Source organism: Schistocerca piceifrons, chromosome 1 (genome assembly GCF_021461385.2).
Source record: "Schistocerca piceifrons isolate TAMUIC-IGC-003096 chromosome 1, iqSchPice1.1, whole genome shotgun sequence".
In the NCBI taxonomy this organism is placed as follows: Eukaryota; Metazoa; Arthropoda; class Insecta; order Orthoptera; family Acrididae; genus Schistocerca; species Schistocerca piceifrons.
This window is the reverse complement of record NC_060138.1, coordinates 1,033,729,748-1,033,801,836: the sequence shown is the minus strand read 5'-3', so window position 1 is coordinate 1,033,801,836 and position 72,089 is coordinate 1,033,729,748. Positions and strand designations below refer to the sequence as shown.

The 72,089-nt window shown below is 42.1% G+C and overlaps 1 protein-coding gene across 1 annotated transcript; it reads left to right on the top strand.

The window, feature by feature from the left end:
* Positions 1-35,864: 35,864 nt before the first annotated feature.
* Positions 35,865-62,551, top strand: LOC124777379 (transcriptional regulatory protein AlgP-like). Its single transcript, XM_047252772.1, has 3 exons — positions 35,865-35,891; positions 41,697-41,990; positions 62,312-62,551. The coding sequence occupies exons 1-3, from the start codon at positions 35,865-35,867 to the stop codon at positions 62,549-62,551; spliced, it is 561 nt and encodes a 186-aa protein (XP_047108728.1).
* Positions 62,552-72,089: the final 9,538 nt, after the last annotated feature.

The following is a 72,089-nucleotide window of genomic DNA, read 5'->3' as shown; positions in this document are numbered from 1 at the left end:
TTCTAAGTTCTAGGGGACTAATGACCTCATCAGTTGAGTCCCATAGTGCTCAGAGCCATTTGAACCATTTTTTGCAACCAACAAAGCCGAAAGCAGCGGGGCCGAAATCACCTGGATTCTGGATTTCGCATTTTCGTAGCAGTAACAAGTCCACCAACGTCCGCGCTGGGCTCAGGTTTATTGGTTGCACATGCTAGGATACATGCTTAGTAAGTTGAAGACTCCGTTGGTCTTTGTCATTGGGGTTCGTATGTTGATGGCAGATTAAGATTGGGTCTTGAGGATGAAGTTTTCTTGGCTTCGAAAGTGGTAACATGTTTCGAATAATCGACGTTGGATCACAATACAGCTGTTGGATTTAATAGTCATTACTCAAGTACGTAGACAAGTCAGTCGACAAGGCTTCCGGCACAGCTGAAGATGTCCATCTCAGCTCTGGACGAAACATCAGGAACGAAAAAGTTTGATAGGGAACGTCTCAATAAATCCGTTGTGAGAGCGAACGCCAGAGCGGCGTCGGACTTGTGGGGAGAGCGGCGAAAGTCCACCTCTTCAGCCCAGTTCCGCGGTGCATCGGCCGCGCGATCGATGCCGGCGCGGCATAGCGGCAGGACGGCTCTGGCAAGGCAGGCAGGGCAGGCGCGCGAGCGACGACCTCTAGGCGCCGGCTGCTGGCCTGGTGCGCGCCGGGGGCGTGTGTGGGCGGTGGGCGGCGCGGGGCGGGCCGCCGCGGAGCGGGGGCGGCGGCGGGGGCGTGTCCTGGGCAGGCGGCGGAGGGCAGCGGCCCGTCCCACCAGCAGGCGTGCTGCCGCCGAGACCGCAGCCGAAGGCGCCCGGCTGGCGTAGCCTGCGGTCTCGGGGGCGAGCGGCGCAAATGGTGGGCAGAGTGTGCAGTCCCAGGAGAACGTTACAGCAGCCGCACTGGAGTACGGAGCTACTCGGAATGAACCGAACTAGTCCGTGACCTAAATAGCTGACTGGCTACCGGCTGGGTGGCAATGCAGTTCCGCATACGGTGCTAATCTGAAGTGCCAGAGACTGCAGTAAACGACTGTACAAATGGTGGACGTGATCATACTATCACTGCGAGTTCTGGCGGCTCGGATAGATCCCATTTTCGATAGGAGCTGCTCTCTTTGGTTTCTGGCTGTACGAGTTGGCTAGGTGGCTCGCTGCGGCGGCAGGAGTGTTGTGGCGAGTACCGGCGACAAGTGAACAGGTTTACGCAAAGTGAGTAGGGACACGGAGTGCTTTTCCGTACGGCCGGCCCTTGGATCTGGTATTTGCATGGCCGTGGTGTTACATACTCGGGCTCGTGGTGGTCCTGACGTAGTAACTTCTTGATCGTTGCCATATTGTGGAACGTGGTTTTGTCCCGTCTTTGCCTTAGTCAATGATTTACTCCTTGTCTACCTGGAAAGACAAGTGTTTCGTTTTGTGAAGTTGGCAGATTGCATGTGGGTAATCTTTCACTAGGGCCACCCATTGCTTCTGCTTTTATTTGTGGCACTGTTCTTTGTGTGATGTAGAAAGCGTCTTTTAAGCCGCTATACTTGTTTCGAATTTAAATGTAGTGTATGTTATCTCTTAAAAATAATAATAATTAGCTCAATTTCTTGTGAGTGTTATTTAACCTGCCTCTTGAGTGGTGTACACTTGATCTTGATAAGACAAGAGCTCTTTCTATGATACTGAGACTAAACTATGTGCTATATTACAATTTTAGCGTGTTATAGTTGTTTTCCTTTGATCTCCTGGCCGAGCGGTTCTGGGCGCTTCAGTCTAGAACCGCGCGCCTTCAACGGTCGCAGGTTCGAATCCTGCCTCGGGCATGGATGTGTGTGATGTCCTTAGGTTAGTTAGGTTTAATTAGTTCTAAGTTCTAGGCGTCTGATGACCACAGAAGTTTAGTCGCATAGTGCTCAGAGCCATTCCTTTGATCTCCGATAAGAGTGGTCGCGTGCCGGGGCATGGATCGCTTTGCGTATGTCTTTATTTGTACCTACCATTGTACTGGGTAAAGGAAAGCAGGTTGAATATCGTAAGACACTTTGGTCTTAAAAGTACAACGCTTCTACGTAGCTTTAGTTACTTAAATGTCGTTTGTTTGAATTTAGATGTTTGAGCGCGTCTGTAGGCTAATGCTATTTCGTTTCGCTAATATTATTAAAAGTGTTGTTTTCAGTGCGTAGCTTTTGATTACCAAACCCTTATAGGGTACATAATTATCTATTATATGAAATCGCTCTCATTGGTTTATTGTGTCGCTGGGGTAACACATTTTAAAGTGCACTACTGCTATGTATATTATCTGCTGATAAGTGTCATTAATAGCTGATCCAAAGTGAAACTTGTACTTAGACCAACCCTAATTGATACATTTTCTCTTAATGCGGCCATGAAGGTTTTAATGAACTATTGTCACAGTAATAATCAAAGCAAGGGAGTGAATTTCAAAGCTGCTGTAAGTCCATTACCTGTAAGACCAGCACCTTGACCTTTGATCACAGGCAGTAACTGTGTTAGAAAGGTCAAACTCATTTCAAGCAGCATGGACTGCGTGTATTCTGCAAATTAGTATTTTCAGGCTGCCGTGTTGTCGCCGCCAAAGGAATTAACTGTTATTCTAATTTTAAAACTATTGATATTTTACGACTGTTTCTGTGGTTAAAATGTGCTTCTCTACCTGGGTGAGTATTTTGAGCGTTTAATACTGTTACTTTATTTTACATGGCTTTACACTGGGCGCAGTTACTGTTTATGTAATTTCCAGTTGTTATAAATTAGAGACGCTCTATTGTTCAGTACGACAGTTAAGACGATACTCGCGTAATTTCAAGCTGCTAAAAATTGATTCCACTCCCTGCTCTCTTGGACAGTAAAGCAAACGGAAATTTTTTAACTTTGTTGAAATTCGAAATGGTTACTGTCAATCTTCTTGAATTCTGAACGTGAAATAAAGGTGTTGTTCCTTTTAACGGTGAATGATGTTTTGAATTACCCGAGATCCAGTCCTTCCACTCAGCAGCATTTGATTACGCCGTCTTCGACGCAAGTACCTGGCTCATTCTGACTTCGAAAATGTATTTATAGGGAACTATGTCAGACAAAGGTATGCGGTTTGTTGCAAATGGTAGCTTACCTCAAAATTTTCTTATGGACACAATTCAACATGTGCTCTGTTTGTTTCCCATAGACGACATAAGCCATCCTCAGTTTCTTTCCATTTCTGTGTCAACATTTCTTCCGTCACCACCTTAACAGTATCTCGTAATTGTGCTGCAAGAGTTTGTATATCAGGAACTTTATCTTTAAAGTGACCCCCCAAAAAGTCAAAAGGGGTTATATCTGGTGAACGTGATGGTGATTGTTTTGGATCCCTCCCCCCCGCCCCTCCCTCCATCCCTCTACCAATCCATCTGTCCCGAAACGATTCCTCCAAGTATTGGCGAGCGAATAACCCCCAGTTTGGTTGCGCATCATCTTGTTGAATCGTTACCCAAACTTCAGATTCCTGTAACTGACGCTCTCCGAGCAAATGAAGAAGTGTAACCACAAAAACTCGGAGAGTTAAGCTGCAATTTGCAAAAAACCGCATAGCTGTATCAACATAGTTCTTTAGTAACAAGTATTTGTCATCAGTTTTGTTGTACTCAGAGCATCAAAGTACGGATTCAAGTTCAGTAGACGATATGGTACCGTATTGTTATTACTGACCAATTAAATCACGAAGAATATATCTTTTAATACGTTTAGCAAGCGGAACTTCCGTCTGTTAGTAGCGGCGAAAGAGTTGCACACCGACAGTTTCAAGATTCAAAGCTCTTTATAGACTAATGATAAAGTGCTCTAGCACAATTGATATTTACCACCATAGTACAACACAATGCGGTCATCACCGACTGCGTAACTTCAGGGGAACGGACGTTAATTACTCTGCGGTACGGAGATGTTAATTTAATTTATACACGCACAGTAAATAATACGGCTTTTTCGTTCGAACACAAGACTTTTCGTAAGTGCAACCGCTTTTCTTTGCTTTCTGGTGAGCTTTGGCCTCCACCCTTAGAACTAAAAAAGATAAAAAACTTAGATAATACGATATAAAAGAATAGCATATGCTAATGCAAAATTTTTCTTTTACAGTTGCTTGGCTATGAGCTGCGCACTTGTTTCGTTTTACTGGCACATTTCACGAGAAGAAAACACTACTGGATGCATTGTAATGATAAATCACAAAAATATTATGGGTAAACAGCCTTAAACCAACATATGAATTGCTGAAAACAGAAGAAGAGAACTTGGACTTATAAATAAAAATAAGATAAAATCTGTAGTAGTGACCAAGTCTGGCTCCAGAAGGACTCCACATGACAAAGGCCTCTCAGAAATGTTTTAAAAATTATGCTTATCCTTTACGCACATTTTAGAACCCATAACTTAACTGAATGTAAATACATAAAACTGCAACCAGGTACTTTTTTGAATAGTTATTTATTGTTCCATGAACCGGTTTTCGAGCCTTTTCTGGAAGTTACATTATTGTTTCTAGCATAATGCTGGGTGCTGGCTGTGTGACAAAGATGGAACGTGCTTCAGTGTATCGCCATGAGTATTGTTTGCCTGTCGATACGGATGCTAAATTTTAGTTTTGTACTTACTGTGAAAGTATGTGCGGCTTTTTTTCTGTTAGTGTCCTTCTGTCTACTTCTATTTTGATGGCCCGTTGGTACATCACTTCACGCACTGTTACACAATCTGTATACATTTACACTGTTATAGCGAAACTTTTCCAGCATCCAGTGTGTGTTATACAAGTGTTGTTTCTTACAAAGATCTGGAATCAGGTAACATTCGCGAAGGTAAACAAACGCTAGGCTGGAGGCGCAGAATCCCTGAGGGACCGTTGGTTATGAACAGGCAAATCGAAATGGTAAATACGAAAGAGAACAGTGTGACACATGCCACTGTTACACAGAAAGAACAGGCGATAATCGATTAGGAGAAATTTCTGTTTCTCTGTAGGTTCACAAAATTTAAAGACGACGGATCTTAAATTCAGCCGGTGGTTTGGGTATCTCAATTTTATCATTACCGACCACCAAAATGGAAGGGTCGACAATATATCGACTGTGCAGAGATACATCTCGACCTAGAGGCACTGAACAAACTGACACCAGTCACCAAGAACGTTTATCATTTGTGAAGTTTCTAGAGAACGAAACAGGATGCGACAAAAGATTAAATGATAAGATTATCAGCACTAAAGGAGTCGAGATACGAAAATCCATGTCGAATACTTCACGAACTTCAGAAAAAAAAATATACAAGTGGACGAACCCTTCTCCGATACCGAAATCCTTTGGCTATGCGAAAATAAGCTCTCAAAGGAATGTCAATTGGCACTGACAGGAAAAAGTAAGGAGAATATTAACACGTTCTGGATGTGGTGAAACGAATATCTACATCTACATCTACATACATACTCCGCAATCCACCATACGGTGCGTGGTGGAGGGTGCCTCATACCACAACTAGCATCATCCCTCCCTGTTCCACTCCCAAACAGAACGCGGGAAAAATGACTGCCTATATGCCTCTGTACGAGCCCTAATCCCTCTTATCTTTGTGGTATTTCCGCGAAATATATGTTGGCGGCAGTAAAATTGTACTGCAGTCAGCCTCAAATGCTCGATTTCTAAATTTCCTCAGTAGTGATTCACGAAAAGAACACCTCCTTTCCTCTGGAGACTCCCACCCGAGTTCCTGAAGCATTTCCGTAACACTCGCGTGATGATCAAACCCAGCAGCCCGCCTCAAAATTGCTTCTATGTCCTCCCTCAATCCGACCTGATAGGGATCCCAAACGCTGGAGCAGTACTCAAGAATAGGTCGTATTAGTGTTTTATAAGTGGTCTCCTTTACAGGTGAATCACATCTTCCCAAAATTCTACCAATGAACCGAAGACGACTATCCGCCTTCTCCACAACTGCCTGTTCGGACGTCTCTGCTGAAATGCTAGCACCTCTGCAACAGTCGTTCCATACCAGACAGACAGCACGTATTGCCGCAGCCGGTGGTCGCTATAAAGTTTAATTGTAGTTTTCTAAAATGCAGATCAGGCTCATTTTTATTTGAATGTATGTAAATTGTTTATTATGCTTATTGGGCTTGTTATATTGTGAATTCGACCTCTCATATATATTTTGTCACTGAATTGTATCAAGCATGCCAAATTACACAAGTTAGATCATAAGAATACCACTAAAGCACACTCTTGATTACATCTACATCTACATGATTACTCTGCAATTCACATTTAAGTGCTTGGCAGAGGGTTCATTGAACCACAATCATACTATCTCCATACCATTCCACTCCCGAACAGCGCGCGGGAAAAACGAACACCTAAACCTTTCTGTTCGAGCTCTGATTTCTCTTATTTTATTTTGATGATCATTCCTACCTATGTAGGTTGGGCTCAACGAAATATTTTCGCATTCGGGAGAGAAAGTTGGTGACTGAAATTTCGTAAATAGATCTCGCCGCGACGAAAAACGTCTTTGCTTTAATGACTTCCATCTCAACTCGCGTATCATATCTGCCACATTCTCTCCCCTACTACGCGATAATACAAAATGAGCTGCCCTTTTTTGCACCCTTTCGATGTCCTCGGTCAATCCCACCTGGTAAGGGCCCAACCCCGCAGCAATATTCTAACAGAGGACGAACGAGTGTAGTGTGTCTCTTTAGTGGACTTGTTTCATCTTCTAAGTGTCCTGCCAATGAAACGCAACCTTTGGCTCGCCTTCCCCACAATATTATCTATGTGGTCTTTCCAACTGAAGTTGTTCGTAATTTTTGCATCCAGGTACTTAGTTGAATTGACAGCCTTGAGAATTGCACTATTTATCGAGTAATCGAATTCCAACGGATTTCTTTTGGAACTCATGTGGATCACCTCACACTTTTCGTTATTTAGCGTCAACTGCTACCTGCCACACCATACAGCACTCTTTTCTAAATCGCTTTGCAACCGATACTGGTCTTCGGATGACCTTACTAGACGGTAAATTACAGCATCATCTGAGAACATCATGAGAGAACTGCTCAGATTGTCACCCAGGTCATTTATAGAGATCAGGAACAGCAGAGGTCCCAGGGCGCTTCCCTGGGGAACACCCGATATCACTTCAGTTTTACTCGATGATTTGCCGTCTATTACTACGAACTGCGACCTTCCTGACAGGAAATCACGAATCCAGTAGCACAACTGAGACGATACCCCATAGGCCCGCAGCTTGATTAGAAGTTGCTTGTGAGGAACGGTGTCAAAAGCTTTCCGGAAATCTAGAAATACGGAATCAACTTGAGATCCCCTGTCGATAGCGACCATTACTTCGTGCGAATAAAGAGCTAGCTGCGTTGCACAAGAACGATGTTTCCTGAAATCATGCTGATTACGTATCAATAGATCGTTCCCCTCGAGGTGATTCATAATGTTTGAATACAGTATATGCTCCAAAACCCTACTGTAAACCGATGTCAATGATATAGGTCTGTAGTTCGATGGATTACTCCTACTACCCTTCTTAAACACTGGTGCGACCTGCGCAATTTTGCAATCAGTAGGCACAGATCTATCGGTGAGTGAGCGGTTGTATATGATTGCTAAGTAGGGAGCTATTGTATCAGCGTAATCTGAAAGAAACCTAATCGGTATACAATCTGGACCTGAAGACTTGCCCGTATCAAGCAATTGTTGCTTCGCAACCCCTAAGGTATCTACTTCTAAGAAAGTCATGCTAGCAGCTGTTCGTGTTTCAAATTCTGGAATATTCCATTCGTCTTCCCTGGTGAAGGAATTTCGGAAAACTGCGTTCAATAACTCGGCTTTAGCGGAACAATCGTCGGTAACAGTACCATCGGCACTGCACAGCGAAGGTATTGACTGCGTCTTGCCGCTTGTGTACTTTACATACGACCAGAATTTCTTCGGATTTTCTACCAAATTTCGAGACAATGTTTCGTTGTGGAACCTATTAAAGGCATCTCGCATTGAAGTCCGTGCAAATTTCGCGCGTCTGTAAATTTTAGCCAATCTTCGGGATTTCGCGTTCTTCTGAACTTCGCATGCTTTTTCCGTTGCCTCTGCAAAAGCGTTCGGACCTTTTTTGTGTACCATGGGGGATCAGTTCCATCTCTTACCAGTTTATGAGGTATGAATCTCTCAATTTCTGTTGCTACTATATCTTTGAATTTGAGCCACATCTCGTCTACATTTGCATAGTCAGTTCGGAAGGAATGGAGATTCTCTCTTAGGAAAGCTTCTAGTGACACTTTATCCGCTTTTTTAAATAAAATTATTTTGCGTTTGTTTCTGGTGGATTTGGAAGAAACGGTATTGAGCCTAGCTACAACGACCTTGTGATCACTAATCCCTGTATCAGTCATGATGCTCTCTATTAACTCTGGATTGTTTGTGGCTAAGAGGTCAAGTGTGTTTTCGCAACCATTTACAATTCGCGTGGGTTCGTGGACTAACTGCTCGAAATAATTTTCGGAGAAAGCATTTAGGACAATCTCGGAAGATGTTTTCTGCCTACCACCGGTTTTGAACAAGTATTTTTGTCAACATATCGAGGGAGGGTTGAAGTCCCCACCAGCTATAACCGTATGAGTGGGGTATTTATTTATTACGAGACTCAAATTTTCTCTGAACTGTTCAGCAACTATATAATGAGTCTGGGGGGCGGCAGAAGGAGCCAATTATTAACTTAGTTCGGCTGTTAAGTATAACCTCCACCCATACCAATTCGCACGGAGTATCTACTTCGACTTCACTACAAGATAAACCATTACTGACAGACACAAACACTCCACCACCAATTCTGCCTAATCTATCTTTCTTGAACACCGTCTGAGACTTCGTAAAAATTTCTGCAGAACTTATTTCAGGCTTGAGCAAGCTTTCTGTACCTATAACGATTTCAGCTTCTGTGCTTTCTATTAGGCCTGAAGCTCAGGGACTTTCCCAACACAAATACAACAATTTACAACTACAATTCCGAATGTTCCTTGATCCAAGCACGTCCTGTATTTGCCATGCACCCTTTGAGATTGCAGCCCACCCCGTACTTTCCCGAGGCCTTCTAACCTAAAAAACCTCCCAGTCCACGCCACACAGCCTCCGCTACCCGTGTAGCAGCCAGCTGAGTGTAGTGAACTCCTGACCTATTCAGCGGAACCCGAAACCCCACCACCCTATGGCGCAAGTCAAGGAATCTGCAGCCAACACGGTCGCAAAACCGTCTGAGCCTCTGATTCAGACCCTCCACACGGCTCTGCACCAAAGGTCCGCAGTCGGTTCTGTCAACGATGCTGCAGATGGTGAGCTCTGTCTTCATATCGTAAGCAAGACCGGCAGCCTTCACCAAATCAGACAGCCGCTGGAATCGAGAGAGAATTTCCTCAGATCCAAAGCGACACACGGAAGGATCCCTTCCACATCAGGAATGACTCCACCCGGAATGCACACGGAGTGCGCACTGGATTTCTTCCCCTCCTTAGCCACCATATCCCTAAGAGGCCCCATTACGCGCCTAACATTGGAGCTGCCAACTACCAATAAGCCCACCCTCTGCGATTGCACGGACCTTGAAGGCTGAGAATCATCCTCTGAAACAGGGCATGCAGCTGCATCTGGCTCAGCCAGAGACAGTACCTGAAACCTGTTTGTCAGACGCGCCGGGGAGGCTTTCTGATCAGCCTCCGGGGACGTCTTTCGCTGCCTACCACGCCTTGGAACGACCTCCCAATCAACCACAGACGAGGGCTCAGCCCCACTGCGGACAGCAACCGGGGCAACCACAGCGGTAGACCGATTTGGGGACAGACGGGACGAGGTTGACATCCCCGTGATACCCAAGTCCGGCTCCCCACAGTGGTGCCCATTGGCAACATCCTCAAGCTGCGCGACCGAGGTCAGCGCCACCTGAAACTGTGAGCGAATGGATGCCAACTCAGCCCTCATCCGAACACAGCAATCACAGTTCCTGTCCATTCTAATCGATGTTGAACAACAGTTACTGAAACACGAGTCCGTGCCTAGATAACGCAAGGGACACACGCAAAGAATGTATGAACTGACCTGTACAAATGCCTAACGACTGTGCTACAATCTGCCTGAATTTACGATTACAGTAACTAAAACTCGAAATTACACCTCCTATACGAAACTATGTAACAAATAAGTGAGCTAGGAGTATACGACTTGCTGCTGGTAGCTGCTATCGAACGGCGGCAGGGAGCACACTGGCTGTGACCAACCGACACTGGCCGTTCAAAACAAAAACAGAAGACAAACGACTACGCGAATTATACTATTCAGGTACTAAAACGCGATGCTACAACTCTCAAATACTATAATACACCCGAAATTTATAAAGTAAACAATGCAAGTACCCAAAAACACGCAAAGAAATTAAGAATTAAACTATGTAACAAATAAGTGAGCTAGGAGTATACGACTTGCTACTGTGTTGTTGCTGCATCTGCCACAAACACTCACCATTTTTCTACAGACCATGTACTTATTAAGTACGCATACCAGACAGGATGCACTGCATACAATATTAACAGAATTATTGAAGTAATTCGGAAATTTGGGTAGTCATCAGAAATTTATCTCATGATTTACTAATATTATGTTTACTATTAACAAGGCTAAAGCCATGTTGTTCAGCTTTGGATTTCTTTGTTTTATTTTTCGTCGGTGTCACGATAAATTCAATCATAGCTAAGGTACGAATGTACAGATTTTCATTATAGATGTTCTCAGTGTCAATTTAGAAATTACACTTTACGCACTACACATTTCTTAGACACAAATACGAATGACATTCAGTCAGATGAACTTGTAATATGAAAGGTCAAGGGGTCAATGTAAATGTCAGGCAGAGTAAGTTTCTTGATATGCTGTTTAACCTAATATTAACTCTGAAATCTGAATCGAGATTTGCTTTAATTTCTTTGCTGGATCATCAGTCCTTCTTTGTTAAATGGCATTATGTTAGAGGACGTGCTTTTGCACACAGTCCAATAGCAAATGTAAGATTATGGTGATCCCCTTGAATTTGAATGTGATTGAATGTGGTGTAGGGATCAGATGAAATATTAAGGATTGCGGTATCTATTGAAGCTTCATAATACGGGCTGTCCTACAGGAAGACCAGAGGTTGAATAAATAAGTCGATCTATTGGCAACAAAATTTTGCTTGTGGCTGCCCCACCATCTAGCTAGTGGGAGTTTCCACCTGTGCAAAATTTATATAGACCAGGAGATAAGGCGGGTTGTTATGACACATGTCAGGCAATTTTGCATGCCTCTGTCATCACAATTAAAGTGTGAGTCTGTGATTCATAAACTGACAATACGGCAAATTGGAATGAGAACGTGTGTCGTTGATATGGAATCACAATGACTGGCAATAAGGTGTTCTAGGTAATTTACATGTCTTTCCTTTATTAACATGTTGATGGGTTAACTGGTTTGCTTGTGTTTCTGGTGTGCGTGAGAATACACAGTGTTGGATTTCAAATGGTTCAAATGGCTCTGAGCACTATGGGACTTAACATTTGAGGTCATCAGTCCCCTAGAACTTAGTACTACTTAAACCAAAGTAACCTAGGGACATCACACACATCCATGCCCGAGGCAGGATTCGAACCTGCGACCGTAGCGGCCGCGCGGTTCCAGACTGAAGCGTTGGATTTCAGATGGGCGAGCGGAGGAGGAGGAGATTTATGTTTAACGTCCCGTCGACAACGAGGTCCTTCAAGACGAAGCACAAGCTCTATTAGGGAAGGATGAAGAAGGAAGTCAGCCGTGCTGTTTCAAAGGAACCATCTCGGCGCTTTCCTTGAGCGATTTAGGAAAATTGCGGAAATCAAAATCAGGTTAGCGAGATGCGGGTCTGAGCCGTCATCCTCCCGAATCCGAGTCCAGTGTGTTAACCACTGAGCTACCTCGCTCGGTATCAGCGAGTACAGAAAGATAAGACTAAATGGGACTTATCTGTAGCAAAGGCGGGCAACCCATGTGGTGGATTCTTAAAACTGAGGTTACCCGGCTGCCCCAAGGGATGGCAAGCTTCCGTCCACCTTATAGGTGCACAGCCTAACGTCCGGCTGGATGTAAGTCTGGCGACAACTGCAGGAATCAGGGGCGCCTTTCCATGTTTTCCAGACCACTTCTGCAGGAAGCGTGGGCTACAGGAAACAACATCTGGCCTCGTAGCAGTTGTTTATTTATTTCTCTAGCAATCAATTGAAAGGCTAACGACATAAGCGAGAAAACGTGCGGCTGGCGTAATGGTGCGTGACGTCAAGGGCACAGCTCTGAAGTAGAAGAACTTTTATGTTGTGAATGATGTCTAAAGGAGAAGCGATATTTTGTGAGGATTCTCTAGTTGAAGGGAAACCTTGTAATAGGGCCGCAGTGCTTCTTAGTTTTGTAATTGAGAACTGGCACTAGAATGAAATTTTCACTCTGCAGCGGAGTGTGCGCTGATATGAAACTTCCTGGCAGATTAAAACTGTGTGCCGGACCGAGACTCGAATTCGGGACCTTTGCCTTTCGCGGGCAAATGCTCTACTGCCTGAGTACTGGCACTGTTTGTCGGGGAGGAATTGGCAGGGCTTAAGAAAGCGCCACAAGAGAGGCTCTTGGGTTTAGGACGTAGAGGTACGCATATCGACTTCAGCTTAGGGCAGTAGGTGTCACATCGAATCCTGGTATGGTAGCATTGGAGGACCGTTCGAGTAGGCGTGGTATTCTTCGAGTTACAACAAAATGACGACATCATCTTCACGAAGGGGCCAGCACATCGGCAGCGTAACGGCTCGGCACATCGCATTCGGATTTATGGTTAGCATAATTCGCATCACCGGCAGAGTATCTCAATTCGGATTCACACTTAAGGAATCTAGAACGATGGCGTGAGAGGCTTCATTACACTTCTACTGAGTGTATGAACTTATGGCTGAAAAATTCTTTCATTATTGTTGGCAGTAATTCATGGTTCAATATCACATGCAGTTGAGAACATCTACATTTATATTGTGAAAACATTTAAAATTTTCCTTTACAATGAAATGAAGTGATAAGCCAGCTAACAACACAGAGCGCCAGATGGGCTTAAAAATTTGCTTTGAAATTTATCCCTTTAAAAAAATTGCAACAAGATCAACATCAATTATCACAAAGCGCCAGAAAGCTGAGAATGGGCGTTGAAATTTGTAAGTACTGCAACAGGACAAGATCAATACAGAGCCACTGAAGGCTTAGAAATAGCCCCTTTAAAAAAAAACTGAAATAAAATACTGTAACAGAAATAGTTCAAGATATTTTACAATTCCTCTAAAACAACTTAAGAGGGTAAATGACCCACTTTAAAACAACTAGGCCACGGTAATAGCTACAAGAAATATAACAAATAGAAAACAGTGATAGCAAACAGGTCTTCTTCTTCTTTTGCTAGTGCCTTTTCCCACATTTTGCGCAGGGTCGATACCTTTTCCCACACGTTGCGCATGGTTGGCGTGGTTAAGGTCAGATTTGGCATGGTTAATGTTAAGGGGGGCCGGATGCCCCTCCTGTCGCCACCCTTCACCCTTCACCCCCCTCTCCCTCCCCCCCCCCCCCCTACGGAACAGGTGCACCCCAAATGTTTGGGTCTAGTGTAAGCCATGGAATAGTGCGAACATGTTCAAATGTCTGCTAGTCGTGTAACTGAGGCAAGACATGGGGAACAGCCGGGTAGTCACCTAGTGGGATGTGGAAAACCGTCTAAAAACCGTATCCAGGCTGGCTGGCACCGGCCCTCGTCGGTAATCCACCGGGTTGATTCGATCAGGGCCGGCGCTCCTATCTGAGACCAGGAAGCAGTCCATTAGTGCTTTCGACTAACCTGGCAGGTGACAGCAAGCACGTCTGTAGGGCTTAAGCATATGGCAAATTGGCAACAATTCCGTATATATATATATATATATATATATATATATATATATATATATATATATATATATATATGGTGAGATAAACTTGCAATGGAGGTTAGATTGGTGAAATTTAGTAACTGTCTGATGGCTCGAAAGCTTCCTGTATGCACAAATTTGAGGCTTGATTCCGGGGGGACAAAGCAGGCAAGGGCAAATTTAACAGAGAACGGAAAATTAAGAAGACTCCAGGACAGAGAATCGCAATAAACATAAACTGCTACCAGCCACCGCCTAGAACCCCGCCCGCTCCCTCTTCCATCAAGTCAGCCGGCTGGTGAGGTACATCAGAACAATTTGTTGGACAGTCGGACAACCGGAAGCAGGGCCAGTATATAATACAACTAACTAGCCCAGCCTGCAACACTGACAACTTGATATCAGTTTAGATCATCTTAAACAGTAACCACGTAACAAACAAGAATAATTCACCACTTGAACATTTTGCACATTTGTTCCCCTTTTTTTAAAAAAGTGATAAAGACTAAATAAGATTATAACATTTAAACCGAAGAAATAATCAAAAATAACTGCAATAAAACTATATTTGTCCCCAGAACTCTGAATATACACTTAAGCGCCAAAGAGACTGATATAGACATGCGTATTCAAATACAGAGATATGTAAACAGACAGAGTATGGTGGTGCTGTCGAAAACTCCCATATAAGACAACAGGTGTCTGGCGCAGTTGATAGATCGCTTACTGCTGTTACAATGGCAGGTTATCAAGATTTAAGTGAGTTTGAACGAGGTGTTATAGTCGACGAAAAAGCGATGGGACACAGCAGCTCCGAGGTAGCGATGAAGTGCGGATTTTCACGTACGACCATTTCACGAGTGTACTGTGAATATCAGGAATCCAGTAAAACATCAAATCTCCGATATCACTGCAACCGGGACAGGATCTGCAAGAACGGGATCAACGACGACTGAAGAGAATCGTTCAACATGACAGAAGTGCAACGCTTCTGCAATTTGCTGCAGATTTCAATGCTGGGCCATCAACAAGTGCCAACGTGCGAATCATTCAACGGAACATCAGCAATATGCGCTTTTGGAGTCGATGGTCCACTCGTGTACCCTTGATGACTGCACGACACAAAGCTTACTGCTTGCCTGTGCCCGTCAGCACTGACACTGGACTGTGGATGACTGGAAACGTGTTGCCCGGTAGGACGAGTCTCGTTTCAGACTGTATCAAGCGGACAGACGTGTACAACTATGGAGACAACCTCGTGAATTCATGGACCCTGCATGTCAGCAGGGGATTGCTCAAGCTGGTGGAGGCTCTGTAATGGTGTGGGGAGTGTGCAGGTGCAGTGATAGGGGACCCATGATTATGTCTAGATAAGATTCTGACAAGTGATGCACACATAAGCATCCTGCCTGATCACCTGCATCCATTCATATCCATTGTGCATTCCGACTATTTTCGTGGTTACACCAGGACAATGCGACACCATACACCTCCAGAATTGCTACACAGTGGCTCCAGAAACACTCTTCAGAGTTTAAACACGTCCGCTGGCCACTAAACTCCCCGGACATGAACATTACTCAGCATATCTAGGATGTGTTGCAACGTGCTGTTCAGGAGACATCTTAACCCCCTCGTATTCTTATCGATTTATGGACAGCCCTGCAGGATTCATGGTATCCGTTCCCTCCAGCACTTCTTCAGACATTAGTCGAGGCCATGCCATGTCGTTTTGCGGCACTTCTGCGTGCTTGCGGGGCACTATACAATATTACGCAAGTGTACCTAATTTCTTTGGCTCTTGAGTGTGTATGACAAACGTTTAAACTAGAGGGTAATATTTATACACAAAATTAATTCAAGGTACTTACAACAAGTCGCCTTCGTAAGTCCAGTACTCGGACACGGGTATCACTAACTGCTCATTCAAAAACTTCACTAGATACAAATACTAAACCTTACCAACATAGAACAATCATCAACAATACACAGTGTCCGCTACATGACAGCTGTCTCCCTGTGCAGGTAAGGCTAACGGACACAGCCCATTGGATGCCCAATTTATCTCTACACCCATTAAAAAAAAGGAGTTTAACTACTTCCCGCAATAAATTCCCTGTATATCACAGTAGAGCACCTATCAGTTCGGCCCCTCCACAGATCCATCAAAAAACAATACCACAAGCAATTGAAACAACAATAAAACCAGTCTTTGTGCAGCAACAAGGACGAGTTGCAAGTAATCAGGGGCACACGCAACCCAGAAGCGGCCAAAAGACCTAATCAAACGACCAACCAACGGTCGTTCCCGATGAAATCACAGGCGAAGGTTGCAAGCAAATCACCAACTGACATCTTGTTACCAAGAGCCATTTAGACTGTCGCCAATACAATTGGTGACAGCGGCACTGCACTTTCGATGGAGAACCAATTGCCACGAGCCTCTCGCAGAATGGAGCCTTTGGTCACTTCTTGCACAATCAGCCAACCGTCGACCCGATTGTTTCAGCACGGAGCCCCTACTTCCCTCCAGCGGTGTCCAAAGGTGACTCGCCACCGGACGACCAGAAGATAAATGAAGCAGAGGACATCACCCGGAAGAGAAATTGATTCGAGTCACACAGCTCGCTCGCTATAGTTGAAAATAAATTAATGTTAATGAAGTAAAAGGTCCACACAGTGGACACCAAGTGAAAAGCTACTTATGTTTCAGATCTAGACTGCATTAATAAAATGGGAAGGAACTGTTAATTAGAACTCAGGGAGAAGTTGTAGTCTAATTGGCATTCTATTTATTCATCTTAAACATGAGAAGACAACAAAATTATTAAACAAACATCACAGAAAAATTTTCATTTAACAAACGCCATACTAACAGGGGATCTATGGTGGCCAAAGTGATCTGCTGGGGATTGACACACGACGCTAACCAGAACACTGTTCGCTCTATCTGACTTCATACAAGTGAATCCAGGTTATGGCACCAAACTATGCCATCACCAAGCATCTATAGTCTACCACACAAAACAAGAAAAATATGGTTCAAAAGAACAGGATGCTGAGAAATATATTTTATAGCCCTGCATCGCAGCCCTACATACTTTACCCTCCTGCTGGTCAAAGCAGCACACCACGATCCCTTTGGCGACTGAAGTCATGGACGGCGGCAATTTGTTATTAAATGCATGTTCCCGAAAAATGCAAGTATGCAGTCTTCCGTTCGGTTAATTTAGAACGCAGATACTTCCCAATGAGCCTCTGATAGCCCGATGGATTCCAGTGTATAAGTGGATGTGTCTGCCAAACCAATTTGACTCCGTGCCACGACTGTGCATGTCAGAATATGTCAAATGTTTAGACGGCCGACTCAAGACAAATAAGTACACCCACGCATCACTCTTTGTGACCGTGATGATATAAGCAGTACCTCTGACTGTTCAGAACGTGACTGGCACAGGCTATAAGTGACACACTAGCAAAGGACACAAGTCTCACCGTTTAGGTAGAGACCTGCAGTTCTTTAGTAGCGAAGCGCCAGTACAAAAGACTTGTACAAGAGCGATCCTTCTTACTTTCTCTCCGCTTCCTCCTCAGCTCGGTTTCAAAAGCACATTTCTCTTTTTTGACTTCCCCCACTTTCGCACAAACCAATCACGAGGTGGAGCATGGCATTCAAAGCTCGGAGAATGGTCTTTGCACTGCAAACCGATTTGACCAATCGGAGACTTAAAGTTAATTTGGGAGAAAACGGAAAAAATATTCAGCTTCACAGCCTCTTTCCCACACGTTTGCCGTGTCTTTTGCTAAACAATACAGGGTGAAAGCACAGCCCTCCATAAACAGCTTGTTATCTCCCCTGTTGCATCCATTTCAAAGTTTCCAAAGAACGGCCATAAACTCGCCAAAAGCCTCGTGCTTTCACAACATGTTTTGAAACGGAGTCTGGACGTCTGTAAGCAGTTTCCTTCTCCCACGGAAATTCGCAGATCGTTTATATTTCTTTTGGTGGCTTGCGCCCTAACAAGAGCCCATCCTCTGCCTTATTCCTGGCCTACAATGCGCTGTCAGCGAGTTCTCAGCGCTAGGCTGTATGCCTGGACGTTTGCCTCCTGTCCGGTGCTAAGGTGTTTTGCACAATGCGACGGCGGCACGTGGCCATCTGGAAATGTCTCCTCACCGTTCCCCAGAAAAAAGCGCATTGTCAGCCCCCCAACGCCGTGCTTTTACTGCAGTCGTTTAAGTCGGCACCCTACTCCTTTGAACGCAGGTAAAGCTTACCGTATTTGCTTTCCTAGAGCACACAAACAAGACCATTAACTACTCCCCACCATTTAATCATAATGTATGAAGTCAAATCCCGGTAAAGATCATAGTCCCTATGAACATGAAGTGGCATAACACCGAATGAGAAGTGAGAGTGCCCTGCAATCTCTCATAGTTACCAAGTTGCAGTTACTGTTTCGGCCAGGAGCTTGCAGAATTGTATAGATTTCAATTATCAACGTACTTTGTTAGGGTGAAAATTGTCAACGTGGTGCTAAATCTGTTAATATGTAGCAATGGAAGAATGGTATTTGGTCGAATGAGTCCTGTTTACAACTTCTGGCCGACTTTACGTCTCAAGAGGGAAGTATTTCTGGGATTCGATGATGATCTGGGCAGCCCTATGATGGTATTCCATGGCCCGCATGGTTATTCTGCAAGGTCGCATTACTGCCAAGGGTTGTGTGCCCATTTTTTCTGATCAGGTCGATCCCATGATACATTGTTTGCTACCCCAGTGGCGACACTGTGTTTCAAGACATCAGGATTCCTGATTCCACAGTTCACACCATCCTGGACTGGTTCTCTAAGGACGAGGATGAAGGGTCTCATCTGCACTGTCGACCAAAGTCATCAAATCTCAGTATTATTAAGCCTTTGTGGACTGCTTTGGAGTGATGCATGTTAGCTATCCACCTCCTTCATTGTGATTTGAACCTGCCACTATTTTGCAGGAAGAATGGTATAAGACTGCGTTGGAAACCACGCAGGAGCTGTATTTATTCAGTCCGAGATGGCTGGAAGTTATTTTGAATGTCGACGGTTTTTGTGCACTGTATGAGGTATCGTAAAGTTTTGTGTTTTTGGTGTTTCCATATTACTGTATGTAGAGTGAATCACCTGAAACTTGCATCGCAAATATGGCGGAAATGGAAAGCGCTACTGATGTGCGGTTTTCATGGAATGGACTGGTAGTCATAGAGTCGTATTATTAGCCAGTACACAAACTGTAATAATACGTACAAAGTGTATTTTTGTGCAAACATAAAATTTTTAAATGGAACAATGCCTACTGATATTAACAAACTGAAAGTAGTGTAAATTAGAATCTCAGTGGTGATTGTAGCAATATTCTAGTGGGAGCTGTTTATGAGGTATCGTATGTTGAAAAGTTTCCACACTGATACTTGTTTGTGCCATTCAACCTGCGTAATTGTTGGGTAAGTAGTTGTTACAGTATGTTTGCTTACAGTGTGCTTATACGTTCCTACAGTGTAAGCAGTAGGTTGTGAGTGGACGATGGGATTTAGCAACGGCCGGCCGAGGTGGCCGAGCGGTTCTAGGCGCTACAGTCTGGAACCGCACGACCGCAGGTTCGAATCCTGCCTGGTCATGGATGTGTGTGATGTCCGTAGGTTAGTTAGGTTTAAGTAGTTCTAAGTTCTAGGGGATTGATGACCTAGAAGTTAAGTCCCATAGTGCTCAGAGCCGTTTGAACCATTTGATTTACCAACGCAGGAAAAGCCAACATGCTCATGGTGTACGGAGAGAGTGGGAAGGACACAATTTGCTCGTGTACGTCGTATGCGGAAGACATCTCAACAAATGGCGACCATCTAGGCAATTATTTATCAACCTCTTCAACTAGTTACGTGAAAGTAGTAGTGTAACACTTAGACAACGTAACAGAATGAACCAAGTGATGACAGAGGAGTGGGAAATTAATGTTCGTGCTGCTGTTACAATTGATCCGCAAGTTAGCTTCCGCGCAATCGAGCGAGTAAGTGGCATGAGTCAGGTAAGTGACGGCGTGGCTCTGAGCACTATGGACTTAACATCTATGGTCATCAGTCCCCTAGAACTTAGAACTACTTAAACCTAACTAGCCTAAGGACAGCACACAACACCCAGCCATCACGAGGCAGAGAAAATCCCTGACCCCGCCGGGAATCGAACCCGGGAACCCGGGTGCGGGAAGCGAGAACGCTACCGCACGACCACGAGATGAAGGTAAGTGACCTCCGCACTAATCATCAACATAGGTTCCATCCTTATCACACTCTCTGTCAAGACCTGCATGGAAACGGTTACCAGAATCGTGTCTGTTAATTTCTATACATGGGCATTAAGACGGGATACTCCAGGTGTATCATGTATCTTGTTTAGTGCTGAAGCCACATTTACCAATCACGTCCGTATAAACCGCTCAAACACGCACTATTGGTCTGTTGACAATATCCAGGTTGGGGATATTGGACCATCAGCTCATAGGCCCGTTTTACATAGACGCCCTAAAGCCTGCTTACAGCTAGGCTTACACAGATGCTAGACGACGTTCCTTTGCAGACTAAGAGGAACCTGTGGTACCAACATGATGACTGTCCAGGCCATAGTGCACGAAGTACTACAGCAAGCATTCACGAAATGTTTCCAAAGCGTTGTACTGGACGCAGAGGACCTGTACCTTGGCTGGCCCGTTTCCCTATTTGACGCCTGGAGACTTTTTCTACAGGGAAAACTGAAAAACGTTATCTACAAGAACATAGCAACTACACCCGATGATATACACCGATGTATTATTGCAGCCTGTTCGAACGTCTCCGCTGAAATGCTAGCAACTGCGCAACAGTCGTTCCATACCAGACAGACAGCATGTATTGCCGCAACCGGTGGTCGCTTTGAACTCAACCTGTGACGGTCAGTTGTCTCGTTGCTGGCCAGAAACCACATAACGAGTGTATGCACTTGTGTTGCTCCTTAATGTGTGCTACCACAGGTATTGAACAAGTACCGGTGTTTGAACTTTTCAAAATAGGATATCTCGTAAAAGACTCTCACTCGAATCCCGCAGCAAACACCACTAATATTCTATAGTAATTTGCCGTACTTTTAGTGTGTCACTGTCAGTAGGCATCGTTCCATGTAAAAAAGTATATGTTTGCAAAAAAAACTACACTTTCTAAATGTTGCTACAATCCGTTTATTGGCCAAAATTACGAACTCCCAAAAACCGCTCATCAATAGCCCATCCCGTTTGCCCAATACTTCGGTGTCAATATTAGGTAATTCACAATGTATAGTTGCATCTAATACTTATTAGTCGTCCATGATGGAACAGCACTGCCGTGGTACTAGTCAGCTCGCAGTGTATTAGTCCTGGGACACGTGCGACGTCTCGCAAGATGCAGCTGAGAATGACGTTCTGTCTCAGGCCGCCAACTGTTCAATTTAAAACTGACAAATAGGCGATCGCCAGATCACACATCTTCGTTGCAAAATAGTAATAGTTTGTCTTTTTTTTTCTCGAGCCGTACACCTTCCTTCATTGGGAATCCTTTTTAACTCACTGTTTTTATTTTTATATAGTAAAGCAGATCGGTCACTGTACTAATTATTGCTATAATAACTTGCTATTTCGCTCCGTGGCATAGCCCCACGGTTACATTGCCCTTTAAAAAATACTACTACTTACGAACGTTAGTGGGTGGGAGAACTACCTGCCTGTCTCGCAACGGCTGTTTCTAGAAAGCCTCCTCTGAAACGCGCCGTGGCGCCAGTCGGAAGCTGTAACTCCCTGACCGGCGCCACAGCTGGCTGGCCATGTATGACTCACGCATACCTTGCTAGCTCATTGCCTTACACTGTGTTGGTTATATTGACTACAACCAGTAGCTGGCGTTACAGGGCTGCTAAAACAGGCCATCCCAACCGTATATAGAACGCGTAAATTTAGCGAGGTACTATTTCAGCAAAGTTCCGAGTAATTGTAACGTGTATAGCTGCCGAATTAGGAAAATATTTTAGGAAATCCTTTTCTCTGTGGCGGAAGAGAGATCTTAGAAGAGAACTTTAAAACACTTTGTGTTAGCAAGTACGTACCCGACCGTATGTGTATAATAGAGAAGCCGCAAATCTGTCACGTCTCGCAAACGTTTTCTGGGGGACTCCTACCTGGTATCCTCTAAAGATATCTCTTTGGCAGGAGATAATAGCACCAGGTCGTGGCCACGTCGTTGAGACGTTGTAGCTCGTTAGGTTAGAATTGTAGGAAAGTGGGGAACTTGCCTGCAGTAAACAGCACACTGAAATTAAATTTATCAACAAAAAGTGTCTTATCTGTGTAATATACAATCCACCCAAATCTGTACAACTCAAAATTCAACTTTACACTATCATGCTAAAACTTTACACTGATTCTACTTGTGCCAACTCATCATACTATAGACACTTATACCTTCATTGATATTTTCTTAACTAAGTCTCCAAACAGAGTAATTTGCACTGATGTAATTTCTACATCTCGTTTATCGGCTCATGATGTAATAATCATGAATTATTCGTTGAAATTAGCAAAAAATAAATCAGAAGTCGTCTCTTTTTGAGATTGTAAGACTTGAATATGTCTCAACTTACAGCTGACGCCTGTGCTATCTCCTGTCAGTGGATGACGGGAAATAACTTTGATGTAAGTTATGAAGTATCTAATTTCACTGAGAGACTCAGCTATACATGCGATAAACACGTTCCGATACAAACTGCAAGAGTCAGGAGAACACGAGTTCCATGGCTTGCCGATCAACTCAGACACGTTATGAGTATCAGACACGTTACGAGTATCAGAGACGCAGCTCACAGGAAATGAAAACGGCATCCGATCTCCGAGAATCATCTCGCCTACAAGCGACTAAGCAACCGGGTTTGCCAGTCACTGAGAAATGCAAAATATAGGTACGCCCGCTCCTTAACTGAGCGCTTTCACAGGCCTCCGTCTTCTGAAAACGTCTACGAGGGCTAGGAATAGGACAACCTCAATCTGCAGCTGAACCTCTCGTTCGTATTGCGGTTCTAAATGAGTGTATCACATCGCCTACATCTCTACTTGACTAACGTACAAGGACGCAAACCATCGAATACCTTGAAGTATGTGCGGTCGGCAAAAACTAGAATTTTTTCTGCAGCCGGTAATCCTTAGAAACGTCAAAAGTCAATTGCGCGAATTCGTTGTGCACCTGCAGAACACGATCATATTACAATACAAATGCTCATTTTCCTCGTCGATCCAATTCTACCGATAAAAAGTTAAATTTCTAACCATCCTCTGACCTCCAACATCTTCCAAATGGCCTGGAGAAAGGCACTCATTAAACCTCTACCCAAAAGGGAATCTTCTGAGTATAGGCCCATTTGCATTCTACCAACTTTATCTAACGCTTCAGAATACATGGTTCACGACCAGCTTACCAGTTACTTAACCTCAAATAACCTTCTGGATGAACACTAATTTGGCTTCCGGAAAAACCGCATCACGACAACTGCTCTTATAAAAGTGACTGATGAACTGAAACAAGCTGTGGGCAAACATAAGAAGACTATTTTTTACTTCTTGGATTTAAGTAAAGCTTTCGACACTGCCGACTTTGCTATTATACTCGCTAAACTCAAAAGTAAAACCTTTTCTTAAAGTGCTGTACAGTGGTTCTAGTCATATCTTACATTGCGCCAACAGTATGTAATGATCGGAAGAGAGAGGTGACAATGGAATACTGTATTAACAGAGGTCTCACATAGGTCAGTATTGGGCCGACTACTTTTCTCATTATATGTTATGAAGGTGGTGATTTATCTCCAATTGCATATATCACTTATACGCCGATGACCCTCAGTTACACACAAATACAAGCCCAAAAAACCTGCGAACAGCCATCCAGAACGAAAATGATGACATACTTGCTTTAGCAGAATTGGCGCAGAACAAAGGTTTTAAACTTAACCCATTAAAATGCAAGCAATCTTGATCGCATACAAAAGACTTATTACTCCTTTGTTCAGAGGATCTCTTCCACCCTTAAACCTGAACAGCACAGAAATCATCTTTTCTTCTTCAGAAAGCAATTTTGGGATAATTATGGACCATCAGCTACACTCTACTGAACACACAATTGCAGTCTGTAAAAAAGTGTCTGCTTCACTTTCCTCTTTAAAGAAGTATATAAACAAAATATTTCCTCTCCAACTCACCTCGACTGGAACTAGCGATGAATGCTTGTGGGCTATACATACGTGATGTAGGCTATTTCGACCATATCTCTTATGAACAATTATCTTGACTACGTGTCGATAAGCGTAGAGCTTACCATATCCCGCGATTGCTTTGTAGTCTTCTCAATCATTGGACTCCATTCTATTTATTGTCAACCCTTACACTACTGTCTGAACAACACAGCAGAAATACTCGTTCCAAACAAAGTAAAATCCTCTCTTTCCATTACATAACACTGTCATCTTTTCTAAATAATTTTTTTTATCAGGAACCTGACTTTAGAATAGTCCTCTTCAAAATACAGCTAATGGCCCACCTATCACAATAGCTATCTCTTTTTGCAGCTCACTGTCATCAGCCCTCTCCTTCACATCACATTGTCCTCCCCATTGTCTATAGAAATCTCTAAAGAAATTCTCTTCTTTCCTAGCAACCATTGTTATTTTCATTTCAGTCCTCTCCTCTTTTATCGTCTCTTCCACTTCTTCTAATAGCAAATCGCCCTTCAAAAGTGCTGAACTATTCAATATACTTCATGTCTCCATTATTTTGCTATCATGATTATTGTTACTATTATATTATCGAAAATTAGTATGTTTGTAAATAAATCAAATTTTTATTACTGAGTTTTATGTAATAACTAATTAATATCAGTCTTAATTCCTCCATTATTTTTCCATCATTATCAGTGATACTATTATTATTATTCCCAATTTTATTACCAATGCAAATTAGTGTTATTGTGATTGTTATGAAATATTTTTTGTGTGTGTTGTTCTTAGTCAGATTTAAAAGGCGTCTTAAGGCCCAATATAGCCAGGCTAAATAATAAATGAATATTTTAAGGGAAGCCAAGTTGACGAGTTTTATTACGTATGTAAGTCTTGCCACAATACTGTGTCCAGACAAAGTTACTTCTGCACTCTTTGATTACAGTCATACATATCACTTGCTGGTACGTTAATCATGTACTGCCTAACCACAATTTAGTGTAACAACATTGTCCTTGGCGATTCTTTAGTTAAAACTTATTCTGCTCGACGGCGAGTTTGGTCCTTACTTTCGCATACGATTACGATACATCTAATAATTTGATATTTCATGATAACTAGTTGTTGCCATCACGAACGTGACCATCTACTTTGTCCGTCACCCTGATATTCTCTTTAATAAACAATTAATGCTATTTTATAACAACTGACGAAAACCACCACCGATAGTTCCGTCCGCTGTCGTACCCGACTGGCGCTATAAGCAAAGGAGATAGAGTTCCTGACACACAAGAGAGCCTTATGGGTCAAGCTTTTTAGCCAATCGCAGCAAAGAGAGTTATGTGATACCATATGTAGTGGAACCATGCTTAGCCAATAGCAAGGGAGAACATTTTTCACAATTGGTGACATCGTGTCAGGTTAGCAAAACGCCAAGCTGGAGCCTCCATGTCTCTTCCTGTCCAGACTATATTCGATAGCCATCTTAACAAGAGTTCGATTAGATCGTAAAAAGATAACAGTAACGCAAACCGCTATCCCGTCGTCAGCAGAAGAGGCCTCACAAACGTCGGGTCTCCTGTGCCAAATCCATGCCGTGGTCGCTAACGCTCGGTTCAATATTAGGTGATATGAATCCAGTTCCTACCATCTACATTTGGCCGTCAAGGAATAGTTAAGTGATTAATCATCAGACCTAGCGTCAGTCCTGGATCAGTTTCCACAATGCACGATGAAGTGAACTATGTAGCTAGCACTGAAGACGGCGATTCGTTAGTTTAAAATTTTCCCTGTTAAACAGTCGCTTTCAGTTTCTGTTTACGTTATCACTTTAATTCGAGAAGCAGTCATTCCAGAACGTATGCAAAGACGACTCTGTACTACCAGCATCGAGTGCAAACAGTCAATATAATCCTGCCCTCTGAGGTTTTTTGGATGCTGCTATGGACAATGAGCCTGGTAGGCGCCAATCGAAGACGCGATTTTGAAGCATTGTTCAAACTACTCTCCTTCCTAGTTCTGCGCGGCATGTATGTCTTCCTTGTTCTCGGCGGCGTATGAACGCAACGCGACGTCGTTGGGGGTGTAGCGGTTTTGTTGTCATCGTCGTTGTTGACTTTGGGGGTGGGGGGGGGGGGGTGGGGGGGATGGGATCAAACAGAGACGTCGTCGGTCTCATCGGATTATGGAATGATCGGGAAGGATGTCGGACGTTCCCTTTCAAAGGAATCAGCCCGGCATTTGCCTGAAGCGGTTTAGGGAAATTACGGAAAACCTAAGTCAGGATGACCGGATGTAGGTTTGGACCGATTCCCTCTTGAATGCGAGTCCAATGTGCTAACCACTGCGCCATCTCACTCGGTGTAGCGGTTTTGGTTAGGCGGATAAGATTAATGCGGTTATATATAGGTACTGACTTTTTTTTTTTTTTTGGGTGGGGGGGGCCTCAAAAGTTTTCTGACTGGTTTGATGCGGCTAACCACGAATTCCTCGCCCGTGCCAACCACTTCTCAATTATTTGCTGGATGTACTCCAATCTCTGTCTTCCTCTACAGTTTTTGCCCTCTACAGCTCCCTCTAGTACCATGGAAGTCATTCCCTCATGTCCTATCATCCTGTCCCATCTCCTTATCAGTGTTTTCCACATATTCCTTTCCTTTCCGATTTTGCGCAGAAGCTCCTCATTCTTACCTTATCAGTTCACCTAATTTTCAATATTCGTCTGTAGCATCACATCTCTAATGCTTCGATTATCTTCTGCTCCGGTTTTATCACAGTACATGTTTCACTACCATACATTGCTGTGCTCCAAAGGTACATTTTGAGAAATTTCTTTCACAAAAGCCGTCGGAGTGGCCGAGCGGTTCTAGGCGCTACAGTCTGGAACCGCACCACCGCTACGCTCGCAGGTTCGAATCCTGCCTCGGGCATGGATGTGTGTGATGTTCTTAGGTTAGTTAGGTTTATGTAGTTATAAGTCTAGGGGACTGATGACCTCAGATGTTAAGTCCCATAGTGCTTAGAGCCATTTGAACCATCTTTCACAAATTAAGGCCTATGTTTGATAGTAGTAGACTTATCCTGGGCAGGAATTCCACTTTTGGCAGTGCTAGTCTGCTTCTGATGTCTCCTTGCTCTGTCCGTCACTGATTATTTTGGTGGCCAGGTTGGAGAATTTCGTTGCTATCAATCCTGATGTTAAATTTCTCGCTATTCTCATTAATTTCGTCTTCATTCGATTTACTCTCAATCCATATTCTGTACTTATCAGGCTGTTCATTTCACTCGGCATTTCACATAACTATTCTTGACTTTCACTGAGGATAGCCGCGCGGGGTAGCCGCGCGTTCTATAAGCGCCTTGTCACGGTAGTGCCTAAGCTTAGGGACCGATGGCCTCGGCATTTTAGTCCCATAAGACCTTACCACAAATTTCCAATTTCCACTCAGGATAGCATTGTCATCAGCGAACCGTATCATTGATATTTTTTTATCTTAAATTTTGATTTCACTCCTCAATCTTTCTTTTATTTTCATCATTGTTTCTTCGATGTACAGACTGGACAGTGGGGGCGAAAGACTACATGCCTTTCTTACACCCTTTTTAATCCGAGCACTTCGTTCTTGGACGTCCACTCTTATTATTTTCTCTTGGCTGTTGTACATATTGTATACTACTTGTCTCTCCCTATAGCTTACCCCGATTTTTCTCAAAATTTTGAACAGCTTGCCAAATTTTACACTGTCGAACGCTTTTTCCAGGTCGACAAATCCTATGAATGTGTCTTGATTTATCTTTAGACTTCCTTCCATTATCAGCAGCAACGTCAGAATTGCCTCTCTCGTGTCTTTGCCTTTCCTAAAGCCAATCTGATCGTCATCTAACACATCCAATTTCGGAATATTTTGCCACTGGAGAGATCATCGTGACACTTTTTCAAATACAAGCCACATGTCCTGTGGATGCGCGTTATGTGTCTTTAGTGCAGTGGTTTCCATTGCCTTCTGGATCCTCATGTCGTTGATCATTGCTGATTCTTCCACCTTTAGGGGCAGTTTCACACCCCAAGGACAAGACAGTGCCCTGAACCTCTTTCTGTTCCTTTGAAAAGTTTAAGAAGGACTTTCACTGAAATCTTCGGCCGCCACTGCTGATTATTTATCAAAATTTAAACAGTGGTGAGTTTCGAGCCCAGGACCTGGGGCGTTTTGATTTCTAACCAAAAACGCTGCCCCTCGACCATGGGTGCGAAGTGATGTTATTAGGTATGCAAGATATTTAAAGTGTACGTCAGGTTTTCACGGATTTAAATAGTGAACGTGCTGCATTTCCGTGAGTGAAACATGTTCGGCATGCGGTTACTGTTTTATTGTCTTTCAAGATCTGTAGTTGTGACCGGGGGTACAGAATCCGAATTCTCCATTCAGTACTACAGTCATCTTCATCACTAACCTATTCCACTTAGTTTATTAAAGGTTTTTCGTTCCCTATGAACTGTGATGCGTTTGCTGTGTTTACGGAGCATATGTTTACGTGTCATTAGGAGTCTATGTACTATCCTTCTCACTTGCCATTTGTTTAACTATACGACGTAGAAATTACATACTTTCTTTCACTGAAACTTCTTTTTCCATTGATTTGGTATCTACTCTATACGCAGAACTTTGATTCTAACGCCATGTTGCAAGAAACAGGTGTATCTCCAATAACTGATGCATCTGCTAATTTTCGTGTAACACTTCGCATCATAGATAGTAACCCCTATGCTAGATATTACTTATTCCCGTTCTTTGCATGAATATTGCAGCCGAAGAGGTAAGATTTGACGCAACTTCTGCTCCTAGAGACGCTGTTCGTGTTTCTGCAAAAGTACAGCCGTTTACGCACAAATAATTCTTCGCACTTTTTTCTAGCACATCCTGATGGATCATGGACGTTAAACATTTATAAGATCTTATAAATTTTTTTCTGTTTTTAATTTATTGAAGCAATGACACTAGTCTACTCCTTGTACGTTGTGCGATTATTTGTATGTCTGTTTTGCCACTTAACTTTCAATGCTTCGATCCACTCAAATGGCTATTATTAGTGAACTAGCGGAGAAACCTGGTGTTGCCCAGATATTTATTTGTAGCTGTGCGTCCACACCCATACCATGCAGTGTGGCCTTCTACTTTATGTTAATGACGTCGGATCTCCTGAAATATTAGTCGTACAATGATATGATTTTTCAGTCATATTTAGTGGTGTATGTACATAATGTCTGTAAAATGTATCGCGAGTACAGTTTGTAATAAAGAGGTAATAAATTATAACGTCATGCCTCACGCGGTAATTTTTCTGCAGGGATATCGAGCAAGTGGTAGGTAATAAACATTTTTCCTTTCACCATTTTGTTTTTCTCGCTGACAAAAAACAACTTCGTAAGGGTTTGAATTTATGGCTAAGTTTGCCACAAGTCACCATTTGCTCACATTCTCAAATACTGGATGCATAAAATCTGGAAATTCACGCGTCGTGGGATACGCTTTTCCTTTTCACCTCCAACCCCAGCCCTTTGATGGATAGGTGGTTCTTACCCCCACAACGGTTATCACCTGAGAGTCAGGTATATGTGTGTCAAGTTTGCTCGAAACCGGTCCATTGGTTTAGGAGGAGATGTTGAACATCATACACACGCAAACACACACACATCCATTTTTATAATAGGTATGGATTACGTGGTTCTTTACTCGGACCGTCATAAGACATAGTACAGGGCGATTTCATAAATTCACTGTAGCTCCATTCATTGACATATGGTCACGACACACTACAGATACGTAGAAAAACTCATACAGTTTTGTTCAGCTGAAGCCGCAATTCAGGTTTCTGCCGCCAGAGCGCTCGAGAGCGCAGTGAGACAAAATGGCGACAGGAGCCGAGAAAACGTATGTCGTGCTTGAAATGCACTCACATCAGTCAGTCATAACAGTGCAACGACACTTCAGGACGAAGTTAAACAAAGATCCACCAACTGCTAACTCCATTCGGCGATGGTATGCGCAGTTTAGAGCTTCTGGATGGGAAATCAACGGGTCGGCCTGCAGTGATCGAAGAAACGGTTGAACGCGTGCGGGCAAGTTTCACGCGTAGTTCACGCGTAGCCCGCGGAAGTCGGCGAATAAAGCAAGCAGGGAGCTAAACGTACCACAGCCGACGGTTTGGAAAATCTTACGGAAAAGGCTAAAGCAGAAGCCTTACCGTTTACAATTGCTACAAGCTCTGATATCCGATGACAAAGTCAAACGCTTTGAATTTTCGTCGCGGTTGCAACAGCTCATGGAAGAGGATGCGTTCAGTGTGAAACTTGTTTTCAGTGATGAAGCAACATTTTTTCTTAATGGTGAAGTGAACAGACACAATGAGCGAATCTGGGCGGTAGAGAATCCTCACGCATTCATGCAGCAAATTCGCAATTCACCAAAAGTTAACGTGTTTTGTGCAATCTCACGGTTTAAAGTTTACGGCCCCTTTTTCTTTTGCGAAAAAAACATTACAGGACACGTGTATCTGGACATGCTGGAAAATTGGCTCATGCCACAACTGGAGACCGACAGCGCCGACTTCATCTTTCAACAGGATGGTGCTCCACCGCACTTCCATCATGATGTTCGGCATTTCTTAAACAGGAGACTGGAAAACCGATGGATCGGTCGTGGTGGAGATCATGATCAGCAATTCATGTCATGGCCTCCACGCTCTCCCGACTTAACCCCATGCGATTTCTTTCTGTGGGGTTATGTGAAAGATTCAGTGTTTAAACCTCCTCTACCAAGAAACGTGCCAGAACTGCGAGCTTGCATCAACGATGCTTTCAAACTCATTGATGGGGACATGCTGCGCCGAGTGTGGGAGGAACTTGATTATAGGCTTGATGTCTGCCGAATCACTAAAGGGGCACATATCGAACATTTGTGAATGCCTAAAAAAACTTTTTGAGTTTTTGTATGTGTGTGCAAAGCATTGTGAAAATATCTGAAATAATAAAGTTATTGTAGAGCTGTGAAATCGCTTCAATCATTTGTAATAACCCTGTATATTTATATCACGACAAATTAGGTTTACTTCACACAAGTAAAACCATTTCCGAAGAACAACAGTGGCTAAGTACTTTGAATGAATTCAATGAGTTCGACGATCCCATTGGTGCTATCCGAAAAGATTAAGCTATGTAACGGCAGCTGACTTCACCTTGTACCTTACTTCATCATCATGTAACACAAACGTGGCGCCACGTCGCACACACACCCATTGTAGTCACCTACACTCAACAGGCAGACTTAACAGACCATGTGGAAAAGCGCCACTTTGTACAGAGGAAGGAAACCCTTTCCGATTAGTTTTGCTTCGAGGTTACCCGGACAACAATGGGACAGGAATTTTTGTATTAATTCACGACGCCTATTACATTAAGCTTCTTGCATCATGACAATGTAACTATGGTTTATAGAATGATCACACACTTTGTTAGCAGTGAATCTTGTGAAACGATTTTAAGAAGGTTTTTTTATCTTCAGTCGGTGGAAACGGAAGGTTGCGTGGGAGACGGTGGATACGCCTATGAAGGAGACCAGCAATTCACCGAAACATTGTGTCTATCGTTATCGGCGATCGTTAAAGCTGGCGTATAACTATTCAAAGCTGCAGGCAGTTATTTCATCAGGTAGAAGAATGGGAGGATGTAGAAAGCGAATAATGCAAACACCGAGTTAGTACGTACACAATGTCTGTGCGGATGAGCAGCATGAGCAAATATAAAAGGTCTGGGACATTTCTTTTGTAATGTGCGAGGTTTATGGGTCTTATCAGAGATTCCAGACGGACGTTCATACAGGAGAGGGCATCGCGTTCTCACACAGAAGACTGCGGAACACAAAGAAAAGAGCTCCGTAAATCCGGATCTCAGGTACTGCGGGGGAGGGCACACTGAGGTTTTCAGCCGAGGCATTTCTTTCTTCTCAATGTTGCCAACCGTATCGATCCCTTCTGTTATTCACACATCCACCTCTGAAGTAACAAAGTGTTCTGTAATTAGCAATCTTCAACTTTTTATAATTCCCTCTCAATTTCTAATGCAGTGGATAAATTTGATAAATTTCGGACGATTTCATGACACTTGTTCATCACACAATTTTTATATTGACGGTCCTTGAACAGCAAACGACTAGTTTGAAAGGGAAATTATTTCTGCGATAGAGTGCATAGATTCCTAAAGCAGTCCATTACCTTAAATGATTCAACCATTATCTGTTGGAAACAAGGTATTTACAGTGCATTGTAGTATGTGGGTCATTCGGAAACTAGTCCTCCGTAAAGACATCGGCTTGAACAACCACTATTGACGCCAGAGTCAGACAGTTGTACGTCAGCTCTTTATGTGACAAAGATTTTGCACTTCAATGGTCACCTTGATTCAGAAACGTTGTTAGACTGGAAAGCGCTGTCACTTGTTGGGTGACATTATGCAAACGAAAGAGTATGTGTCATTCACAATCAGCATGTTTACGGAGAAAAAGTAGTTTCTGAAAAAGCTGTTTCAACAAGAAGAGAGAGTTAAAAATTATTGCTAACCTCTACACTAAGGCTGCTTTGAATACCGCAGTGCTTTATTAGGCACGATTCTATTGACGATTATGTACCCAAGTGCCGGCCGCTGTGACCGAGCGGTTCTAGGTGCTTCAGTCCGGAACCACGCTGCTGCTGCGGTCGCAGGTTCGAATCCTGCCTCGGACATGGATGTGTATGATGTCCTTAGGTTAGTTAGGTTTACGAAGTTCGAAGTCTGTGGGACTGATGATCTCATATGTTAAGTCCCATAGAGCTTAGAGCCATTTGAAACATTTTGTACCCTTGTCTCCCTCCGACCTCTTATATGACATAGTGAGCCTGTTAGACGAGAAGTGTAGTTTATTGTGGACGCTAAGGGTGTAGTTTGACATATTCCACATTATTCCTGGTGGAGAAATGGCGCTAAGTTAAAGAAAAATAAATCGTAGACTCAAATATGGGTCGGAACCCAAGGCTTTATTTTTTTGCTCTTATTTAGCCACGTTTTCAACGAAGACTTTTTCTCTGTGCTCCAACGCATCAAAAAATAAATTCTCCTCTATGTACATTTGTTCAATGTATTCTTCAACGTAAAATAAACACATAATTAGACACGAAGAACCTGCTATTCTCTAGCAGAAATTTTGCATAATGCAGGAGAAATCAGGAAGGTGTTGAACGTATTGTCCGAGCGCCAGCGATCTGAAAAACAATGCACTTATGGACGGATATAGCACAAAGAGAACGTGCTGAACTGGCAGATATCGTAACCTATTAGGAAGAAACATGGTTGGTACAGCCTATAGTTTTCCTTACTAATATAAACAGTTATAGCATTTTCTTCCTATTCCTAGTTCAGATCAGATAATATGAGACAAGGAACCTCGTTTTACAATGCGGTTATTAACGAAATTTTTAGAGATCATTTGAAGTGCCTGAAATTTTTGCGTTACTTAAGTTTCTAGCATGCTTAAACATTAAACTATATGAAACTACGTTAGTGTTATCCTTGGGATGTTACAGCAGCAGGCATATAAGGCGAAAAAATTTCCTGAATCACATGCTTCCCAAATGTGACTCCACACACGTATTGCTAAGATGTAAGTAGGAAAACAAATTTATGCATTTAGAAAATAGAAAGGGGACTGTGTACTGAATTTAGAGTAACTACTCAGCTATTGTTCTTCCTGCTGAAAACGGCATTGTCAATGAACAGTCAAGAAATATTGCTCACTCTGTCCAGCCAGAAATACGAGGAATGAACAAGCGAACAAGCGATCAGATCATGTATCTGCGTGCTATCTCCTGTGGCCAAATGCTCGCAGAACCTGGCACATTAACCAGATGCGAAACCTGGGACCCAAACTAAGCACGAAAAACTCCCAAGGTATTCCAGTATCCCATCAGAAATAAATCAATTTCGAATTTCCCCTAATTCTTCTTGACGGCATCACAGTACTGCGTCTGGAAACAGTGAAGAACTCACGTGTAGCTTTGTATGAACACCTCAACTGAGTACAAAATACTGTTTCCCCTTTAGAATTTTTGGAATGTATTTCCACAGTGTGAGTAAATTAAACTTGTGGAATCACTAATTCTGCTGCACTTCCTAGTGCGATGTAACCCAAAACTACACAATTAGTAAAAACTGTAAAAAGTCAGGCCTAATCATGATTCCCTATTTACGATACATCTCCAATATACGGCTATTCAATAAACGGATATTTGATCATTTCTGTGGTTCAGTGGTTCAGTCAGTTGCGACCAGTCAAGATGCGTGACTACCAGTCTATGACGGTTTCCCTGGCTCCTCAGTGGTCATGTTCGCCAGTTCCTCGCACGGGGGATTAAGTTCACTAACTGATTAAAAGTATTGAGACGTACATACGTAATGCAGAATTTACCGCTAGATGGTATGAGGGCCGGACTTGCCACTATAAAAGGACGTGAAGAATGTTGTGTTTCCAGCACAGTAGCAATAGCGGCAAAACAGGTTGGTGAGGAGAACTCATTGACTTTAAAAGTGCGCTAGTCATTGGATGTCACGTGCATAACAAATCCAGTAGCGACATTTCAACCCCGATAAAACTGCGCACGTCGACTTTGGTGATGTGACTGTGAGGTTGAAACGTGAAGGAATAACCGCAGTTAAAATAACACCAGGCAGACCTCATGCACCGACGAACAAGGACCGTCGAGATTTGCGAAGGATGGTTGTAAAAAATCGCATGATATCAGCGGAAGGAATCATTCGTGAGTTCAAAAACTGGTTCAAATGGCTCTGAGCTCTATGGGACTTAACTTCTGACGTCATCAGTGCCCTAGAACTCAGAACTACTTAAACCTAACTAACCAAAGGACATCACACACATCCATGCCTGAGGCAGGATTCGAACCTGCGACCGCAGCAGTCGCGCGATTCCAGACTGAGGCGCCTAGAAGTGCTCGGCCACAGCGGCTGGCAACAGGACTTGAGTATAAGTTCAATAAACATTAAAGAAAAGACATTAAAAGGCATACCTTTTCACTGGTCACTCTGCTCTCATATAGACAAAATATGACCAACCTGCGCAAAAGCTACTCACATGTAAGACCGAAGCAATAATAGTACTCCACTGCTTGGATGCAAACCTGTTCCACATAAATCACGTTAAGTACTTGAAGAAACTGCCGGGCCCCTAAAACACAATGGAAGTGATAGCGACATCAAACCGTTAATTTTTTAAAGAAATCAACGCACTCGGTGCTCAGTTTTCCAAAGATTTTCATCACCAGCCTACAACGGCCTTACAGTAACAGAAATACTGAGTCAAGTACTTCCTAACCCGGTGACACCGACACCGTGGCACGGTATCAAAACAATAACAACAAACTACCCAACTTGAAGCTGGAACGGGAGATCCGCAGAATCGTGTGTGACATGTCAACACGTAGGCCTGGCGCAATGACGGGAAAGCTGCCGAAACAGCAGGTAAATGCGTCCGTGCCCCGGACCAGCAGAACAGGAATGCGTCAACCGCTGCCGATGCAAGGCTGTCAAAATATACTAAACAACAAACAGCAAACATGTTTGATAAAAATTAACACACACGGTAATGGTTAAACGAGCAATTAAAGATTCAACTATTAAAATATCTTCTGGTAAACCTTCCGGGATGTAAGGTCGTGGTCCATGAAACTCTTCAGCTCCTCTTGCCGGCAAGACTCACCGGAGGAGAAACACCCCTCTGAAGATGTCCAGCGCAGCTCTGGACGAAACGTTAGGAGCTGAAGAGTTTCATGGACCACGACCTTACATCCCGGAAGGTTTACCAGAAGATATGTCATCCGGTCGTGAAAGCCTTCATACTATGATCAACTATTAAAACTTCAGTATGGATACGGCAAGCTTATAAAATTGTAAGTTAACTTTCCCAGCAATAACAAAGAAAATGGAAATGAGCGAATGGCATGGTAGGCCGGGAGGCCTCTATTCGGGGAAGATGGCGCTGAGCACTATGGGACTCAACTGCTGTGGTCATAAGTCCCCTAGAACTTAGAACTACTTAAATCTAACTAACCTAAGGACAGCACACAACACCCAGCCATCACGAGGCAGAGAAAATCCCTGACCCCGCCGGGAATCGAACCCGGGCGTGGGAAGCGAGAACGCTACCGCACGACCATGAGATGCGGGCTATTCGGGGAAGTTCGGCCGCTAAGTGCACGTCTTATTTCATTCGACGCCACATTGGGCGACTTGCACGCCGTTGATAAGGATGAAATGATGACGAGGACAACACAACACTCAGTCCCCGAGCGGAGAAAAATCTCCAACCCGGCCGGGAATCGAACCCGGTCCCACGTGGATGGGAGGCGAGCACGTTACCACCCAGCTAAGCAGGCGGACCAAGCAATAACAAGAAGCAGTGTACAAGGTCATTTAAGAGAATAATTACATAATAATTCAAACAAGATTTGAGAGATCAAGCTGTACCTTTACTGGGGTGTCTTAGGAGCTAATAAACACTGTAATTGGGATGCGCAACAAATGGCAGATGGCCGGTTAAATTGTACACCTATAACCCGAAGGTTGAGCACACACAACTTTAGTTACAGGCCAAATCCAAGAAGTCGCCCCTGGAAGGACCGCTCCGTGAGATCTACAATAAACAGAAATTACAGTCAGCAGTATCAAATATTCAGTAATAACAAACAATGATTTCAAGATTAACATTGTAAAATACTTGCCTGGCGCATGTAGGAACCTTCGGATTGAGTCGCACAGCCCCAAAGCGGTCACCGAAAGGCATAAAAAACTGGATTCTTGGCGAGCTCACACCGGGCAGAATTAACAGTCTTTAAACAGAGAACGTACTAAATAGTCTTCATAGATAATTTCAAACAAATGTCAAGGAGGCCAATAGCTTCAGTACTCCAGGTATACACATGATAATACCTGCGGCTCCTGGCTGCTAACAAATTGCTCAATATATCTCGGCGTATTTGGGACACCACAACTGACTGATGCATATCGCAACCAGGTTGCACGCGAAGAGAGCCGCTCCTTGCCCACTAAACTCGCCGGTAGCGACGGTCAACGCTACAAGAAAACGTGGTCCCCATAGCCTAACGGTCAACGGTGTTACTCGCTGCAATCACCAGAATGACCGCACAGCCGCGGAGGAAGCTCTTAAACCAGCAAAGATGATACGACAAGCGTCACAGTCGATGGAACGCATGCTTAAGTGGTGCCAATAGGATCACGCGTACCCCCTCACGAAAGAAGGCACGGCTCAGTGCAGAGCATTGGCGGAGTTCTCATTTGTACTCAGGTGATTCATGTGATAAAGGTTTCCGACATGATTATGGCCACACGACCGGAATTGACAGACAATGAGCCGAGAATGGTAGTTGGAGCTAGACGCATCGGACATTCTGTTTTGGAAATAGTTGGGAAATTCATTGTTCTGTGATTCACAGTGTCAGGAGTGTGCTGTGAATACAAAATTTCAGGCATTGCCTCACACAACCGGCAATGCAGTGGTCGACGTCCTTCACTTAACGATCGAGAGCAGTGGTGTTTGCATGGAGCTGTCAGTGCTACAGACATGCAACACTGCGTGAAATTACCGCAGAAATAAATGGGGGACGTACGACTAACTTATCCTTCAGTACAGTGCGGCGAAATTTGGCGTTAGTGAGCTGTGGCGGCTGAGGATCGACACGAGTGTCTTTGCTAACTCCTGGGCTCGAGACTATATCGATTGGAACCTAAACGACTGAAAATCCGTAGCCTGGTCAGATGAGTCGAAATTTCAGTGTGTGGCGCAGACCCCACGAAGACATGGTCTCAAGTTGTCAAATAGTTCAAATGGATCTGAGCACTATGGGACCTAACATCTGTGGTCATCAGTCCCCTATAACTTAGAACTACTTAAATCTGACTAACCTAAGGACATCATACACATCCATGCCCGAGGTAGGATTCGAACCTGCGACCGTAGTGGTCACGCGGTTCCAGACTGAAGCGCCTAGAACCGCACGGCCACACCGGCCGGTGCTCAAATTATCAACAAGGCACTGTGAAAACTGGTGGTGGCTTCATAATGGTGTGAGCTGTGTTTACATGGAGAGAACTGGATCGCCTGGCCCGACTGAACCGATCATCAACTGGAAATTGTTATGTGCGACTACTTGGAGACCATTTGCAAACAACTTCATATTCCCGGACAATGAGGAAATTTTTGTGGGCGGCAATAGGCCATGACACCGCCTAACAATTGTTCGCCATTGGTTTAAAGAATATCCAGGTCAGTTTAAGCGAATGATTTAGCCACTCAGACCACTCGACATAAATACCATCCAACATTTATGGCACGTAATCGAGAGGTTAGTACATGCGCAAAATCCTGCACTGGCAACACTTTCGCAATTATTTTGGACGGCCATAGAGGCAGCATCGCTCAATATTTCTGCCGGGGACTTCCGAAGACTTGTTGAGTCCATGCCACTTCGAGCTGCTGCATTATATGGCTTGAAAGCAGCTTCGACACAATATTATGATAAGGTATCCTATGATTTTTCCCACCTCAGTGCAGTGCACCTCTCACCCTTCTCCCCCCCCCCCCCCCCATCTCTTATTGCTCTCATTCGTAAATATCAGTCTTCATGCTGCATCGGCAAATGACACCTGACACCACTAACATCACTCAACTCCCCAGCGCAGGTCCTTCCTCTTTTAGAGCAAGTGAATCATCAGTTCTCTGAGTAAACTTTATAAAAGACCATCAACGTTGAATCATCAGTAACATATCTGCAAAGACTTTCTAAATCTTTTATACATTTCTGCACTTTTATCCCTTTGAGTAACAAAGACTTCTGCCTACGACCACCACTTCATTAAAATAAGTGGATAAAAAAATCCTAGGTGAAGATTTCCTTCATTTGATAACTATTTCTAGGTAACTGAAGATTCATCTTCAGATCTAAACTACAGAAAATTGCAGAACAGAAATAAACAGTAGCGTAATACATTTTATATTTAAACTTCCATTCTATCATACTTACGATTCTGACCTAGGATTTTTGATCTACATATTTTAACATAACAGATCGTATACCTCACGATTTGACAATGTCAAATAACACCGAGCATTTTATTAATATTTTTTAAAATTAACAGTGCCTTTAACATGAAACCACTGACGCTGTTGGAAGAGAGATATATCTAGTAGAACACTGAGGTACTTCTACGAATGTGGTGAATTCTAGCAATCACTGATAGCTTTCAAGGAGAGGGTGCTGCGTGAATGTAGGAGACGGCGACGTGCTGTATTTTTCTTTCTGTTCTTAGTGATCATGTGGAGGAGATCATTGTTAGTGAAAGCAAGTGATCTAAAGTTTATTTTAAGGTAAATTTGATTTTAGAATAGTTTAAAAGCGAAACAATTGGGTCTTTATGTAGCTTCGATACAAAATTTATTACATTGTGTGCTCTCTTATGCTTGTTACGTAGGACTATAATTTGTTTTAGGCATTATGAACTGATGGAAGTTTCCAGAGGCTAGATTGTGTCTAGAAAAAGTGCGAATTTTCTTTCAAAATGTCACATGAAATAATGAGTGGTTAAAATCTGTATGTCCTAGTGATTTGTAAGTCGAACCACTTCCATCAAACAACTGATTGTTTATTTTTTGACAACTTCTTGTTCTATTCATTGCTTTCTGCGATAATCAGGGTATTTTGGTAACAATTTTAATATCGTATTTGTTTTCATATTGGAGAGACTCAAAGGGTTAAAGTTCCTTTATTTATCTAAAAATGCTATTGTTCAACCAGTGAGTGACGGTATAATTCATTAATACAAGTATGATTGTTTTTATTAGTACAAATGCTCGTTGCTACAGAGTGGTGTTTTGTATACCATCCAAGTCAGCCCCACCTTCGAGCGTTGAGAAAACGAACACATCTAAGTAGATTTCCCATATAGCACGTATGTTAATGTCAGTAACAAGAAACTTGATAATCAATCCTTTCCATCCGAAACCGGACGCTAATACATTTTCATGTCAAGTGAGACTGAGTAAGACACTTTATTCTCTCCATTTGCAATTGCTTCATGCCATAATGGCAAATGTATCTTCAACATAGTGATTACTGTCCCAGGATTCGTTAGTTAGTTACATGCCTCAAACATAATTTGAACGGTTTGTCTTTCGAAATGATATGGAACGAGCCAGTTTATAGGAGATAGATACGTGGTTAGTGTCAACATTAATGAACAATTTAACATTTTATACCTACTGATGCAACAACAATGTTTTTGTTCTGGCCACCAGCTTTTAAGTAGAAACTCGTCAGTGGAGTAGAGTGAGGTGTCCAGGAGAAATGATTTTATATTAGACTTAAACCTTAATTCGCAGCCTATCAGACATTTTACGTTATTGAGCAAATGATCCAAAATTTGTATTGCTGCATACTGCAACATCTCTAAGTTACTGACAGCTTTAATAATGGATGATTTATCTCTCTGGTGTTGTAGGTATGTGCATCAGCGATCTTCTCAAACTGTGTGATGGATTATTTGTGACGAATTTCATTATCGAAAATATGTACTATGACGCTAAAGTTAAAACACTTAGCTGCTTGAAGAGATGCCTACATGACATCCGTTGATCGATACCATGTAGTATTCTTCCTGATCACTTTTTTGCAATCAATATTTTCTTTCTAAATTATGATCATGAGTTGTCTCAGACAATTATTCCTTTCGTCATTACTGAGTGGAAATTGCAAAATTTATCCGGAGGTTGATATGTTTGTTTCGAAGATCATCAGTTGTACTAAGAGCAAAAGAAGCTCAGTAATATGCTTCTTGCAGTTAGAGTTTTCATCAGTTGTACATCCAAAAAATTTGGAGCATTCTACTCTACTTACTGACTCCTGCTCATATGCTACATCAGTTGTTGGTATGGCTATTTGCTGTACAGAACTCAAAGTAATCTGTTTTTTCCAAAATTTAAGGAAGTTTATTTTCAGAGAACCACTTATTAATTCTTTGGAAAATATCCTTTACTAAGTCTTGTGTTGCTTTCTCTCTAATGGGATTTATATAACACTGCAATAAGTACCAATTTCACTTGTTGAATGGTAAGTGTAAGGTCATTGACGTATGTAAGGAAAGGTAATTTTGCCATAATTTGTGATAAAGTCTATCATCAGCACAGATCATCCCCCAATGTAGGAGCAGCTTAGTCAGTGTGACTGTTTGTCAGTCACCGTACAGCCGCGACAGGTAGAAGCGGCGTGCCCTGGCGTGTGCCGGGTTGCAGCGGAGCCGCCGGCAGGGGCAGGTGTTCCCGCGGGCGCGGCAGCCCTGCGACTGTCCCGTGCAGCGAGGGCGCAGGGCGCGCATGCACGGCCGGCAGGTGCGCCATTGGCGGAGCCCGCCGCCCCTCCTCGAGGGAGGGCCTCTTCCTGCACTTTCACTGCCCGCCCCGCCTACGCACTGCGCGCCTCGTTCCGCGGGACCGTGTTCGATCCCCGGGTTCGGGAACCTCGCTGCGAGGGGGCGGCAGCGGCCGGGAGCGTCAGTGCTGCTTCAATTAGCGCTGGGAGCGTGCCCCGCATTACTTCCTGCGTAACGAGAGGCGGCGTGCACCCGCATAAGTCGACCGATCGATCGATAGTCGGCGACACGTGCTGTTCGTTCCGCAGTTCTGGGCAGTGCCGGTACGGATGGGAAAAACCGACCGGTTAAAACCGATACCGGTATTTTCGTTCCGAATACCTGACACTTTTCGATACTTGTTTGCTCTCGATTACAGCAGGTGTTTTTATTTTTTACTAACAGTAGGTTAAAAAACGAAATATCAATTAGTCATAGCAACAGTGCTAAAATTTTTCGTTTTTAAACAAACTTTTTTAAAGAATGAGTAGTTCTTATTTCTAAAATTTCCATTCTTTGAAATATTGTGTCATGATAGCAAATGGGGAACGGTATCAGTGCTGTTTTAATAGCAATGTCGACGGTAACGAGCAACAAAAATGGAGCATAAGATTTGGTCCAGCATTGCTGAGACAGTAATGCACCCGTTGCCGTGTGTCGCGGCTTAGGGTATGTGTGTACGTGCAGTGTGCAAGAAGAAGACCAAATCTAATGCTCCCCATCTGATCTATAACATAGTTTCTCGTTGTCGTCGCCGGACACCCATGTGTCACAAAAGGGCTTCATCTCTTTAGACTGGAAATATTTTTACAAAGCGACGTAGCAGTGAAGTACAATGCTCCATTTGCTTTAAAAGATTAAAAACGGAAGAAATCACAACGAACTTGCTACATAATACTCGTATAAGGAGAAAACTTAAAACTTCACAGTTCATTCATAGTCTACAACAAAACAGAAATCTGCTGATCTACTGTCTGTGTGTAACCGAAATGCCTTCATCCGCTTTTAGCCCTTGTTGAAAACGAACAACTTAACACAAAAAATAGAGTTTTCAACCTCAGTTTTCACTCTTTAGCACTGAATATTGGTGATGTCCTAATAGTAGTATTACCCTCGATTACAACATCACTTTAAATAATTTAGAATCAATAGGAAAATACTGAATTTTTTTCCTTTTTTACTAGTCATCCACTTATCACTTCTCGAGAAAAGCAGCGAATCGTGGACAGATTAAGTTTTCCTTTATTTGTCTACTGTATTTAATATTTTCACTCTGTGTATCTTGAAACAGAGTCAAAATTTTTCAATTTTTGTTTGATTTCTATGTTTGTTATAGAAAGTAATAGGAGTAAAAAATCTAAAATTGGTTATTTCAGAAACCGGTTATTTTGAGTGTTTTAACAGTCCCGCTAAACTGACGTGAAAAAAGCGATATAACCGAAAACTGGTTGTTTCAGCGATAACCACCATAACTAGGCAGTGTGTAGTGGCATACTTATAGAGAAAGTATGTGCGCTGCAATGAAAGTTTTTTTCTCCTTTGCACCAGACCTTATAAATTTACTTGTAGTTCCCAGTTTAACTGCTGCAAAAGAATATTACACTAACAAAAATGGAATGTGTTATACAAAGAACACCTTGACCATACACCTCCAAACTGATGCTACATTATTTCAATACGTTTGGCATAAACTGAATAAAAATTCATCCTTATGTGAGCTTACTTGCAGTACATAAAACCGTTCCATCAGACGGAAACTGCTGTGGGTTCACAATAACATGGCACAGGCGCAGAAACTCATTCTCGCCTGAGCACTGGGCAACTTCACACGTTTGTTCCGTAGGAGCGGCCACCTCAATTGACTGCCGGCTGTCGTTCTATTATTTCTTTATTATACTGCTTGGTACTGCAGTCTTCGCCACCACAATGGCAACAAAAGTCCTTTAAAATCAGGCATGTATGATTATATACAGTACCATTACACTTTCGTTAGATGTATCAAACGAGGAACAAAAAAATTAATTAAAAACTGTGGTTCAGAGAATAGCAGAAAACTCTATTTTTCATTCACATAAAAGAGAGAATGAGGGAGCGAGAAAAAATAGCTACAAGCTCTTCCCGAGGTTTCACTGATTTAGGAAAGAACCAAACAAAGGGGCGAAAATTTTATAGTGAGATATTATCGACAAATAGGTTGTCAGGGGTCTGACACATAATTTCCATGCGAGAATGGAAGGTTGCGAGACTTTTAGGTATGGGCATCAATTGTAAGATATCATTTCATCAACAACAAGCTGCCAACTCTTTTCTCAAACTTTATTTTGGTGAAACGATTCTTATACTCAGTTATTATACGGATAACTTAGAAATTGATGCTAGCTGCGATTGCTAAGTGAAACATTTCTGGCGTGCAAAGGTAACGTAAATATTGAACTCAGGCAACTTAGATAAGGATGTGGCGGTTGCATGGTGCCATGGAAAGGTTGGTTTCGTAATTTTTACTCTTGCATTTAATAAGGTAACGTAATATAAATTACAGGTGGCACAGGCGAGATACATAACCATCCTAACAGTCTCTACTTGTAAGTGCCTTAATGCCCCAGTAATACAGACAAAATGTTACACATAAAATTGTCAATTCATCTACGAACCTCAGGTCATGTGATAAGTTACTAAAACAAAGGCACTGGCACAAAGGTGCTCTAAATTGGTAAAATTATAAAACTATATCAATACCACATGAACCAAGAACATTAGCCATAAATTGACTTGAACATTTACAGGTATGGTGGAGTAACGTTACTAAAAGTTTTCCATCCCCCATAGAAATCGCAATCATTTGTTTACACGAGTCAGTTTACAGAATATATATACATAAGTAGTGTTAACTTTAATGAACACATTATCATTTTCATCTTACTCGTGCAACTGAACTTTGAAAAAAGGTGATTTTTTTGCTCCCTTTTTTTTAACTTTGTGGAGAGACAGTGTTCAGAACATTAACACTTTCAGCACAAAGTATAATTTTATTGCTACACATTGATCAGATGTTATATATGGTTGACAATATAATGTAATGCCCATATCATGCACATGGTAGTAACACTTTGTAAGCGGAGGCATATCTTCAGTTTTATTTGAACCTCAAGCTCACATATATGAATGATGATTACAAGGTCTTGGAATAGGTCATAAGAGTGTGTGTGGTGAACTTAGTATCTATTCTTAATGTTGTGATTCTTGTTTTACATCAATACAAGTTTTGCAACTGTCAGAATACACTGTTGTCTCTAGCTAATATAAGGGAATTTGTAAATCAACCTTAGTAATATATATAATCTTAAATATTAATTAATATTTTGTAATATAAAGTGGGTACATTGTTTTTATAGGTTGTTGAGACTTAGTTAAAAGCAATTTAGACCTGTGCGACGGGTGGACTGTCTATAGTTTTGATTTTCACAAACATCTATGTTTCTCAGATCTTTTTTGTGTGCTTTGGAAACTTATGTGTCTCAGTGCATCAGCTGAATGAAGTTACAGAAACGTGTGCTCTACCATCAGAGAACCCTTAGTTCCGACAAGACTTATACCATTACAACGCTTAAGATTACTCTAAGGACTTAAAATAGCATCTTTATAGGCATGCCAGACACGTCTTAGAATGCGGTATGGGAATCGGCCATGGTGCACCATATCCATCACCAAACATATCCCACGTAAAACTTTGAACATAGCTGCTAAGGTTAAGTGACCGTGTCAGAATTATATTGTAACAATTTAGTCAAACACCTCATGCACTGAAATTAACCCAAAAAAACGTTTTTCTATTCCTTCCATAGGACCCATTTCCTATCAGATTCAGCGCATCCTTCGCAACAAATACAACTGAAATGTTGCCTTCTCCATTAATAATAATCGAAAGAGAAACTTCATTCATAATTTGAAATCCATTCGCTCCCCTACAGAAAGTTCTGGCGTTTATTAGATCATCTGCGATACCTGCTCCTCCTGTTATATAGGGCAAACCGGACGTGCTTTCACCATCAGATATAAAGAACATCTTTTGAGAGAGAACGGCACCAGTCCCCTAAATTCATCCTTTGGCGATCATCTCTTAATTACTGGACACGTGCCTAAAGCCATAGGCGATAACAATATTCTGCATACCGAAAAGAAGGGGCGTAGGTTAGATGTCTTAGAGGAATTGGAGATTTTCAAACATCTCACTCGTCATGATGGCCTCATTCTCAACGAACAGCTGCATTTGCGAAATAAAAACTTTTTTGACTGTATAAAGCCATTGCTTGATCTTTGATTCAGATTTTCTCATGCAGTTTACCGAAATGTTGTTTTCCTGTCACATCTTTGCTGTTTCCTTGTATGTCATAACTAACGTTTTTACGTTGCAAAATGTATCTCTATTTAAAGCAGATAAATATGTAACTTCATCCTGTTATTATTAATGCTTACGTTATGCCTGAATCAGCTGCATCACAATTTCATGTGTCTAATTTTGAACGTACAGTAGCCTAGTTGTTTGTGCGGCTACTAGATGGCGCTCGTAGCAACACCATGTTTACTTGCCCACACTTTCTAAAGTGTTCACAGTACGAGCAGCCCTTAGCGGCTCGCCATCTCACAAGTGTTCATGACGTCGCCTTTCCAGCTTAGATCTTTTGTAATATGTGACTTATAAGTACTGCATCTTTTCGAGTCAGTACAAACTTTAATTTTATTAATGTTCTATATACCGAATATTTTAGTACAGTTAGTGTAATTCTGAAAACGACGCTCATAGTAGCGTCGAAACAAGGTCAATTTTGACTTAATAGTTGTGACCGAGGGCTTATTTGTTACAATATAATTCTGACACGATCACTGAACCTTAGCAGCTATGTTCAAAGTTTTACGTTTCTTACCTGCCCAGTTATCTAAGGCTGCTTCTAAAAATAAAGAATTAAAAAAGAAAATTTTAAATACAAGTATGGCTATCTATTTTAACAAGCAGTGTGGAAAAAGGGGACTTGTCTCGACTTATACAAAAGCCTACATCAATTTTTCTGTATGTAAGAAAAATCCAATGTCCTTTAGACCTATCATTAAGAACATTATTTTTAATAGGATAAAAGAGCTGTACGCTAAAAAAGACCCTCTTAACGAAGAAGCATACCATTTGTACTTAAATATCACAAACACTTATCGTGTTAACTATAATTTTAATATTGACGATATGTGCACGCAAATTAATGAACGTCTAGAAATTTGTAAAACAGGTATAATGCAGAAACACGAGAAGAAGCTCAGCAATCTTTTTTGTCTGCTTTCTAACGAATAATGCCCTCAGAATACATTTCAAAAAAGCAGTCGTCTTTCATGAAAGAATTTTAAATAAAACCAACATCGTCTTTACTGAGAACGAAAAAGTCTTGTTGGGAAAAGGACTAAAATACAATGTCAGGCCTAATCTGTCAGACAGAAATGTGAGAGAAAATATGCTTGTTGATTTAAAAATCGGTCTCGATTATAATAAGATACATAATGCTTCTCAAGCCAGAATTGCGTATGAAGTAATCTGCATGCTAGAGAAAAATGCAGCTACTTTGTCTAATGCTACGCATAACGACAGAATTTTAGTAACTTCCATTAATAATAAACTTAAAACAGCAAATGCTTTAATAACTAAATCCGATAGAGGTTGTTGTCGAGTCATTGCTTATAGTTCTGAGTATATTTCTAAAACTGAAAATTTCTTCAGTGAAAACAACATGTCGGAACTGCATGATGATCCGACTCCTAAATTACAGAAAGAAGTAAGGTCAGTCATTAACAATGCAAAATTTCTTATAAACCCTTTCCCAAAGAAACTACTCATCAATATGAGCCCTCAGCCCCCTAAACGTTGGTCCCAGTTCAAAATTCATAAACCTAATCATCCAATACGTCCAATCTCCAATAGCATGAATAGCGCATATCACGATTTGGCCTGATTTCTACACGAAACTTTGAAAAAATCCTTCGTTTTCGAAAATAATGACTCCGTTCCTAACAGCCACGTTTTGGTCCAAAATATTAAAAACTTAGTATGCAGTTCAGACACCAAGCTTTTTTCCTTAGATATTAAAAATCTTTATACCAATGTCCCGGTACATGAGACGCTCATCATTGTGGAAGAAAACTTACGTCAATTTAAAAAAGATCTATCATATGAACAGATTACTGAGTTTATGAATCTTATTAATGTCGTTGTCAAGTACAACTACTTTGAATTCAACGGACAACTGTACCAGCAGTCTGATGGGCTCGCTATAGGCAACCCTTTAGTCGCCATCCTCGCCGACATCTTTATCAATTCCTTGGAAAAAAAGCTGTTTAACCGTGTCTCAGCCGATTCACTAGGTATCCTTTCTTACACAAGATACGTTGATGATATTCTAGTTATCTATAACGGACCCGCCGATAGAATTGATCATATATTTAAATTGTTTAACGACCTCCATGAAAAAAATTTCTTTCACTATTGAAATCGAAAACGATAACCGACAATTAAATTATTTAGACTTGACGCTTACAATAGAAGACAATAACATTACTTTCAATGTTTTTCGAAAAGAAACGTATACTGACCGAATCGTGCCTGCTTCCTCTTTTCATCCACAGTCTCAAAAAATGGCCTTTCTCACTCTGCCGTCCAACGAGCCACCTCCATACCACTTTCAATAGAAAAGGTTAATGAGGAGATTAATTTACTTAAAACCATAGCAGTCAATAATGAATATACGCCTAACATAGTGGACGATATCCTAAAAAAGAAAGCTGCAAGAACTACCACGCACAACACCTCATGCACTGAAATTAACCCAAAAAAACGTTTTTCTATTCCTTTCATAGGACCCATTTCCTATCAGATTCAGCGCATGCTTCGCAACAAATACAACTGCAATGTTGCCTTCTCCATTAATAATAACCTAAAGAGAAACTTCATTCATAATTTGAAATCCATTCGCTCCCCTACAGAAAGTTCTGGCGTTTATTAGATCATCTGCGATACCTGCTCCTCCTGTTATATAGGGCAAACCGGACGTGCTTTCACCATCAGATGTAAAGAACATCTTTTGAGAAAGAAGGCACCAGTCCCCTAAATTCATCCTTTGGCGATCATCTCTTAATTACTGGACACGTGCCTAAAGCCATAGGCGATAACAATATTCTGCATACCGAAAAGAAGGGGCGTAGGTTAGATGTCTTAGAGGAATTGGAGATTTTCAAACATCTCACTCGTCATGATGGCCTCATTCTCAACGAACAGCTGCATTTGCGAAATAAAAACTTTTTTGACTGTATAAAGCCATTGCTTGATCTTTGATTCAGATTTTCTCATGCAGTTTACCGAAATGTTGTTTTCCTGTCACATCTTTGCTGTTTTCTTGTATGTCATAACTAACGTTTTTACGTTGCAAAATGTATCTCTATTTAAAGCAGATAAATATGTAACTTCATCCAGTTATTATTAATGCTTACGTTATGCCTGAATCAGCTGCATAACAATTTCATGTATCTAATTTTGAATGTACAGTAGCCTAGTTGTTTGTGCGGCTACTAGATGGCGCTCGTAGCAACACCATGTCTACTTGCCCACACTTTCTAAGGTGGGCACCTCAGTCTTGTTGCAACCCTTGTTCACAGTACGAGCAGCCCTTAGCGGCTCGCCATCTCACAAGTGTTCATGACGTCGCCTTTCCGGCTTAGATCTTTTGTAATATGTGACTTGTAAGTACTGCATCTTTTCGAGTCAGTACAAACTTTAATTTTATTAATGTACTATATACCGAATATGTTAGTACAGTTAGTCTAATTCTGAAGACAACGCTCATAGTAGCGTCGAAACCAGGTCAATTTTGACTTAATATTTGTGACCGAGGGCTTATTTGTTACAATGTAATATTCCAGGTATTAAGTTTACTATGAAATACCTCAATTATACAATGACTGTCTACTTCACAGCAACTGGCAACTGATCGTACCCACTTTCAAAACCTGGTGAGTCTACACACCATCCATCATGCGAAACATCTCTCAGTTGTCACTCATTCGTCCTGAATAGTCTGGAATTGGTTGTAATGCACAAAATATTTCTTGATATGTTGAAAAAATGCATTAGTTCGTTCTATATTCTCATAAACGAATAACTCAGATAAACGACTTGTAACAGAACTTCACGATGTACAAACTGTACAGAAATACATGTTAGACCTTTTAAACAAAAAAAGTTCTTATTGATTATCACTTGTAAACTGCATACTTACTCTTAGAACATTCTTTACAGAATGGTATGTCAATATTTGATATAAATCAATTAGTCAAGAAACACTGAGTAACTGCTTCAGATTCCACAATAATATTACGATTCTGGATTACAATAATGCGTCATTTGCACCTGTTTCACCTTTGCCAAATCTGGCCGCCAGTTATCAAAATAACACAAAATGTATCTTGGAGAAAACAGAAAAAGTATGTGAACAGGATCATGAACAGATAAATCACAAATATTATAATACAACACAGAATTATTCATCTGCCACTCATTTCAAACATATCTATATATATCTGCACCGTATACTGAGAATTATCCAATCTGATTGCTTCAAACTGCAAGGTAAATTATGCGCTAACAGTTCGGCATTCATTGTACAAAGAAGTATTCTGATACACATCATTTCAATGTAACACTGCACATTGTAACACAACAAAAAAACCTCTGTAATCAAAATACTCGTACATAATCTTCATGTCCTCTCAGGATTCTCCCTCGTATCCTTTTGATTCCAAATCTGCGGATGATTCCACAAAACATTATTGATAGTCAAAAAAGAGTAAAAATACACTATTAGTTACGAAATCGTTATTTCTAACAATACAAAAAAAATACTGTGCAGATTACGCCCTTCATACAGTTCCTCAACATGCAAATGAGATAGAACAATAGTTACCTCATAAAAAGAAACAGAACTCTCCTTAAAACCAGTGCGCTAATGGTACTTTCCAGATTATGACCATGTCCCTTAATTTGGTCACCAACATGGAAGGAAAAAAGTCAACAATAGGATCACTCGTACTTAGAATATTTCACCACAACACTCAAGCAAGAGCGTCACATTCACTACGTAATGTATTCCTCGCGATTTACACTTGTGTATCATTTCCACTTCGATGTTGTTGGTGTGGGTAATCCGAGATTCCAAATATTGGCCATCAAAGACTCTGAAAAACTTTTTCATAGGGCAATATGACCTGTATGAATGCACAAGTACCTTTTGTCTGACATGAAAGGCAATTTCCTAACACGTTTGGATTTCTTCTTAGTTGTGCTCCTCATTTCAAATTTAGCCGTGCAATGTGGCTTGCCAATAGATTTCTTCTGAGTTCTGCTCCTCACTGACTGATGTAATTAGCTCTCCTTCAGCCAAGGAATGGTCTCTTTGGTGGTGTTCTGAAGCTCATTTTTCTGTAAAATTAAGACTGATGGTATAGGGCTGATTCGTTTTGCAATTCATGTAAAATATTCTGAAATGATTTGAGATGTGTTTACTGTACCAGCATACATACACCCAATTCCTTCAGAACCCTTGCCCCTGGATTAGAGGAGAGGTGATACAGTGAAATGAAGATCAGCTTGATGCTTTGTCTTAATTTCATTTGCAATCAGAGTGGCGATCTGTAGTGTGGACCATTGTCTGAAATTACTCTCTTTACTGGCCTGACCTCTCATAGGAAATGCAGCATAGCACCATAGCAACTGTCTTCCCTCTGGCCTTTTGCATTGTTGCAATAGAAACAAATGTTGATGTCAGTTCAGTGACTACAAATAGAGAACAGAAATCTGATTGTGTGTGTGTGATCAGCCCAAATAAATTGACTGAAACTAAATCATGCACCTTTGCAGGAATTGCTTGATAAACTGGAGAAGTGTAACAAACAGCAGGTGGCTTTGCCTCCTGACATGACATACACACTGCCTCAACCTCACATATCCTCATTAGCATGTTGCTAATGTAACATGCTTCATGTAAATGATTAAAGCACTTATGAGTCCCAAAGTGCAAGTAAATGAAATTGATGTACCTATATTTATTTGTGCAGTTACACATCTGTAATAACTAGCAACAATCGAGAGCCAGCAGAATCTCTGCACTTAAATAATTGCTTGTCTTTCACAAAATGGTTCTGGTGCAGTGCTGCATTACACCCGTTATTCCACTCATATTTAATCCCCTTCAGTGTGGGATTCTTGTCCTGCTAATATGGAATTTGTTCAAGTGGAGGGGGAAAATAATTCTCAAAAGTGATATTCCTTAGATAGAGTAAACCAAGACATTATCAGTTCCTTTCAACACAATGTAGCTACTCACTCGACATATGTGGCAATGCATTCTTCCACTATAGCCACTTATTTGGGATTACAAACTTTTACTTTTGTAGGTAGAGCACCCAATGAACCACTAGACCATATGTTAATTTTGTGACCATAAGAAACTGCAAAGAAAGATAGTCAAGAAACACCTTTATTGTTTGACCAAATAAGAAGTACCTGCATTTTGCAAACACCCAGATAATATCAAATGCCTCCAATTTGATGACTGAGTAATGATGCTCACGTCTAGAGAGGATTCAGCTAGCAGTGCATATCATTTTCTACAAGGAAGGTTGATTTTCTTTTGTTTCTTGAAATTAAACAACCCCAACACCTTTCCTTAAACTATCCATCATGACACAAAAATTCTTCCTTTGGTCTGGGGATGCCAAGATTGGTACTTTAACTAGGGCATTCTTATTATTATCAAATTCATCTTTTGCTTTTTGGTCCGAGTTCGATGTCTCATTTTCATCTTGTCAAGGCACACAATTGTGGGACTGACACAACCTTAAAGTTAATGGGTCTTTATATAAATTTACCCATTCTAAGAAGTGAGAGAACAACATTAGCACTCTATAAGTTGCTTCTCAGTGGTGGTGTTAATGTAGTGCTTAATTGCTTTCATTTTATTGGGACTGCGCTGAATTCCGTCTACTAAAATAATATAATCAAGGAAAGTGATTTTCTGTCTCCCAATCTATGACATTTACAAATATCCAAAAAGTCCAATAATCAAGGTAAGAAATCATTGTGATCTGCCCATGATTTCTGTGCTATTAAAATGTCATCGACGTAGAGTATCACTCACATTGTGAGTTCATCAGGAAGGAGCGTTTTAAGTCCCCATATAAAGTTAACAGAAGCTACATTTAGTGCTTAAGGAAGTCACTTAAACTGGCAACATATATCAAAACATGCAGTTGACATGTGGGGTGTAGCATTGTTTGCCAGTAGCTGCTACACAAGTCAAATAGGTTATAGCATATGCAGAGCATAAAAATTTTGTAACATCTCTCCCACGCTTTCGGGTCTACCTGTCTCTGGTACAATTATTGTACTGATTTAACTGTCGTTCTAAACTAATCCAATCTGCATTATATCTTTTCGGCAACACTACGAGGAGACTATTTTAAGAGCTCACAGCTCATTCGATTATAAGTGTCCTTTAATTTACTTCTCTGGTCACAAACATTTTGTTAACAGATTACCAGTTTCAGTCTATAATGACCATCATCAGATCTGTTTTATAAAAACTAAGTCCTAATGTACTGCACCCATAGTGGCATCGTCAGCACATTAGGAGTTTGTTTTTATGAAACAGATCTGATGATGGCCATTATAGACCGAAACCGGTGATTTGTTAACAAAACGTTTGTGACCATAGACGTAAATTAAAGAAAACTTATTGTATATACGGGTCACTGTTTTATTCGAGACAATGTCGCAGCTTGTCATTCGACTATATCTTGTTCCAGCGTCTCATGTGTCTTCTTCCCTACTTTGGCCTTACACTCTGAAGAAATGGGATAAATTTCATAAAGAATTTATTGTGCTCTCGATCACAAACATCATGTGCCTGCAATATGTCACACAATTATAATCAGTCAGCCTCCAATGAACCCCCAACACAATGAATACACTACCCCACAACACCATCAAAACCTTCACTCCGTCACTGTTCAGATAGTGAAAAACTGTTGTCGCTCATAGAATTTACGATTTCCTTAGGCTCAGTGATAGGTGGGTGTACTTATTTGTCTTGAGTCGACCGTCTAAACATATGACATATTCTGTCACGCATAGTCGTGGGACGGAATCAAATTGGTTTGGCTGTCCAGCAAACGGGCCCACCTGCACACTGGAATCCACCGGGGTTTCGAGGCTCATAGGAAAGTACCTGCGTTCCGAATCAACCGAACCCGAGACCGCGTACTAGCATTTTTCGGGGGCGCGCCATTAATAACAGATTGCAGCCGTCCATGACATCAGTCGCCGAACGCATCGTGGTGTGTCGCCTTGACCAGCAGGAGGGTAAAGTATTCGCTGCTATGGTGTAGGGCTCCAATATATGTTTCTCAGCACCCTGTTCTTTCGAACCATATTTCCCTTTTTTTAATACTATAGATGCTTGATGGTGGCGTAGTTTTTGTACCATAGCCCGATTTCACGGGTATGAAGTCAGATAGAGCGATTAGTGTTCTGGTTAGTGTCGTGTGCCAATCCCCAGCTGATCACTTTGTCCACATAGACCCCATGTTAGTGAAAGCGTTTGTCAGATGAAAATGTTTGCGTGACGGTTCATTAGTCATTTTTTGTCTTGCGATGTTAAAAATGTATAAATCTATTGTCATTTAGATCAAAATTTATCCCTGTGTTCTGATTAACAGTACCTTGCCATTTTTATTAGAGTCCAGATTCTAAAAGAGAGTAGCAAGGTTGCAACCTTTCATCAAAACTGTCCCATATTTCATCGATCTTACACATGAGCTTTCCAGCGATTCGTTCAGAAAAGCTTCATGTTGACGCGAATGCAGTTGTTCTTTCGCTCACATATTCGTTCTGCTTCTTAATCTCTCCCCTTAAATTGTCTTAATTTTCATTCTATTTCTTTACACCTCCACCCAAATTTTCATTCTCGTTGTCAGTCTCTCCCCTTAAATTTTCATTCTGGTTCTTTATCTCTCCTATACTGGGAACTAGGCTACTGAGACACCCCATTCTAGAATAATGGCTGTCAAACTCACTGACTGGCATGTCCTGCACCCCTATCTGCATATCTGTGGTGACTGCATTCGTGGTTGAGGGACTGTACACGCAATGCTAAAATCTATCAGATGTTTGCGGAACGACTTTTGGACATCCCAACTACAAATTAGTGCAAGCGCTGGGAAGCTCAGAATCTCAATAAACAGCTACAGATTCCTTTCAGAACAAGCATATGTACCCTGTTCCCCGATTCCATCACTGTCACACGTATATTTTCTAACTGTTCTGGTCCCGCATTACACTCATAGTCTCGCGTTCCTAACGCAGCATTTTCTTCCACATCAATACATTTTGCACTGGTTGAACTGTACTTTGCACAGTTACGAAAAGACATCTTTGCAAATTCATGGTCAGTACAGTCAGTCCGTATCACATCTCACAGGAAACGAAAACAGAAAACCAGCGAAGACTTAGCAATTATTTATAAGCGCCAATAGCAATACAAGGCAAATGTAATAAATCTTGTTTATATGTAGGTCCACACCCTCCATATATTTTATTAAAAAAGACATTGGCTGTTATAGCTTTATGTTTATATTCGTTGTAGTCGACATATTCGTCGCGAGACAATAGCTACAGTATTGATATTTAAAACAGTTTTAACGTGTCTTTATATTTCAGTCCCAGTACCACAATTTTTAACACAAGGCATATTTAGATCTTCCTGGCTAATATTCAAATCTATGAAGTTTCGTCAGCAACACGTCGTGCCTGTGCCAGAAACACACACACTAGAGTCAAGTTTCGTCAGCTACACGTCGTGCCTGTGTCAGAAACACACACACACTAGAGTCACACTGATACTAACGTGGACGTTCTTCAAATGGCATTGGCGCACGATAGGGGACGTAGCTGGAGACGGAATAATAGACGAGGGAACACACGTGCACGTCTGATTTTAATGGACATGAATCAAGAATTGTGCTTGCTATAAGCCATCAGCAGAGACTTGACTCTAGTGCTCGTAAAGAAGCTCTTCGTGAAGCTTCAGTCTCCATAAGAAGCACAAATTCGTATCTTTACTCACACAGAAACGAATGATGCCATTCCTAGAGGCGAAATCAACCCTTTCGAATATAATGATGAGACTGTTCACTGACGACTTGCCAACAAGGTCTCGAAACGCTGTCCGACGAAGTGTGGAGTACCGACAGCCGCCAGAGCGTCCCCCGCAGCGAAAATCCCGCTTTCGAGTAAAACTCGCTTCGTTAGCTTGAACTCTCCTTACAGTCACCGCCCTCTTTACAAACGGCATACCTCTCACTCCATGCATCATGAAGCTAATATCCATGGCCTTCAGCTCATACTGAGTTTGGTAGGAAGTCTAGAAGAAATTGTGAAAAGTGTGCAATACAGTCAATCAGATACATTTCTGTGTCTTTTGGCGGCAAAACCTCTTGTGTCTGGCATGAGAACATCTGCGACCGTTAGGCTGCACCTGCGGCAGCATTCCGCGTGCAGCCCTTGTGATAAAAAAGGCTGGTCGCGTTGCTCGTAAGATGCTGTCCCTGCGGTCTTATGCTTCGAGCATCGTCTCGCCTCCGCAATCTTAGCGACCACAAGTTCGTCGCAAGACGCCCTTTTCCACCGGTCTCACGTCGGGGCGGCGGCTTTAGGCAGCAAACGCACAGCGTTCTCTTTTCAGAGCCATAAACTGCCCTCCCTGCAGCTCTTATTCCAAGTCGACCATGAGGACTGCCAATTCCGACCTTCTCCCTGCGGTCAGAGCCAGGGTGAAATTACGCTCAAAACATGTGCCTCTACATGAGTAATACGAGCCTACCCAGTATCAACCAAAAAATGCCTAATAATTCGATACACCAATCTAAAAATGCGATCCCGTACTAACTAAATGAAATATGAATCGTCAGGCCAGATTTCTCCAGCTTGCACCAGAGGAGGAGGAAATTAGTGTTTAACGTCCCGTCGACAATGAGGTCATTAGAGACGGAGCGCAAGCTCGGGTGAGGGAAGGACAGGGAAGGAAATCGGCCGTGCCCTTTCAAAGGAGCCATCCCGGCATTTGCCTGAAGCGATTTAGGGAAATCACGGAAAACCTAAATCAGGATGGCCGGAGACGGGATTGAACCGTCGCTTGCACCAGACCTGTATCTAGTGTTGAACCAGCTTATCTTGTCAGATTTTGTAATTTTTACATACAGGAGACAAGACAAAAAAGCCTATTAGATTAAAACACTTAAGTTCTGTACGCACATTTCATTTCGTTACTCTGCCTGTTCTTTAGGGACGTCGTCATGCTGTTTCGTCCTGTGAATACCTCTATTACTTTTAGGATATCCAGTGATCTACTTTCTAGTGCCTTGGAATGGTGATGTTTATAATGATGTACTCTTTTAAATTAGCACTGAATACTGTGGGATTGGATTCGTTGACGTTAATACATTCTCTAATCCTCGTTTTGAATTTCCTATCAATTTGCGCAATATAAAACTTACGTCACTACATAGGTTATATACTCATGACATGTCATAAGCCTGACTCTCATTTACACTGTGTATAATGTGTGAGCCTAGTGTTATACATGCATCCAATTTGCAGCCTCATTTTACAAAACGTAAATCTTATCTTACCGGAAATGTGACGCAACGAGATAAAACTAGACCCATATTTCTTTCTTTCGTACACTACTTTTTATGCAACTTTATCTTAAGTCTCAGTTTGTGCCTTCTTTACTCTTGCGTATAATCTCATAAATAGTGTTGGGTCAAAGCCATTGTTAGATGCTATCTTTTGCAGTGCATGTAAATCAGTACTGATATGATTCCCACTTAAAGAATATATCTGTGTTAGCTAAGCCAAAATATGCTTCTTTATGGGACTGTGGATGGTAAGAACTATTGTGAATAATGCAAGCAGATGTAGAAGGTTTTCGGAATACATTGAATGAGTATGACTTTCTTATTTGACCTTCAGGTCCAAAAAATTGTTATATCCTTTATCCTCATACTCTATGCTGAAAATAATATTCTTATATAATATATACTGATGGTAACAATAACTAGATTCTCATGAGTGCCATCGAAGAGGACAAGTGTGTCACCTACAGAACAGCAACAGGATATTCTTTTTAGTCAGGTCATCGCGAAGTCCAAAAACTTTGTTTCCAGCGTGATCTAGTGATTCTAAACTCTGTTTTGGAAGTTTCCCGATTGTTAGTTCTTTGTCTTCACATAAGTGGCCACTGATTGTCAGAAGGAGAATGATTTCGACGCACACACACACACACACACACACACACACACACACACACACACACACACACACACACAAAATAATCGTTATTCGTTATAAAGAAGAAATTACGTATTACATGCCACCCACATACACAGACCACTGTGTCATTCTACATAGTGCTCGGTGATTTAGTCATAGACATATTTGAAAAAAACTGTAACGTAAGTAAAAACATTTGTGAAAAATCCAACGTCGAAAATATAAAGTATAACGTACCTGAGGTGTACACAGAAGAAGATGCTCCAGTGTAACTTTATACATTATGTACAATAAGACCGTGACTGTGCCAAACACGTAAAATAGTTTCTGACCAAATACATTTGGCTCATAGAATATTACCTACTGTATCCGTGTTGACAACTGATGGCATCCTACCAGGCAGTAGTCAAACGTACTATATATAGTGTTTAGGGGTATCACCAGGTGGCAACAGTCCTTTATATGATCATTTAGGAAAATAATAAATAAATCTCGTACAGAAATGGATGACGACTATTTTGTTTTTTATTAATTCCCTTAAATCCTTATTTGGAGTATAGGGCTGCAACAAAGGATCGCAATCTGTTCTGTCTTCTGCTAGTGTTTTCACTTCTTCCCGTCATAGTCCTTGCTGTTAACCTTCTCCTTCAACTGATCGTCTCCACGTCATTCTCGGCTTGCCTCGTCTCCGTCGTCCCTCCTTCGCCAAATGTTCGTTCGGTCTCCTAAGTGTAGGTCCTAACCATCTCCACTTCCTGCTTCTTATTTGCAGCTCAATCATGTTTCTGACTTTCTGACTGGTTGTTTCCCAGAGTGTTTCGTCAGAGATGACATCTGGCCACCGTATCCCCAAGATGTTTCTCAGATATCTGTTGTTGATTGTCTGCAGTTTATGGGTTAGCTCCTTTGTCACTGTCCACGTTTCACGTCCATATAGAAGCACAGATTTTACTTTACTTTCAAATATCCGCTATTTGATCCTCAATGTTATATCCTTCGATCTCCAGATAGAACAGAGAGTTGCCAAAGCGCCTTTGGCTTTGTTAATGCGTCCGTTAATGTCCTCTGTTGCACCACTATATGGTGTAATCATACTTCCAAGGTAGAAAAGTTTCTCCACCGTTTCCATTACCTGGTTCCCAAATTTAAGCTCGTCTTTTGTTTTTTGGGCATCAGTTTTCAAACTGACGTTCTTCGCCCAGATTTCAGGTCTCCTAGTTTCTCTTTCATGTCGTTGAGGCTGTGGGATGGAAGGCGAAGATCATCTGCAAAATCTAGGCCTTCTAGATGTGTTCCATTGCTCGATTTTATTCGTCTTACTTTATCTATTGCCTGTGTCATTTCAAGATTGAGTACTATGTCAAATGGTATTGACGGGAGCATGCAGCCTTGCGTAACACCGCTATTGGATCTGAAAGCTGGCCTTGATGGTGAACCCGGCACGTGTAGTTTTCATACATGCAGTTGACAAGTGCAATTATTTTCTTGGGAATTGCAAAAGTTTGCAGTGGGCTCCATATTTTTGTTCGAATTACATTGTCGAGGGTCTTTTTCATAGTCTAGAAACAGTATATAAAGCGGTGACTGGTATTCATATGAATGTTCAGCTATTATTACCAAGTTGTTTATCTATCTGTTCTTCAGGGACGTTGTCATGGTGTTTCGCCCTGTGAATGTATACCTCTATTTCTTCTAGGATGTCCAGTAATCTACCTTCTCGTGGCTTATGAAGAGCGACCTTGTTTTTTTGCACTATCTTATCTACATATACTTTTATCCAATTTTGGATTATTCGTGAGAGGATCTTGCTTGGGACTGACAGGGTGAAGCCTTTCCAGTTATCACAAACCGATAGGTCTCCTTTCATGACAGCTCAATGAGCAATCCTCTGTTCCAATATTCAGTACTTTTTCATTTCTCCACATGGCTGTCGGGAGTGGATGTGAAATTTCTGCTGTTACAGAGGAATCTACTTTAAGTAACTCTAGACTGATGTTGTCCAAGCCCGGAGTTTCTCCATTTTTTATTTGCGGGAGTGCTTTAGCGATTTATTCTTTGGATGGAGGTTCTTCGTTAATTGGCATATTTGTGGGAGTCATTCTCCGTCCACACTCAGTTAAGTAACATTGTCATCTATAGTTTCACGGTTCAGAACCTTATCAAAAAGTTGTATCCATCTCTGCATGTGGTCTTCTCGATTTATGAGCAGTTTTCCTTGCTTGATCTTGATTGGCATTGTGGTGTCACCGCCAGACACCATACTTGCTAGGTGGTAGCTTAAATCGGCCGCGGTCCATTTAGTACATGTCGGACCCGCGTGTCGCCACTGTGTGATCGCAGACCTAGCGCCACCACAAGGCAGGTCTCGAGATACGGACGAGCACTCGCCCCAGTTGTACGACGACATTGCTAGCGACAATACGGACGAAGCCTTCCTCTCATTTGCCGAGAGACAGAATAGCCTTCTGCTAAGTCCATGGCTACGACCTAGCAAGGCGCCATTAGCCTTACATAGTTTGAGAATTATAGTATAAATGTCTCAAGAAGAACGCTGTAGTCATCAACTAATAAAGTTAAGTATAAAGCAGCTACGTACTTTTCTTGCTACCATTCAATAGTTATCCTGTTCCAGAATTCACGCCCGTCGGCGTGTGTGTACGCGTGCCTTTCTTTCGGCTACTTCAGTGTGGCGTAACAGTCTTGTTACTTCACAACAGGCATATCACCCCCAAATTTCCTATTTGACAGTGCTGCTGCCAATGTGCCTTTAGCTGTCAACACTGATACAGCAGGTAATATCCGATGAGAAAAATTTATTTGATCAGAAATTTTCGTGCGTGTCTGGAACTGTAATTGTTTTGGAGCGAGATGTACGTTCACCTAAGGCACGTAATATTTTATATTTTGACGTTGGGTTTCCCACAACAGTTTTTACTTATACTACAGTTGTTTCCAAATTTGTCCACGACTAAATGACCATGCACATAGCGTGGCACAATTTATGTAGACGGCATTAGAATGCACATGTATCAGAAATTCTTCTTTATAGCGAATAACGATTATTACACTAGCTCTTTGTTGTAATATTTTCATTCATATGTATATATATATATATATATATATACATATATATATATATATATATATATATAAATTGATTAATAATGTAAACTTTATATATATATATATATATATATATATATATATATATATATATATATATATATATAAATTTTACATTATTAATCAATTTCAGTTAACTAATCTTTTACTAATTTTGGATTAATTCATTTTGATTACGGATATAGTTGTCACTATATGGATATTCATGTAAATGTTAGTGATATCTAAGGAAAAGAATCTATCATTCGCTGGGATATGAACATCGTTAATCTGGTTTATGAGATTTGCCGAGTTTTCAAATGTAAATTTTCCTAACATCAAATGTAAGAGATATCTTTGCAAAGCAAATCATTTCTTTTGAACGTCTGTTTAATTTCTTCATGCACCCATTGAGCTACATAAGTCATCGATTCTATATTAGTTTTATATATATTTAATATTAACACGTGCATACCTAGGAATAACTACATATGCAGACGCTGATTATTGAAGTTGATGTTTCCCCCATTCTTCCCTATTTTGCGTTCCATTCTCTGATGAACAGCTCTCTACGGGAAGTTATACAAAGATGAGAAAAATCTGTCATACTCGGTGCGCGTAAATTTTAGACCATTAATTTCAGTAAAGCTGTATGTTTCATTGTTCGATAAGGTTAACGCCCTGGTGTGTCTGAATCAAAGTCGTGATATGTTGGCAGGTGGTACAAAACTTAATTTTGTCCGTGTATTTGGCCCTTTTACTGAAATTTCTTCTGATAGCTGTGGGAAAGACAGAAGCGTGAACGTAACAGACCGGAGGGGAAAAAAAAGCTACGGTGGACATTCGTTTGTGAAAGTAGGGCGCTGTACGTGACAACGGTCTCCGAAGCGTGAACATAACAGGCCGTAGGGAAAAAACGATGGCAGTGGATATTTCGTAACGAAAGCACGAGCTGGGGCGCGCCCCGGGTCTGCGGCGTGTCAGCGGAGCGCAGGTGCGCAGAGCGGCGGCCGAACGTCGGCAAACGGCGGACCGCTCGCCAGCGGACGCGACAGCCCGTGTAGCGCCGGCCTATGGGCAGCGCAGCGCAGCGCGGCAGTGGTCTGCGGGCTGCGGCCGCGGCAGGGGCGGTGGCGGTGGCGGCGACAGGTGTCCGCGATGGCTCCGGCTGGCCGGACCAAATTAATTCAGACGGCTCGACGCCACCGCCGCCGTCGCCGCCACCGCCGTCGCCTCCAGCGAATTAGCTGCGACGCCGTAATAAGCGGCAGCCGCCGCGTGCAGGCGGACGCCTCTGGACAGGCGTCGGTCTGACTGCTGCACAAACCCAGCTGCCGCCTCACGTAATACGACCTGTGCAGATTGACAGCTGCTACCTCATAGTAGAGCGTGGCGCTTCAGTCGTGTCAATATGAACTGCCACATGCGAAAGGCAGAAATGAAATGAAAGTAATGAGACCTCAAACGAGCACTGCCGCATTTTGAAATTGGGACTTCCGTGGGGGATGTCTAAGGGCTTCCCAGATAAACTTCCTGAGAACGAACGGCATGTTCGACAGGCAATATGATTTACCCATATCTCTATTGTAGACCTCTGCGACGTGAAATGTTCGGTATGCGATTACGTCACGGCTGTTAAAACTTTCCAACCCTGGGACTTTATCCACTTAAGGTCCACGGACGAGGGCTGCGGTTACCCATACGTTACGTGGCTGCAGGGTATCATTGTTGCTAATAGTAAAGTTCAGAACTCCACCACAGACCACTGATGGACAATGCTGGACGACTTGTGCACCTACATAGTTCTCCGTATTAACTGCAATATTGTCTATTGCTTTATAAACTGTATGCGCGTACGCCTTCTTCTCCTATAAAATCGTGCCATCTTCTGTGTGAGAGCTCCAATGCTGTTGCTCGAGCGGCTGCACGAAGATTGACGCCTTTTTACCAGATGCTGATAATTAATTAAAGGTGCTGATAATTGTTAAAAAATTAAACTCGTCGGTGACCTTACTCATAATTATAGAAATTAAATAAACTTCACTCCCTACCCATATCCCTACCAAAAAAATATATCACAATAACATAAATAATTAATAAAGCTATTGCATCAGCCACATTGGAAATACTCTGTGTGAGCTTTGACCTTGGTCATTACGCAAACGCTTATTGCTCTGTGTTTACAAACATTACAAGCCAAATGAGACGCGTGCTGCTAGATTTACTACAGCACGCGCACGGGATATCCAACCCAGTACTCGAAACAACGGGCATTCCAGCTCCGGAAAACTCATGATGGCTTCTTTCTTCGACTGAAAAGATGAGCTGTTCATTGACTTTCTGGAACGCAGCCCCACAATTAAAGCATAATGGTATGAGGGCACATGCAGGCACTTTGCAAACTTTGAAGTGCACCGTCAAGAAGTCCAAACACATAGGAATGTTCACGATGGCATAATTCTGTTACAAGTAATACCCACCCACACGTTTCCAAGGGTTTTTCAAGTACGCCTGCAGAAGTTTCGCTCGAAAGTCCTTACCATCCTCCACATAATCCCTATCTCTCCCCAAGAGATTTGTCATATTTTTGGAACTCTGAAGGAAGACAATCTTGGACGTCCATTTACTTCGAAGAGGTGCGCGCCTGGATATAACCGTGGTTCCGTAGGCCACAGTGAACATTTTTCCATGAAATCACTTGCCACCTTGTCTCACAGTGAGGAAAATGTAGTAAAAGTTACCGCGGTTATGTGGAGGACGTTAAGGGCTTTCTAGTTTTCCATCTGTCTCGTTGTTTGACTGCACCTTATACTTACAGACTAAAAAGAAAAAGGACACACCACGAAGGAATTATCCAATAGGTCAGAAATATATACACGTATCGAACATTTACAGACAGACAAATGACTGCAGTTTCTGAAAAACTGGATGGTTTGCTCAAGAGAAGAAGCTTCGCAAATCGAGCAAGCAAATAACGTGCTAGGCAGCCCATGGCCCTTAAGGAAACAGATACTCAGCTTAATATTGATTGAGAGAGCCTGCAATCTCATCGACCGGAGTGAATTTGTCTTCAGTGATGAGTTCCGCTTCGAACTGAGTCCCGATAACCAGCGGAGACGTATCTGGAGACGCCCAGGTAGCAGCGAAGCCACCCATACAGCGGTCAGATACCAATCTGACTGTCAGCCGCCATACGGCCCGGCGACAATGCTAATGGTCTGGGGTGCCATTTCTTTTCGTAGTAGGACACCTTTGGTTGTCATCTGCTGCACCATTGCAATATTTAGGTACTTCAAGCGTATTCCACACACCGTTCTATTGGCCTTTATAGTAAGCCTTCCTGGGCTTACATTTCAGCAAGATAACGCCCGCCCGCACAAGGCGATAGTTTCTGATGCTTGATCTGGAAGGTGAGGCGGAGTGCGTGTCTCTCCAAGATTTCAAAAGACTTACGCTGTTTAGGCGGGGCAGAGATCCAGACAACGTTGGCGTTGGTTAGGATGAGGTAGATGACGGATTTATAGGTGAGGATAATGGTAGAAGGCTGTAGGCACAAAGTTTGGCTTGCTGGATGTTTAAGTCAGTTTACGGCTTTTTGCTGGATGGTAAGGAGATGTGCGTTCCATGTTAGTTTTCTGATGAGAGTTACTGTGTTAGGCAGTGGGATGGGTTGGTTGTAGGTGGGGAGATTGTTTGAGAAACGTTTTGGTTCTTATATACATCTACATCTACGTAATTACTCTGTTATTCACAATAAAGTGCCTGGCAGAGGGATCAATGAACCACCTTCAAGCTATCTCTCTACCGTTACAATCTCAAACGGCACGCGGGGAAAACGAGCACTTAAATTTTTCTGTGCGAACCCTGATTTCTCTTATTTTATCGTGATGATCATTTCTCCCTATGTAGGTGGGTGCCAACAGAATGTTCTCGCAATCGGAGGAGAAAACTGCTGATTGAAATTTCATGAGAAGATCCCGTCGCAACGAAAAACGCCTTTGTTTTAATGATTGCCACTCCGATTCATGTCTATGACACTGTCTCCCATATTTCACGATCATACAAAACGAGCTGCCGTTCTTTGTACTTTTTCGATATCATCCGTCAGTCCCACCTGATGCGGATCCCACACCGCACAGCAATACTCCAGAATAGGGCGGACAAGCGTGGTGTAAGCAATGTCCTTAGTAGATCTGTTACTCCTTCTAAGTGTTCTGCCAATGAATCACATTCTGTGGTTTGTTCTACCCACAATATTTTCTATGTGATCGTTCCAATTTAGGTTATTTGTAATTGTAATCCCTAAGTATTTAGTTGAGTTTACAGCCCTCAGATTTGTGTGACTCACCGTGTAATTGAAATTTAGCTGATTTCTTTTAGTACTCATGTGAATAATTCACACTTTTCCTTATTCAGGGTCAATTACCACTTTTAGCACCACACAGATATCTTATCTAAATCATTTTGCAAGTCGTTTTGATCGTCTGATGACTTTACAATACGGTAAATGACAGCATCATCTGCAAACAACCTAAGACGGCTACTCAGATTGTCTCCTATGTCGTTAATATAGATCAGAAACAATAGAGGGCCTATAACACTTCCTTGGGCAACGTCCGATATTACTTCTGTTTTACTCGATGACTTCCCGTCTATTACTACGAACTGTTACATTTCTGATACGAAATCACGAATACAATCGCACATCTAGGCGATACTCCGTAGGCACGCAGTTTGGTTAGAAGACGCTTGTGAGGAACGGTGTCGAAAGCCTTCTGAAAATCTAAAAATATGGAATCAATTTGACATCCCCTGTCGATAGCACTTATTACTTCATGAGCATAAAGAGCTAGTTGTGTTTCACAAGAACGATATCTTCTGAAACCGTGCTGACTATGTGTCAATAAATCGTTTTCTTCGAGGTACTTCATAATGTTCGAATACAGCATATGTTCCAAAATCCTATTGCAAATCTACGTTAGTGATATAGGCCTGTAATTCAGCAGATTACTTTCCTTTTTGGGTATTGGTGTGACCTGAGCAATTTTCTAGTCTTTAGGTATGGATCTTTCTGTGAGCGAGTAAAAAGCACTCCGTCTTCAGGCCACAAGTGGCCCATCGGGACCATCCGACCGCCGTGTCATCCTCAGATAAGGATGCGGATAGGAGGGGCGTGTGATCAGCGCACCGCTCTCGCGGTCGTTGTGATGGTTTTCTTTGACCGGAGCCACTACTATTCGGTCATGTAGCTCCTCAATTGGCATCACGAGGCTGAGTGCACCCCGAAAAATGGCAACAGCACAGGGCGGCTGGATGGTCACCCATCCAAGTGCCGGCTACGCCCGACAGCGCTTAACTTTGGTGATCTCAAGGGAACTGGTGTATCCAATGCGGCAAGGCCGTTGCCACTGTGTGAGCGAGTGGTTGTATATAATTGCTAAATATGGAGCTATTTTATCAGCATACTCTGAGAGTAACCTGACTGGTGTACAGTCTGGACCGGAGGCCTTGCCTTTATTAAGTGATTTAAGCTGCTTCGTTACTCCGAGATTATCTACTTCTATGTTTCTCATCGTGGCAGCTGTTCTTGATTGGAAGTCAGGAAGAAGAGGCAGAAGAGGCTGTTGTCGTATTCTGATGGGGTATTAAGGATGAGTAGGAATTTGGCGTCCTTTATTGGTGTTTGCGTTATTCCTTTTCATTTGTGGAAATAGGTGTTCTTCGTTGGTGTTTGTTTAATTGTTTGCCTTTGACGGAAATAGGCAAAAGAGAAACAGGCGGCAGTTGTGACCAGAGGTGTACATATTCCGCGTATAACCTGCCCATGCTTGCCTTTTAGCCAGGCAACTAGCTGCCGCTCGTTAGAGCAGAACGCCAGACTGCTTCACTCCCATCCAACTCAAGCTATGCTCAACCCAAGCAGGCTACGGGAGTCTCGCTTGCCTGCCAGTCTTCCCGCTGTGCCACGCCACGTAGCAGTCTATTCTCTACACTTTGACTGTAGCGTTGTCGGTACGGTTTGGAAGTAGATAAAAACACCCGAGTATCACAAGACGAAACGCAATGAAATAGGTATTCATCCTGGGTCACTGCAGACCAGAAAATGGTGGATTTTATCTGCCCTGTTCTCCTTTTCGTCATATGTCAGGCTTATATAATTGTTTCTAAATGAGCAGTTTTCTCTGCAACTTCATCCTCTCTCGACCTGTACTAGCTATTCTCAATTCGAACCATCATCAGGTCACCTCTCATACATGTTTCCTGTAGTACCATTTCTGAAAGTCGAGATCCTTTGCACCTAGGAACCTGAGATGTCTGTTATACTGCAATGCTAACCGAAGTAAAGTTTTGGCGTCTATTTTTTGTAATTTTAGTGTGTTATAGCCAAATACGACACTAGTTATACCAGTTTAAATTTTTTTCTGGATTTGTATTGCGGTTTCGCTGAATTCATTCTATGCGGCCCACATGGCTCACTGAAAACCTCCCAAATACATTTTAGCACAAACAAATTTCGTTTTTCTTAGTATGTCTGAAAGAAGAAGTTTTTTTTCATACTAAGCTTTCTTCGCACTAAGTTTCATCCTACCAGATAATATCTACTGAGCCATATTTTTTTCCTATTTCAGTTAATGTTTACTCTAAATTTAAAAAAGCTATGTACTGCTAAATGGCCTCAAGTCCTTATAGCACATGTTTCCACACACTTACCAGCCACTAAGTCTTTGCCCTTTTTCAAAATATTTTTGAAGTGACGAAACTGCTGGTAAAGTTAACAGCCACGTCGTAACATACTCGAGGTTGACGAATGAGTGTTTAGTATCTTTTTACACAACTTGCATTATGAGACACCAATCTGTTTATTTTTCTCCCGAATCTCCGTCAACTTTGGTCTGTTCATTTTGCTGCTGCCATCGCTATGATACATGAGCTGCAAGGATACTCCATATGCAAACACATACCTACCTGGCTAGTCAAACTGGACTGGAAGCGAAACTTGTTGTCAGTTACAGTAGGCTGAGTGAGTCCCATCAAGATTGACAAGCTAGCGAAAACCCAAGCTTTCCTGATTTAACAGCTGTGCTTAAGTACGCATGTACTCTTTGTATCTCCGTTGCCGCGGGTTGAGTTGCTTTAGTGATTGCGGCGGAAATAGAGGGAACCTGGCTGGAAGGAGACCTCCTGAAGGTGCGAGGCTGTTTCGCTAGGACGAGGACTTCTCGAAATTCTATTTCTTTGCAGCACTCATCCTGGTGACTGCCATCACTGATTCGGTGTGCTGCTTTAGTCGGATATATCTTTCATGTTCGGATATCCGTGTGCTGACCCGTCACCCCGTCTCGCCTGCATACTGCAGTCCACATACGCAACCGATTTCGTACATTGCTGCAGCATGTAGCTTGTCAACTGCATCTTTCGTTGGACCTAGAACATATTTTTATTCTGTTGCTGCTTCGAGAAATCGACTTGATATCTGATCTGCGGAGAATTTCGCCCACACGTTCAGTCACCCCTTGATCATATGGTAGTAGGGCGATGTTTTGTGCTTCGTTCTGCTTTTACCTACTGCCTTAAGCCTTTGTCGCCATAGTTTTATCTGTCATCTTTATCCCATAACCGTTGATACCAAAATGACACCGAAGTTTTGTAGTTAAGCCTATAAATGTTTTTTATCACTAATCTTGTGGCCTTTTCGGTTAAAGTTTGCAGGGCGAATTTCTTCTGCTTAGGGTGACGGTGGGTGGAGGACCGTAGGTACTTGTCCGTGCTGGTGGGCTTTCTATATCTGTTGTCAAGTTCACCATCAGGCTTGCGCTTCGAGACAAGACAACATCTAATTCTCTTCTATCTCCATGGTCAACTGGATTTTGCTGTGCTGCTGATTCAGGTAATTGGTGGACGTTCTGCAGCTCATGAGCTCCATGTGGCCAGATAAGGAAGGTGTCAGCATCGTATCCGATCCAGCATTCTAGGCGTAATGGTGCGGAATGGAAAGCTGGTACTTCAAATGCTCCCATGAAGATGTCTGCTGTAAGCGGCTAGAGAGGGGAACCCATAGCCACACCACCTGCCTGTTCACAGATTTTCTCTTTCCGTCTGAAATCGGTGGCGGTTAAACAGCGGCGCGCTACCTCACAGACATCGGGTGTCATGCATTCATGTAACATGTTCACGGTGTCTAACATTGGTACATTTGTGAATAAAGACTTCACGTCGAAGCTGGTCACTAGGAGAGAAGCATTTTCTCTTAAAAGTGTTGCAAAATAGACGGAGGCCTTACCGCACGAATCTGTGTGGCTCATTAAATGTCGAAGCTTCGAAGTCATTTCTTTCACTAGACTGTAGGTCGGTGAATTAATGTTATTCCCAATGGACCGTAAAAGAATACGTTCGGTACACCATTTATCCCTGTGGAACTTGTGGGATGAGTCTTCTGGCCTTGTCGAGTTCTTTCTTGTTTGTTTAAGCAGTGTTCGTATCTATATGATTACCTTGGTCGACGGATCCCTCAAGTTTCTTATAAATGGATTCACTCAGAGCATCCTCCACTGTTATAAACTGTCACGTCCAACACAACGGTGGAATTTCCCTTGTCTGCTCATGTGTGTTAGCCAAAACACCCTGAAGGACATTTGCAACAGTCCCCGAAACGTCGGATAATCTGACACACTTACAATGTGGTCTCATACACTAAAGAATTTTGACTAAGCTGATTAGGCTTGAAGGAAAAGTTCGCTTCATTACAGGTATTTATTTCTCTCGCTTCCCTCAGCCGAATAGTGACTTCCATGATCTCATTTTCTTAATTGTTCTTTAATGCTTGATGACTGTGTGGTGGTTTAGCAGGCAGACAAATAGATTCCGGCAGTGGAAGTCCGCAGCTCAATCCCTGGTATGGACAATGATTTTTTTCCTGGTTCTAAACCTTCACAACGGTGGCAGGTCCATTCAGCCTTCACGAGGGCTCACGATCCGTCATCGCTCACCCTCCAATTGGTTCGACGGGTAGAAGGGCTGCACTCAACCTGGATCGAGCCGACGGTCCACTGATTTTACCTTAATCATATACGAACTCTGGACGCTAGTCCCCTGTCTGCTTCCGAATTCAGTGCTTAATTTCCCTTTTCCTGTTTGTTTTTAAATCTTAAATGAAGAATACGTTTCAATTAATGAGATAAATTTGGGCTCTGTACATTGTTATAATTTTGGTTCAGCCCTTTATGCTCAGCTACATCATCATGATATGGCGTCGATTAACCAGTGTTCAAACTACCTGCTTGATTACACCTGCAAGCAGAGGCATGTCAGGTACTTCACTGAATGACCACGCCTACAATGGATGCGACCAAGAGGAAGTTGGAGGGGGGGGGGGGGGGGGAGGTGAGGTGTACCACCACAAAAATGATAGCGAAATTGTACTTTTTACGCCTATGTAGGTGAACAACACAATTTCCCAAGGGTTTTTACTTTTATTGTGAAATCAACAGCAACATTATTGTAGAGAAGCAAATTCGAAAAGGAACGCTCAGATAGGAACGAATTTTCAAGAGCACGAGTAATTTATTCTCTACAACTGTTAGACTCATCATTTAATGCTAAGTATTGCTACAGCCACTCTCCATATTACTAAACGACTATCCCAGAACCCGGAACCTAAAATCCGGAACTAGAAACCCTTTTCTCGTTGCAGTTTGCCTTTCTAACGGCTTATGGAGACAACAAAAATTTTATTTTCCATATTTCGCGTGGTTATTGAACGAATTTAAAAATTTAAAACACTGTCATAATCTGCTCATTAAGAGGTATAATCAGATATTAAAAGTTTAACACAAAAAGACAGTATTACACTTAAAAACCCTGTGTTTGCCTGGACTTTATACACCCGGTATGTGAGAAAGAAACCACTTAGAGACCTCCAATAAGCCTTACACATAGTTTCAAATCCTTTACGAAGCTTCTTCTCGCTGATAGTGAAGAAAGGAAAAAAGTTTATCACTTACTACATTTTCTCATTTTCTCTGTTCATGCAACAATTCAGCATCGGACACGACTTTTTATTTTATTCTTTCTTTAGTACTGAGTGTATTCGGAACACCGTTTGCAAACAGTGCTCATATAGACCACTGAATATACCTGCAAAATTATATCATTGTACAGCCCATATTTCAATATATATGACGTCATAGACATTTACATGCGTAGGAAACTAGATTCTGCCTAAATGAAGGGCAGTATTTTTAACATCGGGCATGACGCTTTAATTTATTACTTCGTTACAGCTAACACTATTCCAAACACACTTTACAGACAATACCCTCATACACTCTAAGACAAAGAAACCGACACACCACGATGGAATTATGTGAATGGGACGGAAATCGTTAGACGTTGTGCACGTGTACAGACGAACAAATGATTACAATTTTGGAAAGAGGTTCCACCTCTGCCTTTTAGGTAAGCAATCATTCGGCCTGGCGTTCACTGATAGAGTTGTTGGATTTTTTCCTGAGGAATATCGTGCCAATTATCACTTTACTTCGTCAAAATCTCGAGATGTTTGGATGGCCTGCCCATAATGCTCCAGACGTTATCATTTTGGGACAGATCTAGCGACCTTGCCACCCATGGTAGAGTTTGGAGAACACTAACACAAACAGAACAAACTGTCACCGTGTGCGGACGGGAATTATCTTGCAGAAATGCAAGCCGAGGATGGCTTGCCA

Coding starts and splice junctions, on each gene's coding strand:
- LOC124777379 (XM_047252772.1), top strand. CDS start 35,865: ATGACGGGAAAGCTGCCGAAACAGCAG. Junction 35,892..41,696: donor GAAAGCTGCCGAAACAGCAG/GTAAATGCGTCC, acceptor CAGCCGCGACAG/GTAGAAGCGGCGTGCCCTGG. Junction 41,991..62,311: donor GGGCGGCAGCGGCCGGGAGC/GTCAGTGCTGCT, acceptor TCGTAACGAAAG/CACGAGCTGGGGCGCGCCCC.